The sequence below is a fragment of the Thamnophis elegans genome, chromosome 14 (genome assembly GCF_009769535.1).
Source record: "Thamnophis elegans isolate rThaEle1 chromosome 14, rThaEle1.pri, whole genome shotgun sequence".
Classification (NCBI taxonomy): Eukaryota; Metazoa; Chordata; class Lepidosauria; order Squamata; family Colubridae; genus Thamnophis; species Thamnophis elegans.
Window position 1 is genome coordinate 7332325 of NC_045554.1, and position 70239 is coordinate 7402563.

General features: G+C 45.7%; 1 protein-coding gene across 1 annotated transcript; it reads left to right on the forward strand.

Annotated features, from left to right (window-relative positions):
- The first annotated feature begins 24118 nt into the window (after positions 1-24118).
- GPR139 (G protein-coupled receptor 139) lies at positions 24119-45193 on the forward strand. The gene is made up of 2 exons (XM_032230248.1): positions 24119-24224; positions 44259-45193. The coding sequence occupies exons 1-2, from the start codon at positions 24119-24121 to the stop codon at positions 45191-45193; spliced, it is 1041 nt and encodes a 346-aa protein (XP_032086139.1).
- Positions 45194-70239: the final 25046 nt, after the last annotated feature.

Here is a 70239-nt window from a genome sequence, read left to right on the forward strand (position 1 = left end):
AAAGTTATAAATCCAGGTGAAGGTAAAGGTTTCCCTCGCACATACAGTATGTGCTAGTCGTTCCTGGCTCTAGGGGGTGGTGCTCATCTCTGTTTCAAAGCTGAAGAGCCAGCGCTGTCCAAAGACGTCTCCATGGTCATGTGGCCAAATGCCAAAGGTGCATGAAATGCTGTTACCTTCCCACCAAAGTGGTCCCTATTATTCTACTTGCATTTTTACATCTTACTTTTTTTTCCCAATCAATTTTTTTTAATCATCTTTATACATATCAGTGCGTGAATGGTGTGGTACCTGGGTGACATACATTTCAGTACATATAAATAAAGTCTTATTATTCCTAAATATTACATTTCATTTCCATTATTTCACATTATTTATACATTTCTTTTATTACCGCCTTTCATTCCTGAACCATCTTTCTGTCCTTTTGTATATCTTAACATATTAATATCTAATTATTATTATTCCCCACTATTTTCTATCCCTATTTTAACCTTCCCACCCCCTTTCATATCACTATAATATTCATGCTTTCGAACTGTTAGGTTGGCAGAAGCTGGGACAAGTAACGGGAGCTCACTCCGTTACGAGGCGCTAGGGATTCGAACTGCTGAACTGCCTAACTTTCTGATCGACAAGCTCAGCGTCTTAGCCACTGAGCCACCGCGTCCCTAAAAAATCCAGGTTAAGACACACTTAACACATAAAATCCCTAAAAAATCCAGGTTAAAACACAGCAAAGAATAAGGTAGAGTTATTTTGTGGAGGGTTAGAATCCAAAGGAACGTACAAGATTAATTAAGGCGGGTTGGTCCAAACCAGAGGGAGAGAACCAAGGTGTATCAAAATCTTCCCTAAGGGAGCCTACTACATTTCCCATAATTCCAAGCTGGCATGACCAAAGACCACATCATCTTGAAGACACGACGTTAGAAAGAAACTCCAGGATTCAGGACCTTGGAGAGCTCAAGTGTGATCCATTGAGCTGCGTGTAAAATCCTCTGAACTTGATACACACATCCTTATTAAGCCACGTTGTGGTTTCTTTAGGTTTGGCTTAGAAATATGTGGGAATCTGACTGTCATGAGGTTTAAACCAAGGTTTAAACCTTGACTTATGGCTAAAATTGAGCCTCATGGCAATGGTAAACCATGGCATTAAAAAGGCCACCACATGACTCAACTGGTTTTTACAACCTTTTTTGTTTTGCACAGATTGTTAAGTGAATGTCACAGCGATTAAGCCGAATGTCGCTGTCATTAGGTGAATTTCAATGTTTGCCAGAAACTAACTTTTTCCCACACGCAAAAATGAAAGTGAATGTTGGTTTCCAGCAAAAACGCATATCGTAGTTATTTGTCTATGAGACACTGAAAACAGCCATCAATGTTGGTCAGTTGCCACGTGACTGAGGGGGGGGGGGTGATGGCATAACGTCAAAACCAGTGTCCTTCATAGCTAAGTGACTGGTCGTAAGTCAAAGATCATTTGCAGCTCAGTACGTTCTGTAAATACCATCGAACATGGCTTATTTATAGCAAAACAGACCATAGTATATGGTGTATGTCAACCTAGGTTTGGGGGGCTTGATATTAAGTTATGGCTTATTTTAAACAACATTTGCTTGACAGACCACAATGGCTATCTGTTGTGTCCCAGCAGGAGCCGTTGGAGCTGCAAACAGACTCCGCCAGCAAGGGGCCTTATGAGTCAGCTCTGGAAGAGGTGGAGGACCCTGGACAGGGTTCAGACTCCGAGCAGGGCGCAGAAAGGCTGGTTGGCCACCAGGAGGCACCTGAGGTATGGAGCAGCGGTGAAAGCCGAAGGGAGTGTGCTCCTGACATCATGCCTTGGAGTAGTGACAAGGAGACAAGAGAGGTGGTCTTGGATGCCCAGCAACGCCGGGCAGATCGACGTAGAGAGCAGCTACGCAGTTTCAAAAGATGATTGGATTCAGGTGGTTGCAATTAGGCTCCTCTCAAGATTGTATTTAAGGAGAGACTCGGGGAGAAGTCTGATTTTCAGGATTCAACTTCATTCTTAACGCTGGAGAAGCTGTTATCTGTCAAAGTTTGCTGCCAAGGTTCTTATCTGTTTGTTATGCTTGGCTTTCAGCCACCAAGGTTTTGGTTTCTTGCTAATAAAGTGCTGTGAAATTCCAGTTAAGCTTGTCTCGGCATTCATTACTGGATGGAGGAGGGGGTCAGAACAACTATCTATGATGGTTTCTTTGACTGAGTAAGCTGGGTGAGAAGTAAGACACTGTGGTTCAGAAACCATTCTTACCATGTTTCCCCAAAAACAAGACAGGGTCTTATTTTCTTTTGATCCCCAAAATAAGTGCTTGGCCTTATTTTCGGGGAGGTCTTCTCAATTTTGAGGTGCAGGAGGCAGCGAATGTGATCAACTCATGGCTGCTGCTATGTGGCAATATTTTTTGGGGGGAAGGCTTACTTTCGAGGGAGGGCCTATTTTAGCGCATGCACTCAAAAGCACAATTGGGATTATTATCCAGGAAGGTCTTATTTTCAGGGAAACAGAATATTATATTCTACGCTTTTATAGAAACAAAAATCTATATATGACGGTATAGATCAGGGGTTTCACTTCAAAACTAGATTTTCAAAGTGGGCAACCGAACTGCATAATAATAATAAAAACCCTATCAGAGACCACCAATCAATGACGGTTTTGCAGAATGAAAAACATTTTATAGATAAGGTTGAGCCGATGTGATTTTGCTTAGTCAACGGCTAAAATTAATTCCTGCAAAAATATATATATTAGTAATCTCCAAGGGATCTGCTCGGCTTGATTATTACGAGGAGGGTTTTTAACCATATCCAAATGCCATGTTTAACTCTCCCTCCTCCACCACCCTTTCAATTTTCTTTCAGCACCCACCCTTACCAAATGCTGAATATTTCCAGAAATGTCAAAATGAAACATATGCTAACAAAGCTGTAGATGGAAGCTCCCAAGGGAGGCAGCAAAAACACCTTGCCACTAAACAAATAAATAGCAGGTAAATGTCAGCAGAGATCCAGATTTAGAGAAGAAAATTGAAGGAAAAGAATGTCATATGTGGGTATGTCAAAGAAATCCAGTATTGCGCACGTACGCACGCACGCACGCACACACACACACACAAACACACACAAATGTAACAACTTGATTATTATTATTTATTAGTTTTGCATGCTGCCCACTCTCGGAAGACTCCAGGCGGCTTAGAGTAAAATAAAAGGGAGGGGGAATATAAAAAATAAATAAAACAACAGTTTAAAATTGCAACAACATTCACAACCTAGAATGGGGCTGGACAATTCAACAGCCCCAGGCCTGCCGGAACAGCCAGGTCTTCGTCGCTTTACGGAAGGCCGGAAGGGTAGTAAGGGTCCGGATCTCAACGGGGAGATCGTACCCTGTGACTCATCACAGGGAAACAAAAATCCCGCATCCCCTCACGAAACTGGGGAAAACTCTACAGGTAGTCCTCAACTTACAACTATTTTTTTAGCAACCATTCAAAGTTTCAGCCGCACTGAAAAAAAAGGGACTAACCGAGGGGTGTCAAACTCCATTTCATTGAGGGCTGCATCAGGGTTGTGTTTGACCTTGGGAGTCTGAGTGGGCGTGGCCAGGGTGGGCGTGGCCAGCTCGACATCACTCATGCCAGGGGCCCCTGTGGTAACCCAAGCACTCTGCCAGCGAAAATGGGCTCCCGAGCTCCGTTTTTGGCTGCGATGGCCTCCTGCAGCCCTCTTCCAGCGAAAACGGAGCTCGGGACGACTGACCTGTAACCCCAGAAAAAAAATAACCTGATGAACACAATCGGATACATATAGGGGTCAGGGTGGGCATGGCCAGCTCGACGTTACTCATGTAAGGGACCCCTGTGGTGGCCCGAGCACTCTGCCAGCGAAAATGGGCTCCCGAGCTCCGTTTTCGCTGGAAGAGGACTGCAGGAGGCCATCACAGCTGAAAACGGAGCTCGGGAGCCCGTTTTCGCTGGCAGAGTGCTCGGGTTACCACAGGCATCCCTTACATGAGTAACGTCGAGCTGGCCATGCCCACCCTCACCCCCAAGGTCAAACACCACTCTGATGCTCCATTTTCATTGGCAGAGTCACCGGGGGCCGATCCTTTGCTGTTTCTAGTGTGGTCCCGCAGACCAGATCTGAGCATCCCATGGCCGGTTCCGGGCCCCCAGGCCTTGAGTTTGATGCCCCTGGACTAACCAGTCTTCACACAACTGTTGTAACATTTTCACAGTCACAAAACTTGGCAAATGGCATGTGTTTAATAAGTTATACGTGTATTTATTCCCCAAAAGAGAAATTTCAGTGACAGTGAGAACAATTCACCAGTGGAACTGCTTGCCTCCAGAAGTTGTGGCTGCTTCATCACTGGAGGGTTTCAAGAAGATACTGGACAGAAAGATAGGAAGAGAGGGATAGGAGAGAGGGTGAAGGGGGAAGATGAGGTGTATAAGGAGGAGTGGTAAGGGGAGAGAGGAGAAGGAGAAAGGAAAGGGAAGTAGAGTAGAAAATGATGGAGGGAAGACAGGATGTAGAAGAGTCGGAAGTAGAGGAGAGAAGAAGATAGGAAGAGAGGGATAGGAGAGGATGAAGGGGGAAGATGAGGTTTATAAGGAGGAGTGGTAAGGGGAGAGAGTAGAAGGAGAAAGGAAGGGGAAGTAGAGTAGTAGCGGAAATACACCAATGAGAGGAAGAGTGGGAAGCAGAAGGGAGAAGAAAGGTGGGAAGAGGGTAAGCGGGGAAGATGAGGAAGATGAGGATAAGGAGGAGTGGAATGTAGAGAGAGGAGAAGGAGAAAGGAAGGGGAAGTGGAGTAGGAAAGGAAGATGGAGGGAAGATAGGAAGTAAGAGAGAGGTAGAAGAAAGAGGTGTATGGAGAGTAAAAGAGCTAATAATGGGTGTTAATCTTTTTGGGGCGTTGAGGACAAGAGGAATTGATGTAATCATTATTTAATACTATATGATACTGGCTATGTATAGTATACATGTGATTGTATGTTATGAAAATGGAAATAAAAATATGTATTAAAAAAAAAGAAGATCCTGGACAGCCGCTTGTCTGGAACGGTGCAGTCTCCTGCTTGAACAGGGGGTTGGACTAGAAGACCTCCGAGGTCCCTTCCCAACTCTGAAATAGATGTCCTTGTTCATGGCCACGTGAGGCTCCCCAGGTGTTTGGGTCCCCCGCTTGAAAATCCTCCAGATTTCCCCAAAACCAGACTTCGAGGTTACCGCTTGGAAAATGAAGCCGATTCCTCTCCTGCCACAGATCTCGTGGAAAGCTGTATTTATGAGGTGTGCTAAAGCATGGAAATGCCTTGGAGAAAAATGACTTCATTAAAAGGAAGGCTGGGTGATGAGGAGAAAGAAGGAAGACGGTGTCCTCGCCTGAACTTGGAGAATACCGCTGAGGGACTTCAGGATTAATGTCAGCATCTTGTTCACCTTGAATCATGATTCGAGTCGAACGGCCCCGATTAGCATCTTAGCTTCTTCGCCTGGTAATCATAATTCACAAAAGAAAAGAAAAAAGGATTGGTATATGTATCCGATTGTGTTCATCAGGTTCTTTTTTTTTTCTGGGGTTACAGGTTAGTCCTCGATGTACAACCGAGCCCAAACATTTCTGTCGCTGAGCAAGACAGTTAAGTGAATTTTGCCTCATTTTACACCCTTTCTTGCAGTGGTGGGTTTCAAAAATTGTTCGAACCTACTCCGTGGGCGTGGCCTTCCTTGTGGGAGTGGCTTGCCACCCATGTGACCGGATCGGAGTGGCTTGCCGCCCATGTGACCGGATATGAAGATGCCGACGACACTTGTCAGAACCACCTTAAATGACCTCACACACAGCACTGGCATGCATAAGAATAGGATGTAAACTTGTTTTTTAAAAGGCATCTTTGGTTTGCGTTAAAACAACTTCAACACACGCAATGTTCTGATTGCACCACAAACGCAGTAGTCATCCTTACCTTTCACAGAGGCACTGAGTTTTATAAATAGGAGCATGATAGTGTAGAATAATCATATCCAAGGACCAGTGGTGGGTTTCAAAAATTTTTGGAACCTCTTCTGTAGATGTGGCCTGCTTTCCGGGTCCACTGGTGGAACCTCTTCTAACCGGTTCGGTAGATTTGACGAACCGGTTCTACCGAATAGGTGCGAACTGGTAGGAACCCACCTCTGCTTTCTTGCCACAGTTGTTAAGGGAATCGCTGCAGTTGTTCATTTAGTGCCATGCTTGTTCAGTGAATCTGGCTTCCCCGTTGACCTTGTTTGTCAGAAGGTTACAAAAAAAAGGACAATCACAAATAGGTGTCAGTTGGCCAAGCACCTGAATTTTGATCCTGTGACCATGTGGATGCTGCAATGGACGTAAGTGTGGGAAAGTGGTCGTACGTCCCTTTCTTTGGTGCCATTGTAGCTTCCAACAGTCACTAAATGGAAGGGTTGTAAGTCGAGGACTATCTGTGCAATACTGGCCCAGTTAGATCCTGCGTTCCAAGTCACTTTTTTCAAGGCTGTTGTAACTTTAAACAGTCACTGAATGAATGGTTGTAAGTTGAAGGGACGCGGTGGCTCAGGGGCTAAGACGCTGAGCTTGTTGATCAGAAAGGTCAGCAGTTTTGGCGGTTTGAATCCCTAGCGTCGCCTAACGGAGTGAGCTCCCGTGACTTGTCCCAGCTTCTACCAACCTAGCAGTTTGAAAGCATGTAAAAATGCTTGTCGATCAGAAAGGTCGGCAATTTTGGCGGTTCGAATCCCAAGCACCGCGTAACCGAGTGAACTCCCGTGACTTGTCCCAGCTTCTGCCAACCTAGCAGTTCGGAAGCATGTGAAAAACGCAAGTAGAAAAATAGGAACCAACTTTGGTGGGAAGGGAACAGCGTTCCGTGCGCCTTCGCCGTTGAGTCATGCCGGCCACATGACCACGGAGACGTCTTCGGCCAGCGCTTATTATTTCATCACCTTTAAATGGTCGCTAAGTGAAGCAGCTGCTAACAAGTATTGGCTGTACTATGGTGGGGAATTTTCAAGGCCCATTGATGGACGATAATACATTAAGAGAAAGAAGAGGAGAATTTTGTCGGTCCTTCCTTCCTTCCTTCCTTCCTTTATCTTATTTATTTATTTGTCAACATGTACAAGGAAACAAGTATGAAAATACATGAATAATGGTACAAATAAATGGACATAAATAAGCAAAACAGCGATAAACTCATAAAAAGAGTACATATAAATGCACTTATGCATGCCAGCTTCCTTCCTTCCTTCCTTCCTTCCTTCCTTCCTTCCTTCCTTCCTTCCTTCCTTCCTTCCTTCCCCCCAAACACTTACAATCTTAAACACTGAATAAGGAAATCTGTGTTACTTTGGAAGAGGGGTGGGCAACCATCACCCCTTTATGACTGGCAGACTTCAATTCCCAGAATTCCTGAGCCAGCTGGATGAGGAATTCTGGGAGTTGAAGTCCACAGGTCATAAAGGGGGCCACAACTGCCTACTCCTGCACTGGAATGATACTGTCCTTCCCCCATCCCATAGGATTATTACTTTTTACAATTGGAAAACTCTGAGCGCCCAGAAAATTACCCCATGTTTATTTTTTCTTTATTTCCCCTTTCATTTCAAAGTGGGGCTTTCCTTGACTTTTACACCCCAGGTATTCCTTCCAACCAATTTCTCCTGCACCAAGGAGAGAAAAAACAACAAAGTGCGAAAGCAATAAAATAAGCCGGCAACATTTCTTTGGTCTCTTATATTGTCAGAAGTGGTGTGTGTTTGCTTGTGTGTTTATCTGTGTGTGTGTGTGAGAGAGGGGGGGGGAGGGAGGGAGGGAGGGAGGGAGGGAGAGAGAGAGAGAGAGAGAGAGAGAGAGAGAGAGAGAGATGGGTTTTAGCTGGAGAAGTCTCTTTTTTTGACAGAATGGAAGGGGGGAAAAAAAAGCTTGGCAATTTAAATGAGCCCTTCCCGGAAGGTGTTAAGAAGAGGAATGACTGTGTACATTTTAAAAGAGCATGTTAAAGGAATCACCGACACAAAGCGCAGGGCAACTGGGTCTGCCATGCCATTGCTTAGCAACTGCATGTTAACCCCCTGCGAGAGAAACAGCCAGAGGTGTCCCAGCTAACGCAGAGAAGAGAATACGGGGGCATGCAAGAAAGCAAACACCACAGAAGCCGAGATCTTCAGAGGCTGAAAAATCACGGTTTCCCATCCTATCGTCATGATCGCACTACATTTCCCCGAAAATAAGACAGGGTTTCATTTACTTTTGACCCCCGAAATAAGCGCTGGGCCTTATTTTCGGGGAGGTCTTGTTATTTTTGAGGTGCAGGAGGCGGAGAGCATGGTCTTCTCATGGCCGCCGCTGTGTTGCAATATTTTCGGGAGAGGGCTTATTTTAGCGCATGCCCAATTGCAGGGGTGAAATCCAGCAGCTTCTGGAGAACCGGTAGCGGGAAATTTTGAGTAGTTCAGAGAACCGGCAAATGCTACCTCCGGCTGGCCCCAGAGTGGGGTGGGAATGGAGATTTTGCAGTATCCTTCCCCTGCCACGCCCACCAAGCCATACCACTGCCACAGAACCGGTAGTAAAAAAATTGGAATTTCACCACTGCCCAGTTGGCCTTATTATCTGGGGAGGTTTTATTTGGGGGGGGGGTGAACAGAGTCAAGGTCTGATTATTACCATTATCAGATAATCACCTTTCTCTGGGCAGAAAGGATACCCAGAGGTTTGCAGCATCTCATCCAAACAATTGGGAGGGGGACCCCAAAACCGTGATTTTGAAATGTCTGGGAAGAGAAGCAGCTAAGGAAATTTGGAATGTAGGACTAATTGGGCCAGTATTTGTACAGGTGGTCCTCGACTTAGAACCATTCAATTAGCGACCGTTCCAAGCTACAGCGGCACTGAGAAAAGTGACTTACGACCACTTTTCACGCTTGCGACTGTTGCAGTGTTCCCCATGGTCACGGGATCAGAATTTGGATCAGTGGTGGGATTCAAATAATTTAACAACCGGTTCTCCGTCCTAATGACCAGGTGGGTAGGCAGGGCTTAGTGGTCATGTGACTGTGTGGGTGTGGCCAACTCAACATTACTCAGGTCGATGGGCACTTTGCCTTAGCTGTTACAATGTAATAAGGGTTAACCGGAGAGGCAGTTTCTGTAAGCAGGGCAATAAAGATGAGGCTAGAAACAACACTAGAATTTTCCCTTCCTGGCTTCCTTACAGGATTAGCCCTGTAAAGTGGAAAAAACACAAAATGAGATTTCTTCCAACAACTGGTTCTCTGAACCTCTTAGAAAGTTAAGAACCGGTTCTCCCAGATAGGTGCGAACTGGCTGGATCCCACCACTGATTCGGATGCTTGGCAACTGGTTCCTATTTATGACAGGTGCCGGGTCCCAGGGAAAAGCGTTCACCTTTTGCGACCTTCCAAGCAAGCAAAATCAACGGGGAAGCCAGATTGACTTAATGGTCATGTTACTAACTTAACAACGGCAGGGGCTCACTTCACAATTGCGGTCAGAAATGTCGTAAAATGGGGCAAAACTCACTTAGGAACTGTCTCGCCTAGCAACAGATGTTTGGGGGTTCAGTTGCGGTTGTAAGTAGAGGACTACGTGTATTAATATTAGGTAATGGTAAAGGTTCCCCTGGCACACACACAGACTCTAGGGGGTGGTGCTCACCTCCGTTTCAAAGCCAAAGAGCCAGCGCTGTCCGAAGACGTCTCCGTGGTCATGTGGCCGCCGTGACTCAACACCGAAGGTGCAGGGAACACTGTTCTCTTCCCACCAAAGGTGGTTCCTATTTTCCTACTTGCATTTTTTACGTGCTTTCGAACTGCTAGGTTGGCAGAAGGTGGGACAAGTAACGGGAGCTCACTCTGTTACGCGGCGCTAGGGATTCGAACCGCTGAACTGCCGACCTTTCTGATTGACAAGCTCATCATCTTAGCTTCTGAGCCGACACATCCCAACACTTAAAATAGGCCTGAGCAATAAATCAGCTTAATTGGAACTTAACATGTGGTCCTACTTCTTCGTACCCAAAGTCACTTGACAGTGAGATGGGCACCGCATCCCCCAAAAAACCGTGACCCCCCCCCCCTCAGAAGCCCATCCTCAAGAGAGTTCAGATGCCCATGTTTGAAAGCACGATGCCTTCTGTTTTGGGCTTGTGAGAATCCCTAGCCCTTGAGAAGTGTTTGCTTGGTGAATTTTCTCGCTGCAGAATTGTGGAGACTTTCCTTGCTCTTTCAAACTGAGGAGCGTGTCAAAAAGTCACCCGGTTGCTATTTAGAATAATGATTTCTGAGCTGTTCATCAGGCAGAGCAGCTGTTGCTGCTAATTAAAGACAAGTGAAGGAATAACCTCTTCAGAGTGACCCTGGTGTCCAAATGGCCATTGGATAGAAAGCTTTTTATATATATATATAAAAAGGATGGCAATTAGCAACGTCAGAGTCAAATGCAGTTCTCGGTTTTACTTTTTATTTTTTTAAGCAGCTGGTGCACCTTCCAATTATGGCTGCCTGAACATATGAAAATCTCAAATATATGAAAGTCGTGACTTTCAAAAGTAAATGCAATCAAAGCTCTTGCAATGTAGGAGAAGGAGAGACAGACAGAGAGTGGAGTCAAACAAGTAATCAGCCTGGAATCGTTATGTTCTCACAAACTAACTAAATCCAACCCCTCTTGAATTCTGTTCACTCTTAGTTGACTTGAACCTTGTGTACAGATAGGTCCTTAACTTGCAGCCACAATTGGGAGCAGAATTTCTGTTGCTTTGCAAGGCAGTTGTTCAGTGAGACAGGCCCAATCTGTCAGAGTTTGTTGCAGCAATCAAATCCAGAAAGCACACTTCAGTAATGAGCCGAGGTGGTGCAGCGGTTAGGGTGCAGTACTGCAGGCCACTTCAGCTGACTGACTGTTATCTGCAGTTCAGTGGTTCTAATCTCACCAGCTCAAGGTTGACTCAGCCTTCCATCCTTCTGAGGTGGGTGAAATGAGGACCCAGACTGTGGGGGCAATATGCTGACTCTGTAAACCGCTTAGAGAGGGCTGAAAGCCCTATGAAGCGGTATATAAGTCTAACTGCTATTGCTATTCAGTCATTATCTTCTCTTTATATCCATAATAACACACAAAGTAATATATACAATACAGTGGTGGGATTCAAATTATTTAACAACTGGTTCTGTGCTCTAGTGACCAGCTGGGCAGGTGGGTCGATAGTCAGGTGACCGTGTGGTCGTCGCCAATTCAACGTCACTCAGGTCGATGGGCGCTTCGCCTTAGCTGTGACAATGTCATAAGGGTTAACCGGAGAGGCAGTTTCTGTAAGCAGGGCAATAAAGATGAGGCTAGAAACAACACCAGAATGTTTCCTTCCTGCCTTCCTTACAGGATTAGCCCTGTAAAGTGGGGGGGGGGGGAAACAGAAGAAGATTTCTTCCAACAACCGGTTCTCCCGACTGCTTGGAAAGTTAACAACCGGTTCTCCTGGGTAGATGCGAAGCGGCTGAATCCCGCCACTGATACAATACCAAGAATGGTTCTTCCAACGTGATAAGAGAGAAGAGATTGTTTTCAGTTCCAGCAGCAGACTAGTTTCAGTTTCAGTTCTCAGAGCTTGGCACAGCTAAGTAAGGACCCAGAGTCCTTACTGTCTCAGCTCCCATTGGCTGACCTTGTTACCATGTCTCTGCCAGTCATGAATTCTCTGACACAATCTTATGACCTTTTTTGCCACAGTTGTTAAGCAAATCACTGCGACTGTTTTGCGAATCATATCATCATTAAGCGATTCTGGCTTCCCTTATAGATTTTGCTTGTTGGAAACCAGCTAGTAAGGTCGAGATTATCACACTAGAACCATTGTAAGTACATGCCAATCACCAAGCACCTAGAAATTACGATGGTTGTATGAAGGCTGGTTGTAAGTCACTTTTTTTCAGTGCCGGTGCAACAGCTGCTAAATGAATTAAGTTGAAGACTACTTAATGTAGGTAAAAATAAAGGTTCCCCTCACACATATGTGCTAGTCGTTCCCGACTCTAGGGGATGGTGCTCATCTCCATTTCAAAGCCGAAGAGCCAGCGCTGTCCGAAGACCTCTCCGTGGTCATGTGGCCAGCATGACTCAACGCCGAAGGCCCAGGGAACGCTGTTTCCTTCCCACTAAAGGTGGTTCCTATTTTTCTACTGCATTTTTTACGTGCTTTCGAACTGCTAGGTGGGCAGGAGCTGGGACAAGTCACGGGAGCTCACTCCGTTATGCGGTGCTAGGGATTCGAACCTCTGAACTGCCGACCTTCAGATCAACAAGCTCAGTGTCTTAGCCACCGAACCACCGCATCCCAACACTTAAGAGCTGAGGTGGCGCAGTGGTTAGAGTGCAGCATTGCAGGCTACTTTAGCTGACTGCAGTTCTGCAGTTCGGCTGTTCAAATCTCACCGGCTCAGGGTTGACTCAGCCTTCCATCCTTCCGAGGTGGGTAAAATGAGGAGCCGGATTGTTGTTGGGGGCAATATGCTGACTCTGTAAACCGCTTAGAGAGGGCTGAAAGCCCTATGAAGCGGTATATAAGTCTAACTGCTATTGCTATTGCTATTGCTTAATATAGGCCTGAGCAATAAATCAGCTTAATTGGAATTTAACATGTGGTCCTACTTCTTTGTACCCAAAGTCACTCGACAGTGAGATGGGCAGCATACAAATGTAATAAGCAAATAAAATAAAACTCTGTTTAATTTGTGCATCATCGCTACAAGTTGTTTATGGTTCATCAACGTTCTCCGCCAAGTCAGATAAGAAGCTAAGTCAGTCATGAAGTGAAGGAAAAGTTGGGTTGACCCACCTGGGCCCTTGATCGGCATCTAAGCGGCTTGTGCCAATTGCGATGACTGCACCGGCACGAAAGATAGGATGCTTTCTAAGAGGCACCAGTCCAGAGATGTTAGACCAAAGGCCACTCCCTGATGGCTGCTGGTGTGCAAAACTGGTGTGCAAAACTGGTGTGCAAAACAGCCAGCTTGGCGGTTGGCACAAATCACTTTCCCCTTAATACCTTTTCTTTTAACCCAGCAGCCCAAGCTGTAGAGGCGTTGCCAGCGTGCCATAAAAAGCAGGGCTCCCTCGGATCCTCGATGGATTTGATTCTTGCAGCAGAATTGTTGCAGAATTATAAGAAGGGCCAGGGGAGGTCATCTAGTCCAGCCCTGCTGCAACGCACCAAGAGAGATATGGGGGAATGCAGTTGAGTTCAGAGCCCCTTACAATGAACAGAGATAGGGGGGCCTCCCATAAAGGGGATGCATTTGTAGGAATGTGGATTATTTTTATTGATCAGATCTGTATTTTATCATTGTGTTTACTGTTTGACCCCAAAATTGGATCCTGTATTATAGTCTTATTTTTTACATGTTGTAATAATTTATTCACCCGCCCATCTACCTGTGTATCAATTTGCATCGCTGTCTGTCCATTCATCTGTCTGTGTCTATGTATCCATCCGCTTACTTATCTATCTGCCTAGCTATTGGCATATCTATATCTCCATCCATTTCTCTCTATCCCTTTATCTATCCATCTATATACAGGTTGTTGTTCTTGGTCGCAAAGTCGTGTCTGACCCATCACGTTGGACATGGACAACGTTCCTTCAGGCCTTCCTGTCCTCTACCATCCTCTGGAGTCCATTGAAGCTGATGCCGACTGCTTCAGTGACTCCATCCAGCCTCCTCATTCTCTGCCGTCTCCTTCTTCTTTTGCCCTCCATCGTTCCCAGCATGAGGCTCTTCTCCAGGGAGTCCTTCTTCCTTCTCATGAGGTGGCCAAAGTCTTTGAGGTTCCTCTTCAGGATCTGGCCTTCTAAAGAGCAGCCAGCCAGGGTGGATCTCCTCTAAGACTGACCGGTTGGATGGCCTTGCAGTCCAAGGGACTCGCAGGAGTCTTCTCCAGCACCAGAGTTCAGAGGCCTCCATTCTTTGGCGCTCAGCCTACCTTATAGTCCAACCTCCACAGCCACCCATTGCAATTGGGAAAACCACAGCCTTGACTAGACACACTTTTGTTGGCAGGGTGATGTCTCTGCTTTTTAGGATGCTGTCTAGATTTGCCATTGCTTTCCTCCCCAGGAGCAAGCCTCTTTTAATTTCTTGGCTGCAGTCCTCATCTGCAATGATCTTGGAGCCCAGGAAAATAGCCATACATTGCAAGTATATACATATCCATCCATAAATACATACCCTCATCTATCTTCCTACTTATCAAACACCCATCCATCCATCCATTTATTCCTCTCTCTATCCATTCACCTCCCTCTCCCTCCCTCTTTCTCTCATATTTTGAAAGGGAGATTGTATCCAACTTTCTGCAAATCTGCCTGGCCTGTGGCTATCTGTTCCAGGGTCTGAAAGTGAAAGTGAGTTCCCAAAAACTTTCCTCCATTCCCTCCTTTTCTTCTCTTCCATCCATTCTCAAACTTGGTGGCTTCCCCTGAAGCTTTTCCTTTCCAGATGTAACACATGTCCCACCCTTTCTTCTCTCTCAGCCTTGCCTTCCAGCAACTCATTGTTCTGACTCACGTCTAGATGGAGGTTGTGCAAAAGTGCTCAAAAGCCACTTTATTGGCCTCATTAGTAGGGCAGGCCAGTAGATCCGATGTGGGTTTTCTCCCCTCCCCTCCTGTTCCTTATTCTTCCTCCTTTCCACCATTCATACTAATAAGCCGTTGATAACTTTCTGGAACTGAACACAGTTAGCAGTAAGAACCCCAGCCCAGTCCTTCAGGGCACCGTGAATTGAATTAACATCATTTGAAAGTCGACTGGTACAGATCAGCCCAACCACAATTGCTCACCCAGGGAAATAGACATAGCCTTCCTGTTCTCTTCTGCCACAGAGACTGATTGATGCCACATGGAAAAGTGGCAGAGGTAGCGATGGGGAGAAAAAGAAGAAGAAAGGAGGAGGAGGGGGAGGAGGAGAAAAGGAAGAGGAAGAGGAGAAAGAGAAGAGGAAGAGGAAGGAGGAGAAGGAGAAGCCGAGGTGGTGCAGTGGGTAGAGTGCAGTACTGCAGGCCACTTCAGCTGACTGCTAGATCAGCAGTTCAGCGGTTCAAATCTCACCGGCTCAGGGTTGACTCAGCCTTCCATCCTTCCGAGGTGGGTAAAATGAGGACCCGGATTGTGGGGGCGATATGCTGACTTTGTAAACCGCTTAGAGAGGGCTGAAAGCCCTATGAAGCGGTATATAAGTCTAACTGCTATTGCTATGGCTATAGAAGGAGCAGAGATGGAGGGAGGAGAGAGGAGGAAGAAGAAGAGGAGAAGGAGAGAGGAGGAGGAAGAGGAGGAGGAGGAGAAGAGAAGGAGGGAGGAGGAGGAGAAGAGGAGGGAGGAGAGAGGAGGAGAAGAGGAGGAAGAGGAGAGAGGAGGAGGGAAGAGGGAGGAGGAGGAAGAAGGAGGAGGAGATGAGTGAGACGAGGAGGAGGAAGAAGGAGGAGGAGAAGAGGAGGGAGGAGAGAGGAGGAGAAGAGGAGGAAGAGGAGAGAGGAGGAGGGAAGAGGGAGGAGGAGGAAGAAGGAGGAGGAGATGAGTGAGACAAGGAGGAGGAGGAGGAAGAAGGAGGAGGAGGAGAAGAGGAGGGAGGAGAGAGGAGAAGAAGAGGAGGAAGAGGAGAGAGGAGGAAGAAGAAGGAGGAGGAGGAGGAGGAAGAAGAAGAAGAAGAATGGATGAACAAGAACAAGAGCAGAAGTGACGGTTGGAGACCCAGAAGGATGTCTTCTCTTCCCACGGTTGGGAAGGAGGTCTCCAGAATTACAATCAGATGACAGTCAGATGACATTTCTGCAATTGGTTGGAGAAACTCCTCCATGGGAAGAGATTAGAACCAAGGCAAACTAAGGTGAGAAGAAGCATGGAAAAAGTGTGTCCCATGTTCCCATGGTGTTGAGGGAGTAGTTCTGAAGGACTATCCTCTCTTCCTTCAGCATCTTGGGTCATCCAATGAAGCTGAAAGGCAGGGAGAGAGGATCTGGGTCTGAGAAAAGGAAATTCTTCACATAGGTTACATTGAACAATGGTTTAACAATGTATTTTGTGGATGGGCATCTATAGAGTAATAGAGGTGAGGGAGGACTTCCAGGCCAATCCTCCATTCATTGAAGAACTGAAATTAAAGCCCCAGCAGAAATTACCTGATTGACCATACTCATCAAGAGTATCCAACAACCTTCCTACATCATCTGTCCCATCACTGAACTGCTCCCAGTGTTGATTATTGTCAAATTGGCTTTGACTCTTGGTCATCACAGAAAGAAATCTTCTCCAAGATGATCTGGAGAACGTGACCCTTCTGATCTCCTGGCAGTCTGTCTACTACCACTCTAAGCAAGTCCATCAACCTTGCTACAGGTCCTTCTCTTCTCTTTCCTTCTAGCTTCCCCAACAATCTCGGCTTTTGAAAAAAAAAAAAAAGGCTAGTAGCTCTTGTCGTGAGGAATGTTTCTTCCATATTCATCAGGAATGTCTCTCCTTGTACTTGAAGGCCGTTATTCAGTGCTCTGTACTCAACAAGAAAGAACAGCTTGTGTCTTGTAGTGTGCTTGAAAAATACAATTATGTCTCCTCTCAGACTTCTTAAAGGCTAAACGGATCCTGCGCTCTTGATCTCTTAAAGCCCTTGTTAAAATTACTCCCCACAAAAGGATTTGGGATTTTGAAGAGCCTTTTCTAAGGAGGGTTCAGGACCAGGCAACCACTTACAGAATCCCTTTCAACCGTGTGTGTAAAATGTTGTCCTTCTCTTTTGTGTGCTCTCCATCAGTCGCCTACAAAAACCTGATTCACTCTCAAGAGATGCTTGTATCCTGACCTTGGGGCCCAAGGCAATTAAAGTGCTTCGACCAAGAGTGCTAAAGTTAGTCTTGCCTTATGGATGAACGCCACCTGTTGACCTTGGACCCATCGCTCCTCCTCAATCCTAGGAAGAAGGCAAGCACAAACCACTTCCATCAGGCTAGCTAGAAACCTTCGTGGGCTTGTGGGAACCAGAAGTCCCATCTGGTTCTGGTGTTCTGACTTTTCTTGTGCAAAGATATGCTAGGCGCAGCAGGAGAAGATAAATGTGCTACCGGAGACTCTTCTGTTCTCCTTCTTTTGAGTGTGGCTGTCTGGATCCATGGGTTCGATCCCTTACTCGGGGCTGGAATCCCAAGCAAACTATCCAATAATGGCTGTCCAAATAAGAGGAAGCAACCCAGCCCTCTGTTTTGGGCCCAGGAGACAGAAAATGAGAATTAGGCTGCAGACTCTGAGAAAACTTTTAGAAAAAGCTTCTTGACAGTACATTTTTGAGAGATTTCAGCCAATTTCACATCTGCTATCTTCAATTTTTACCAGATTTGGGGCTTTTCTATAACTTAAGGTTCCCCTCGCACATATGTGCTAGTCGTTCCCGACTCTAGGGGAGTCGGGAACGACTCCCCTAGAGGTGCTCATCTCTGTTTCAAAGCCGAGGAGCCAGCGCTGTCCGAAGACATCTCCGTGGTCATGTGGCCGGCCTGACTCAACACCGAAGGCGCACGGAACGCTGCTACCTTCCCACCAAAGGTGTCCCTGTTTTTCTACTTGCATTTTTTTACGTGCTTTCGAACTGCTAGGTTGGCAGAAGCTGGGACAGGTCACGGGAGCTCACTCTGTTAACGCGGCGCTAGGATTCAAACGGCCAAACTGCCGACCTTTCTGATCGACAAGCTCAGCGTCTTAGCCACTGAGCCACTGCATCCCCCTCAAAGAAGCTTAAAGGGTCCAAATTGAAAGGCTGAGAGGTGAAAAATGTCCGAGTGGCGTTGTCCCACTTTTGCAGGCAAAGGTGTGCGATTTTCCTGGGTCGCTGTAACCCTGCATTTCAGGACTTCTTCCTTTGTTGTTCCTTTTTTCCTGAATTTCTCTTTACTGATGAAGGTGGTTTGGTGACTCATGTTCTTTGTTCCTCCTGAGCTACTATCTGGACAGGGATAATTGCAGGGACCTCTTTTTTTTTTTTTTTTTACGTTCAGAGAAAGCGTTTGTCACCCTCTGTTGATTCCTTTGGTAGAGCTCACAAAGCAATTTGGAGCTTCTGAAGGGAAATAGGTTTAAATGATTACATCCCTGCGTGATTAAAAGAAAAAGAAAAGGGTGGTGTAATTTGCTGCCCAAATGTATGATTCATGGAGGGCATGGCAGGCTGGACCGAAGACTTTTTCCACAATGCTCCCGGATGTTCCGGGCAATTAAGTCTCTTCCCCATGTTGGGCAAATATATAAAAATGTGTATCAAGTGCAAAAGAGGAGGGAGAGGGAAGGAAGGAAGGAAAAGCAAGGAAGAATGGAAGGAAGAGAGAGAGAGAGAGAGAGAGAAAGAAAGAAAGCACAAGACAGAAAGAGCGAAAGAAAAAGACGGGAGGGAGGAACAGGAAGGAAGCAGGGAAGAAAGGAAGGAAGGGAGAGAGAGAGAAAGGGAGAGAGGGAGGAAAAAGAAAGGAGGAAAAGGAAGGAAGGAAGAATGGAAGGAAGGGAGAGAGAGAAAGAAAGGAAGAAAGGGAGGAAAAGGAAGGAAGAATGGAAGGAAGGGACAGAGAGAGAGAGAGGAAGGAAGGAAGGGAAGGAGGAAAAAGAAAGAAGAGAGAAAAGGAAGGAGGTATGGAAGGAAGGGACAGAGAGAGAGAGAAAGAGAAAGGAAGGAAGGAAGGGAAGGAGGAAAAAGAAAGAAGGGAGGAAAAGGAAGGAAGAATGGAAGAAAGGAAGGAAGGGACAGAGAGAAAGAAAAGAAAGAAAGAAAGAAAGAAAGAAAGAAAGAAAGAAAGAAAGAAAGAAAGAAAGAAAGAAAGAAGCAAGCTATTTTTAACTTGGCATCTATTGCAAACCTAGATTATGGTTTGCAAGCAAGATCTAATGGGCTAAGCCCATTCTTTGAATCCAGTCACCTACAAGAAACCATGATCTTCGACCTACGACCACAATTGAGCCCCCAAATTTCTGTTGCTAAGCAAGACAGTTACTAAATGAGTTCTGCCTAATTTTACAACCTATCTTGCCATGACGTCACACACACAGGACATTGCAACCATCCTAAAGACGAGCTGGTTGCCAGAGCATCCGGATCTGATCACATGGGCATGGGGATGCTAAAACGGTCGTCAGTGTGAAAAACTTCTTTTTTTGTGTGCTGTTGGAACTTAAATGTCCCTAAACAATTGGTCGAGGATATTGTGGCCTGCCAGCAACCAGAGGAGCTGGCAGCAGATTCGGACAGTGAGGAGGTTGGGGAGGGACATGGGCCAGTCCTGGAGTCTGGGGAAGGCTCTGATGAGGGCTCTGTGTCAGAGGCAGAGAGGGGGCCAGGGCCGTATGCCAGTTATCAGCTGCCTTCAGAGTCAGACATCAGTGAGGCAGAAGAACAGCTGGAGCCTGTTCCCAGTGTGCGCATGCACAGAGTTGCCAGACGAAGGGAGCAGCTAAAGAACAGGGGTTGACTTGGGAGGAAGGCCACAGGTGGATTATGAATGGCCCCTCCCAGAGGAAATAAAAGAGGAGCGAAAGGGGAGTGGAATTTGCAGGAGACCATTAGTTCGCTTCATTGGTTCGTGACTCTCCGAGGCTCCTTGCCAAGTTCTGCAGAGATCGTCCTGGCCGCTCTCCAAGCCAGATGAGGTCTGTGACTGTAAATCCTCCCTCGAAAGACTTTGCTGGATGTGAATGAGCAGAATTCACAGCCAAATAATAAAAGGGTTTTTTGTTGGGACAAGGAGTTTGCTTCAGGCTCTCAGGAAGCCTCGGTTAGACCAGAGGTCTACCTGTATTGATTGTCGTGCATGTGTTTCCTCAGCAAGGAGATGCTCTCTAGACAGTTTGCAAGCAAATCAAATGAGAAGGAAACATTCTCTTTGGAGCTCCCAGTGACAATAATTGACGTTCTCCTGCGGAGTTGAGACTTCAAGGGAAAAAGCTGGAAGTAACTTGGTGTTTCGCCTTTTTCACACTGCTCTAGTACAAAAAGCAAATGTCTCGGCTCAGAACATGCTCAAAGGCACACTCGGGTTGAATTCCAGCTAATATATCTTTGACTCCGGTGGCCGACAGCCAAGACCTTTCCTGCTTAAAAAAAAATCCAAAACTAAGAGATTAAAATGCACCTGAAATGTCTGAAAAGTTGGTCAAAAGCTTCTGTTCGGCTTACAGAGAGACAGGAGAGGGACCGTTTCTTTTTGATAACTTGGCAATCAAGGGTTTGGGAGGGGTTGTGGGTTATACATAGATCCCCATTCACACCTGCATCTTTTCCCCAGCAACTAAAGGAGAACTAAGGTTTCTGCAAATGATGTTGAGATGTGGGTTTTAAAAACCTCTTGTGTGTGCACAGGCTGTGAGTTTTAAAAACGTCTGAGTGAATCCAGGAAGAGGGAAGAGGCAGAGGGGCTGGAAGTGTGTGTGCTGTGCACAGGCTGTGAGTTTTTAAAACGTCTGAGTGAATCCAGAAAGAGGGAAGAGGCAGAAGGGCTGGAAGTGTGTGTGCTGTGCACAGGCTGTGAGTTTTTAAAACGTCTGAGTGAATCCAGAAAGAGGGAAGAGGCAGAGGGGCTGGAAGTGTGTGTGCTGTGCACAGGCTGTGAGTTTTTAAAATGTCTGAGTGAATCCAGGAAGAGGGAAGAGGCAGAGGGGCTGGAAGTGTGTGTGCTGTGCACAGGCTGTGAGTTTTTAAAACGTCTGAGTGAATCCAGAAAGAGGGAAGAGGCAGAGGGGCTGGAAGTGTGTGTGCTGTGCACAGGCTGTGAGTTTTAAAAACATCTGAGTGAATCCAGGAAGAGGGAAGAGGCAGAGGGGCTGGAAGTGTGTGTGTAGAGTGATGAGTAATGTTGAAGACCCGCAAGGACAGCCATATTTCGTCTGTAAGTAGCTGTTTTATTGTTTTGTGTACTTATTTTATTCTTATTTAACAAGTAAGGCATCACGTGCCTACACCCTATTTTTACAACCTTTTTTTGCTTGCGGTCATTTAGCGAGGCTTCACATGACTGTGGCTAGTGATGTTCTGCTGGCTTCCCCATTGACGTGACTTGTCAGAGACCACTAAGAAGGTGGCAAAAGGATGTTCATGGGACCCCCGGAGGCTGCACCTGGTCAGAAATATTTGCCAGTTGCCAAGTACACAAATCATTGGGTGACCACAAGGAGATTGCGATTGTCACAAGCATTGCTTTGTCTACTAGGCCTCCCTACTTAGACCATCCATGCCACTGGAACTAGTAATTTTCTCTCTCTCCCTCTCTCTCTCATCTATCCATCCATCCATCCATCCATCCATATCTACCTATATATCTACCTACCTACCTACCTACCTACCACCTATCTCATCTGCCTGTATCTATCTATCTACCTACCTACCTATCTATCTACCTACCTACCTACCTACCATCTATCTCATCTATCTATCTATCTATCTATCTATCTATCTATCTATCTATCTATCTATCTATCTATCTATCTATCTATCATCTATCTATCATCTCTCTCTCATCTCTCTCTCTCTCTCTCTCTCTATCTATCTATCTATCTATCTATCTATCTATCTATCTCTATCTCTATCTCTATCTCTATATCTGTCTGTCTGTCTGTCTATCTATCGATATAGATCTATAGATGTATAGATGTATAGATATATAGATATATGATAAAGGAGGAGAACCTGTGGCCTAGTGGCTAATACAGCTGCCTAATATGTAATTCAGCCCAGGTTCAAATCCCAGTAAGGGTATGGCTAGCTGATGAGAGCTAAATAACTTGAAATAGATCTATACTATTCTCCCTTTATTTATTTATCAGCACAAATGCAACACACACACAGACACACACACACACACACAGTTTGTATGTATGTACAGAGAAACCCAGAGAAAAACAACAGTGGCTTCTCAGAGTGCTAGATAATTTGTATTTTTAATCCAGTTTTATACGATCATAAAATTAACCGAGCGTGGGCATCCTTCCAAGTGTTGGCCCCAATGTTGTGGTTGCTATTTTTCAATTATACACACGTGCACGCAGGCGCACACACGCAAACACTGTCCATTAATTATGGATGTATCCGTGCTCTTCGCTCTTGTAGGTACGCTGGTTCTATTTAATTTTATTTGAAAATAATTGGTTTCATGGTGTTGATTAAGTTGTGATTAAGTCCCGGAGTCTGGGGAAGGCTCTGAGGAGGGCTCTGTGTCCGAGGCAGAGAGGGGGCCAGAGTCGTCTGGCAATTCTCAGCAGTGAGGCAGAGGAACAGCTGGAGCCTGTTCCCAGTGTGCGCATGCACAGAGCTGCCAGACGAAAAGAACCACTCAGAAATCTGGGTCGACTTGGGAGTAAAGTCACAGGTGGAAGGTTAATGGCCCCTCCCATGGGAAACAAAAGAGGAGCGAAAGGGGAGGGGGCTTTTGCAGGAAACAAGTCATTCATTCGGTCGTTAGTTTATTTCAGGAGTGTGAAGATCTGTCCGTGAATCTCAGAGACTCTGTGCCCAAATCTTTCCTTGCACAGCGCCTCATTTGAAAAATATTGACATGGCAGCTTTCCAAGATAGATAAGGTCTGTGGTCCTAAATATTCCTTTGAAAGACTGTTTGCCAGGCCTTTGCTGAACGTGAAGGAGAGGAATTCACATTTGTTTAATAAAAAGGGTTTTTTTCAGGACCAGAATTCTGCCTCCTGCTTTTTGGGGAAACCTAGCTCAGAACACTGTTAGTTCCTAACCTTTTGGGATTTGGTTAAAAAAAACTCAACCCAATAAACACACCGCTCTTCAAAAATTAGTAAGTCTTCAAGAACCAAATTAAAACGAGAAATGAGATCTCTCCAAAAGCAATTTTTTTTACAGGGGCCGGACCCCAGCCAGTTCAGTCGGGCCAACTGTCAAGTGTCGCCTGCAAAATTCGTCTTGAATTTCATCCTCAAAAGATGTAGGGAAAGTCCAGCAGGTGGGAAGTTTCCACGGAATTTCTCCTAATTTGAAAAGCATGGAACCAAATCCTACATGCATAGACAATCCTATACAGTCTGAGGAGGTGGCTCAGGGGCTAAGACGCTGAGCTTGTCGATCAGAAAGGTCGGCAGTTTGGCGGTTCGAATCCCTAGTACAGGCCTCCTGGGGGGGCAGGGGGTTAGACTAGATGGCCTCCAGGGTCCTTTTCAACTCTGTTATTGTTTACATCCCCTTTCACTAAAGAAGGGTTCACAGACCCCGATTGCCTCTATTCTCACAACATGCGGTTGCTCCACCCTCAAACGGAGGACCAACGGATCCGTCTTTTGTCTGAAGCCAGCCATAAAATATAACAGGAAGGAAAAAACACACCCACAGAAAAAACATCCCGATCGAGCCGTAAGGTGATGGGATTTCTCTCCACCCCAGTGTTAACCAGGCCCCTGGTTGAGCTTTTTTTGGGGGGGTGGGAGGGAGGGAGAGAGTCAAGCTACGTGCTGGGACTTCCTGCGAGCTTAATCCTGCAGCCGGCTCCCTTAATATCCATCCAAAGAAATGTAGACGATTGAAAAGGAGAGGGGTGCTAGGACCCAGAAGGAAGACCAGGAAAGAATGTGTGTGTGAGTGAGTGAGTGTGTGGTATACGTTGGTGTGTGTGTGTATTTGAAGATGGGCGCAGCGCCTCCAGTTGGAAAGAGGCATTAACCCTTTGCCTGGCCGGTGGCTGTAATTGCCTCCTCCCTCCCTCTCTCTTTCCCTTCTTCTTCTCCTTCTCCTTCTTCCTCTTCTTCTTCTTTTTTTCCCTTCTTCTTCCTCTACCTCCGCCTCCTCTTTCTCCCTCCTGCCACCCTCTGCCCGATTGACCGGCTGGAAGATCCATGTGCTGCCTGGGCTCGAGTGCCTCCCTCTTCCAGTGACAAGTGCCCAGCCGTCTCCAGTGGCAGAGCAGAGGATGGGATGTGGAAGAGGCGATCCCGGAGCCCGACTCTGCCTCCCCGCCTCCTAACCCGGCTCGTCTCGGCAACCCAGAAGGAGCAGGTCAATGGAGCAGGATTACATCCACATGTATAATGCTTCCTTGCGCGGCTGCGGCTTAGGATACGCGCCCATCATTTATTACAGTCTCCTGCTCTGCTTGGGGCTCCCGGGTAAGATATTTCTTTCTCCTTCCTTCCTTCCCTCTCTTTCATTTCCTTTTTCTTTCTTTCCTTCCTTCATCCTTTCCTTTATTCCCCTTTCTCCTTTCCTTTCTTCCTTCCTCTTTCTCCTTTCCTTCTTTCCTTTCCTTTCTTCTTCTTTCCTTTCTTCCCTCTCTTTCTCCCATCTTTCATTTTCTCTTTTCTTTCCTTCTTTTCTCCTTTCCCTTTTCCTTTCCTTCCCTTTCTTCCTTCCTTTCTCTCCTCCTTTCTCCTGCTTCCTCTTTCTCCTTTCCTTTCCCTTCTTTCCTTCCCTTTTCCTTCCTTCCCTCTTTCTCCCATCTTTCATTTTCTCTTTTCTTTCCTTCCTTCCTCCTTTCCCTTTCCCTTCCCTTCCTTCCTTCCTTTCTCTCCTCCTTTCTTCTCCTTCCTCTTTCTCTTTTCCTTCTTTCCCTTCCTTCTTTCCTCTCCTTTTCTTTCTCTCCTCCTTCCTCTTTCTCCTTTCCTTTCCCTTCTTTCCTTCCCTTTCCCTTCCTTCCTTCCCTCTCTTTCTCCCATCTTTCATTTTCTCTTTTTTTCCTTCCTTCCTCCTTTTCCTTCCCTTCCTTCCTTTCTCTCCTCCTCTCTTCCCCTTCCTCTTTCCTTCTTTCCCTTCTTTCCCTTCTTTCCTTCCTTTTTCCTTCCTTCCTTCCTCTTAAAACTTACAGGCAATCTTTTCCCCACCCATTTAGAGTTCTGTCTACTCCAGTCTTCACAAAGGAGGGGATGGGTCCGTTGTCCCTCAAAAGTGAGCAGGGGACCAGCTGCCAGCTCAGGCGCTTGACCGAGAACTGTAGACTTTTTCGACTCGAAGTGGGTTAGGCTTAGGAAGTTCTTTTTAGGATCAATGATCACCCTTGGAGTTTCTCCACTCGGCATTGCTTTATTAGTTGTTTGTAAGGACGGTTGAAGAGCTACAGCAGGGAGTATAGGATGGTCTTCATCCTCAACGTTGGAATTGGGGGGCAAGGGGTGTGCATGAGGAGCGCACTACTTCAACTTGGGCAAAACTTGGGCAGTTTGGGATTTGAGGAACAGGTTGCTGTTATTGGATGGAGGGGGGAAGAAGGATGATTAACTCATAATGTCAAATAAGATGAGTTTCGTTAAGCCATCTTGAAGTGCCCCTTAGGGACTAGGGGCTTGGATGGGCATCCCCCCCCCCCCGGGTCAGCCTCGCATTTAATTGGGTTCTTGGGTTGAACCCAAATTCATCCCTTTGAAGAGTTTGGAAGTCACGTTCCATCAGTCAAGATTGGGGAAGAGGAAGATAAGGAGGAAAAGCACACACACACCCCCAGGCTTGGAGACTCCATTACCAAAGCAGTAATTTGCCTGGTAGACTGCCTTGGCTCTTGGAGGGTTTGCTATTGCCTCGCAGTTAAGCCATTGCTTTTAGGACGCTGGTCCTTTGTGAATTAGCCAAACCCTTGTCCTTTCATTCTTCCTTTCTTCCAATCCCTCTCCCCAAAAACCCTCTTCCAACGTCTCCAAAACTCTTACCCCGCAGGCGAGGAGAAGGCAAAACAGTTCGATCCTCGGTAGAAGCAGATGTAGGGTTTCCTGCTTGGGGGGGGAGAGGAGGTCAGGGCGGTTGGACTAGATGACCTTCAAAGATCCCTTCCAACTCTGTTACTATTCTGATACTTTGGTATATGTGCCCGAAAAGCACAATTGGCAGTTGTTGTAGAAATGCCACAGTTCCAAAACGAAAAGGGTTAATTTGGCTCGGTGGGGGAAAAAAAACACCTTACCCTTCACCAAGCACCCATCTTCCTTTATCCCAGCGCGCCTGGCTGGGGAGGATGGGAGTTGCGATCCAGACGGCCTGGAAGGCGGGGGGGCATCTGAAGCTGGAGAATAGAGGCAAAGGAGGTGATTCCTTGAAGTCCCCGGGGCTGGGAAGACGACTGGGAGGGAGGGAGGGAGGGTGGGAGAGGAGACAGCCAGCCCAGGCAGACAGAGAGGAGCGGAGACGGCCACCCCCCCCACCACACAATCTATTAAAATAAATAAATAATTTCCCGGCTGAGCTGTCCGTGGTGCTGACACAGCAGGAGCTGCTTAGAGGACGCTTAGGAGCTCACGTTCAAATGTTCTAAGGGAGAGGGATTTTTTTTAAAACCCCAAAAAGAGACGCCTCTCTTGGCAAGCCCAGCGAGAGAGAAAGGGATGGGCTGGTTTATTTATTTTATTTTATTTTATTTTATTACTATCTCCTCGGCTTCCCTTGCCCCTCCAATCGCAGCCGGCGAGCTGCAAAACCTGGGCTGTCCTTAGGATGAATGAGATGCAGGGAGAAAACCTAGAAAGGTAGCAATTGGGGAAGTGGAGGGGAAAAACATCCCCGCAATGTGGAAAGGTTTTTATTTATTTTTTGGGGGGGGAGGGGGAAAGGATGGGTACAGGGGACAAGGGGGCGTGCCATCCAGCCAGTTCTTCAAAAGGCAAAATCCTTCAGGAAGCTTGGGGGGGGGGGGGGGAACGGTCTGGTTTGAGGTTTTTTTGAGGTTTTATTTAATTTGTATGCCGCCCTATTCCCGAGAGACTCAGAGGCGTCTGGTCTGTATTATAATACAATATAATACAATACAATAGCAGAGTTGGAAGGGACCTTGGAGGTCTTCTAGTCCAACCCCCTGCCTAGGCAGGAAACCCTATACCGTTTCATTATAGGGCTCCCCCGCAGGGAAAACCTTTGCAGAGGAGAAATGGTCTTTGTGGAGATAATTTAGTTCATTTATTGAGATTCCCACCTTGATTTTATTTTATTTAATAAACAATGCAAGATGGTGAAGGCATCTAATGCTCCTTCCTCCTCCTATTTCCCCCCCAAAACAACAACCCTGTGAGGTGGATTGGGCTGAAAGAGGGGGACTGGCTGAAAGCCACCCGGATGGCTTTCATGCCTAAGACAGGACTAGAACTCCCAGGCTCCGAGTGATTGGCCCAAAGTTACCCAGCTGGCTTTCATGCCTAAGGTGGGACTAGAACTCACAGTTGCCTGGTGATTGGCCCAAAGTCACCTATCTGGCTTTCATGCCTAAGGCGGGACTAGAATTCACAGTCTCCTGGTGATTGGCCCAAAGTCACCCAGCTGGCTTTCATACCTAAGGCGGGACTAGAACCCACAGTCTCCTGGTGATTGGCCCAAAGTCATCCAGCTGGCTTTCATGCCTAAGGCGGGACTAGAACTCACAGTCTCCTGGTGATTGGCCCAAAGTCACCCACTTGGCTTTCATGCCTAAGGTTGGACTAGAACTCACAATCTCCTGATTTCTAGCTCTCATATATTTTGGGGGTGGTGGGGGAAGTTAAACTTAGCCCTTTCCCCTGTCTCAAACCTGCTCCTTTACTCTGGCTAGGTGGCTCAGTGGCTCAGTGGCTAAGACTCTGAGCTTGTTGATCAGAAAGGTTGGCAGTTTGACGGTTCGAATCCCTAGTACAGGTCTCCTGCGTGAGCAGGGGGTTGGACTAGATGACCTCCAAGTCCCTTCCACCTCTGCTACTCTTACTCTTGGATAGTTGTCCAAGGCTCCTTGTTCGAATCTCTTTTTTGACTTCCTTAAGAGGAACATCCAATCTGGCGAGACCCCCGGTGCTTATCTAGACTGACCCCCTGTTGATGGAGAAGCAGTCACCTCTCTTCCAAATGCCCTGCTCAGAATGCGGTTTTCAGAACTGAAAGGAAGCAGTTAGGAAAAATGGAAGGGGAGGGGAATGTATATTGCATGTCCATGGACATCAAATTTGCTCTTTTGGACTGTATTTTTAGCCCATTCCCGCCTCCAGCTTCATCAGGGCAGCATTCATAAATCATTCCTTTGTCTTTCAAACAAGGCTCCCAATTAAAGGAGGCTAAGGGGATAAATGCAATGTCGGGCTTCAAATTTTGGGTCTAAATGGAGTTTAAAGCTGGACTCACCGTCCTTCAGTTCCTGGGATATTTTGCTGTATATTTAAGTGGTCAGCAATTCTTGGAACGATCTTCTGTGGAACGATCCGGACCCTTCCCACTCTCTCGGCCTTCCGAAAAGTCACTAAAACCTGGCTGTTCCAGCAGGCCTGGGGCTGTTGACCTCATGAATGAGGTCCAGCCCCATCTAGGTTTGAGTGTATGGTGTGTTGCTTTTAAATCTGTTTTCGTTTTTCCCTATATTTTATTTTTTTATTTTACTCTTGTATTTGTAAGCCGCCCGGAGTCCTGCGGGATTGGGCGGCATATAAATTTATTAAATTACAATTAAATTACAATTTTTAAAGTGAGGGTGTGTGAAAGACTACACAATATTCTTTCTTCTTTTGGGGGAGGGAGCCACGTAGTACAGAAATAGCTCCAGAAAGGAAGGAAAGAAATTATATGGGTTTGACCTTGAGGGAGCTGGGAAAAAGAAGGGTTTGGTTAACCCATTTGGCAGGTGTTGACGTGATAAGTTTTTCCGTAGGCCCATTGGTGGCTGAAAGTTGGACCAAACTTATCAGCCAGCCCGGCCTCCTTCCTCAGTTGTCTTCTTGTTGTTGTGAGTTGTGAAATTGTGTCCGACCCATCGCGACCCCATGGACAACGTTCCTCCCCAGCCTTCCTTGTCCCCTACCATCCCCTGGAGTCCGTTGAAGCTCACTCGCACTGCTGGGTGGCATGGCTCTTGTGTGGTTACAAAAGAAGCATTGCTTTGTTCTGCGCATGTGAATACTTTGTACCGTTTTGCCACATACAAAGATGGCTTTGGGGGCCTTCAAGGGAACGAGAGAGCATCAGAGAGGAACACAGGTTTATTGGGAGAGCAAGTGTGCTTCACAATGAAGACTACAGGGAAATGTCAGTGATCCGTCCCATGGTAGCTAAGTCATGCTTTTATTTATTTATTTATTTATTTATTTATTTATTTATAAAATCCTGTTTATTAAATAATACAGGCTTTAGGTGCGTAGATCTTTCTGAGCCATAATTGTTGTTGTTGTTGTTGTTGTTAGTTGCGAAGTTGTGTCCAACCCATCATGACCCCATGGACAACGTTCCTCTAGGCCTTCCTGTCCTCTATCATCTTCTGGAGTCCATTGAAGCTCACGCCGGCTGCTTCAGTGACTCCATCCAGCCACCTCATTCTCTGTCATCCTCTTCTTCTTTTGCCCTCCATCATTCCCAGCATGAGGCTCTTCTCCAGGGATTCCTTCTTCCTTCTCATTAGGTGGTCAAAGTCTTTGAGTTTCCTCTTCAGGATCTGGCCTTCTAAAGCACAGTCAGGGTGGATCTCCTCTAGGACTGACTGGTTGGATCGCCTTGCAGTCCTTCTTCTTTTGCCCTCCATCATTCCCAGCATGAGGCTCTTCTCCAGGGAGTCCTTCTTCCTTCTCATCAGGTGGCCAAAGTCTTTGAGTTTCCTCTTCAGGATCCGGCCTTCTAAAGAGCAGTCAGGGTTGATCTCCTCTAGAACTGACTGGTTGGATCATCTTGCAGTCCTTCTTCTTTTGCCCTCCATCGTTCCCAGCATGAGTCTCTTCTCCAGGGAGTCCTTCCTTTTCATTAGGTAGCCAAAGTCTTTGAGTTTCCTCTTCAGGATCCAGCCTTCTAAAGAGCAGTCAGGGTAGATCTCCTCTAGGACTGACCGGTTGGATCGCCTTGCAGTCCCCGTGATAAAATTGTGAAATCCAACAAGAATATGCCAATTTTGAAAAACTGAACTCTGCTCAACTGAAGGGAAGCAACCGTTACATAACTTTAGTCCCTCTGCAAGTTGGTGGGCAGTCAAGGTCATTAGAAATTTATTTGCATTTCTCCCAGGGTTGGTGAGTCTACATCAAACCCTCCAAATCACATAAAAATAGCTAAAAATATCTAGTATTGAATACTTATTTTTTGACCAAAGACAAAAGTTCCGTCTTGAGCCACAGAAGCAAGGTTCCGGATAGGAAAGTGTGTGTAACCTGCAGGTGTGTCTGTCATACACAACAGACAAATATCTATGCACTATTCAATTTGTACCTTGGTGGCTCAGTGGCTAAGACCCTGAACCTGTTGATCAGAAAGGTCGGCAGTTAATTTTTTTAATAATTTTTTTTTAATTGTAAATTTTCAAAACAAACACAACACAAAGAATCTTCCTTCTTTACCTACTGTAGAAAGTGTATCAGTTGGTTACAAAAGACTTTCGTGCCTCTCTTCCACAGTCATCAACCATAGTTCATATTAACTCAAATATTTTAACTCAGATTTTTTTATTTTAAAAAAGAAAGAAAGGTCGGCAGTTTGGCGGTTCGAATCCCTAGTGCTGCGTAACGGAGTGAGCTCCCGTTACTTATCCCAGCTTCTGCCAACCTAGCAGTTCGAAAGCACATAAAAAATGCAAGGAGACCACTTTTGGTGGGAAGGGAACAGCGTTCCGTGAGGCTTCGGCGTTGAGTCATGCCGGCCACATGACCACGGAGACGTCTCCGGACAGCGCTGGCTCTTCGGCTTTGAAACGGAGATGAGCACTGCCCCCTAGAGTCAGGAACAACTAGCACATATGTGTGAGGGGAACCTTTAGCAATAGCAGTAGACTTATATACCGCTTCATAGGCCTTTCAGGCCTCTCTAAGCGGTTTACAGAGAGTCAGCATATTGCCCCCAACAATCTGGGTCCTCATTTTACCCACCTCGGAAGGATGGAAGGCTGAGTCAACCGTGAGCTGGTGAGATTTGAACCGCTGAACTGCTGATCTAGCAGTAGCCTGCAGTGCTGCATTTAACCACTGCGCCACCTTGGCTCTTTACATAACCTATTCAGTTTGTAGAACCTGGATGAAGCCAAGCCAAGTTCAGGTCTACTAGACGTAACAAGGGAAGCTCACTGGGTGACTGAGAAAGTCACTCTTGTCAGAAGTCCTCGTCTTATAACCATTTGTTTCGTGAGCATTGAATGTATTTATGACAGTTGCAGTGCCCAGGGGTCATGTGATCCCACTTGTAAATTCCTAGCCAGCTTTTCGCAAGCCAAGTCAATGGGGGGAGTCCAATTTGATGATTAGGGGACTGGAGGCTAAAACATATGAAGAACAATTGCAGGAATTGGGTGTGTCTAGTTTGATGAAAAGAAGGACTAGGGGAGACATGACAGCAGTCTTCCGATATCCCAGGGGCTGCCACAAAGAAGAGGCAGTCAAACTATTCTCCAAAGCACCTGAGGGCAGGACAAGAAGCAATGGGTGGAAACTAATCAAGGAGAGAAGCAACTCAGAACTGAGGAGAAATTTCCTGACAGTTAGAACAATTAATCAGTGGAACAGAAGTTGCCTCCAGATGCTGTAAATGCCTCAACACTGGAAGTCTTTAAGAAGATGTTGGATAGCCATTTGTCTGAAACGGTATAGGGTTTCCTGCCTAGGCAGGGGGTTGGACTAGAAGACCTCCAAGGTCCCTTCCAACTCTGCTATTGTATTGTATTGTATTGTATTGATTAGGGGACTGGAGGCTAAAACATATGAAGAACAATTGCAGGAACTGGGTATGTCTAGTTTAATGAAAAGAAGGTCTAGGGGAGACATGATAGCAGTCTCCCAATATCTCAGGGGTTGCCACAAAGAAGAGGGAGTCAAACTATTTTCCAAGGCACCTGAGAGTAGAACAAGAAGCAATGGGTGGAAACTAATCAAGGAGAGAAGCAACTTAGAACAGAGGAGAAATTCCCTGACAGTTAGAACAATTAATCAGTGGAACAACTTGCCTCCAGAAGTTGTGAATGCCCCAACACTGGAAGTCTTTAAGAAGATGTTGGATAGCCATTTGTCTGAAAGGGTTTTCTGCCTAAGCAGGGGGTTGGACTAGAAGACCTCCAAGGTCCCTTCCAACTCTTCTACTGTATTGTATTGTATTGTAATTTGCTTAATGATTGCCTCGTTCACTTATGCAGGGATTTGCTTAACAATTGTGGCCCCCCAAAAAGTCATGATACGGAGCCTAAAACTCACTTAAAAACTGCCTTGCCTAGCAATGGAAAATGTGGCCTCCGTTGTCATTGTAACTCAAGGACTATCCCTAAATGACAAAGCGATAAGCTTATTTCACCCCCTTTTATTTTAGCGTCCTCCAAATGCAATTAACTTGGGAGGGAGAGGCTATTAATATTCAAAAACATTTTCATTTATCCTGGCATTTGGGCAAAGGAGAATATGGAAAGAATTTTTCTTTCTTTCTTTCTTGGCCCGCTCTGTAACAGCCGGAAAAAGTTATTACCAGCGCTGTGTCGCTAAACACACTTAATCAGTCCGTTGTTTCTCCGCTTCTGCAAAGTGAAAGATTCAGTTTGTCCTCTCTCCTCCTCCTTCCCCTCCTCGGCCTCGCCGGGAATTCTATGCCAAGAATGCAAATGAGACTCTCCGTGAAAGGAGAGAAGGAGGCAGCTGCGCTCAACATTTCTTCCCCGTGGTTGGGATTTTGAAGAAATGATGCAGATGTTGCAGGGTGGACAGGAACCCCCTTAAACATCTGGCATGGGGAGGGTTTTTTTTTTGAGACATCCCCCACACACCAGGGGTCCAACCTTGGCAAATTGGGCCGATGGTGAGTTGCTCCGGTTTTACTACCGGTTTGCAACATGTGTGCAATGCGCGTTGCATGCGCTGTTCAATGTAAATTGTTCTTCACGTATGGGCAAAACAATTGACGCGCAGTCACTTAAAAAAACATGGCAACGACATCAGCGGTGGCGAGGGAACCAGTTTGTGGGCGTGGCAAGCCTGTGTCGCTGTTGGTGTTGCGACCCAAAAAATACTGCTACCGGTTCGGTCAAACCAGGAGCAACCTTTCAACTGCCAGAATTCCCCAGCCAGAATTGGGGAGGCAATCGCGTGATCCCGGGATGCCGCACCCATCCTAAATGCATGCCGCTTGCCAAGAGCCAAACTTTTGATCACATGACTGTGGGGATGCTACCACAGGCGTAAGTGCATGGAGTGGTCATAAGTTACTTTTTCCAATGCCACAGTAACTTTGGGCCATCATTAAGCGAATGGCTGCACGTCAAGACTCAATTGTGTGAACAAAGGGTTTCTTTCCCTCTAATGAGGGACACAGTGGTTCAGTGGCAAAGACGTGGAGCTTGTCAATCAGAAAGGACGGCAGTTCAACAGTTCGAATCCCCAGCGTCGCGTAACAGAGTGAGCCCCCGTGACTTGTCCCAACTTCTGCCAACCTAGCACTTCGAAAGCAGGTTAAAAAATGCAAGTAGAAAAATAGGAACCACCTTTGGTGAGAAGGAAACAGCGTTCCGTGCACCTTCGGCATTGAGTCATGACGGAAACATCTTTGGAGAGCGCTGGCTTTTTCGGCTTTGAAACAGAGATGAGCACCGCCCCCTAGAGTCAGGAATGACTAGCACATATGTGCGAGGGGAAACTTTACCTTTATGTTTAAACAAAACCTTTTTCAAAAAAATTTAAGCCCACTTGATCTGGGAAAGCCCCAATCAAAAAGTTGAAGTCTTGCAAAGATAATATCTGAACTTTGCCCCAAAGGAAAACAGCTTTCAGTTCTGATATAAGGATGACATAATAGTAAATGCTGTAGCAACTGAACTTTAAACTCTGAATTCTAAGACTGAGGTAGAGAAGAGTGAAATCTCAAATGATCTTCTTTAGATTCAAAGAGGTGTTGCTTCGCTTGCTCCATCAGAAATTCCTCTCCAATCTACATTTCTGAATTTACAGCCCAAGGACAATGAAACAGCTTGTAAAAAAACATTGCAAAATGATCGGCTGATGTCAGATGGGGGGGAGGAGGACGGAGAACATCCCAAAATATATTTACCATTCTGGTTATTGTCTGTTTTTGTGATGAAAGGGGAAAGAGTCATCCCAACAGCTCAGAGGAGAAGAAAGGAAAATAAAACTCCAGAGCAGGTGTCCGTAAGAATATTATGCATTAAAACACTTAGCAACAGTCAATACGATGCCTGGCAAAAGGGATTGTTTTAATAGGCCCTCGCCTGAAACTATAATTTCCAGAATGAATGGGGAGGGGAGAGGCTCCCAGATGCTTTTGATTGCCAAAGACAGGGGAGTTATGGTGCCTGCACGCATATCTTGGAATCAAGCTGGCAGCACTGAGATTCCACAAAGAGGAAGCATCAGCTGGTAGCTGGTGTGAAGTCAAGGTCGCCGCTCTAACACATCAGCAGCTGCTGAAATGAAGTGGGGAAGATTGGAAGATTAGCTTAGCTGTTTGCAGAGAAAGGTTGATGAGAAGGGTGGAGGGCTCAAAGCCATCGGCCCCAGATATCTATTGCCACCGGATTCATGGACAGTCCGTTATGGCTAAACCAGGGGTGGGTTCCTGCCAGTTCTAACCTCTTCTATAGAAGAGGTTCCACAAATCTACAGTGCTGTTTAGAACCGGTTCCAGCTCCCTCCCCCTGCCCGTCCACACATCATCAAGATGAAGAGCGACAGGAGGAATTCTGAGAGTTGAAGTCCACAAGTCTTAAAGCTGTCAAGTTTGAACACCCCTGGGTTTTTTTTCCTAAAGGGTTAGGGGTGCAAGGGTCTTGTAACTTGACAGCTTTAAGACTTGCACTCTTCAATGCCAGAGTTCCTGAGCCAATATGACTGGAGGAGGAATTTTGGGAGTTGAAGTCCACAAGTCTTAAAGCTGTCAAGTTTGAACACCCTGGGGTTTTTCTTTTTTTAAAGGGTTAGGGGTGCAAGGGTCTTGCAACTTGACAGCTTTAAGACTTGCACACTTCAATGCCAGAGTTCCTGAGCCAACATGACTGGAGGAGGAATTCTGGGAGTTGAAGTCCACAAGTCTTAAACCTGTCAAGTTTGAACACCCCTAGGGATATTTTTCCCTAAAGGGTTAGGGGTGCAAGGGCCTTGTAACTTGACAGCTTTAAGACTTGCACACTTCAATGCCAGAGTTTCTAAGCCAACATTTTGGTTGCTAAGCAAGGACATTGTTAAGTGAGTTTCACCACATTTTACAAATTGGCCATGCCCACCCAGTCACATGGCTGGCAAGACACTCCCACCCGGTCACATGGCCAGCAAGCCACTCCCACAAAGCAGGCCACACCTACAGAAGAGGTTCTAAAAAAATTTGAAACCCATCACTCGGCTAAACATTGCAAGGGAAGAATTGAGGAAAGAAGCGGGTATGTCTAGTCTACTGAAGGACTAGGGGTGATGACATGGAAACAGTTTTCTAGGACTTGAGGGGCTGTGACAGAGAAGAGGGGGTCACGTATTCTCCAAAGCAGCAGTCACCCACTGGTGCTCCGTGAGAAAAATTTTGGTGGTCCGCAGAAAAATTATTTGCATTTTTTATATTGCACTAAATCAGGGGTCCTCAAACTGAGCTGGATACTTGCAATGAATGCTTGTGTTGCTGCAGAGAGTCTCCCCCTTTGGGGTCTTTTTATGTGGGTCAGAGGGGGGGCAGAAATTCTGACTTGGGGTCTGCTTCAGCCTCCTGGTGGGGGGCTTTGGGCGAAGGCTGGAGGGAAGCACCGCTGGCGGCGAAGAGCCAGAGGGCCTCGTTCCAGTGGGGCTGCATCATGGCTTGGAACTGGCTGACCATCTCAGCCCGCTGAGCCTCCAGGCGCCGGTCCCTGGCCTGGCACTCCTGCAGGTCTTCCCTCTGCTAGGAAAGCCCATGCTCCTAGTCCTCAGTGAGGTGCTTCTGCTGAGCCTCCTTCTCGGTCCGATCCAATTTGAATGGAGCTGTTTTGCCAACTCTTTCTCCTGGCGGCTGCTTAACTCCAACGACTGCTTCCTAAGGAGCCTGGGCAAGGGAGTTGAGGAGTGGCTGGGAGAGGAAGGGCAAGTAGAGGCCACAGAGATGCCTCTCGACGTGAGTGACATTGAATTGGCCACACCCAACCAGTCACATGACCACCTAGCCACACCCACCCAGCCGGTCATTAGGCAGAATCGTATTTAGTGGTCCGCGGGATTTAAAATTATGAATGTAGTGGCCCCTGAGGCCAGAAAGGTTGGTGACCCCTGGCCCAGAGCAGCAGAAGAAGTAACAGATGGAAGCTTATCCAAGGGACAACCAACCAGAAGCTAAGGAGAAACCTCCTGACAGTGAGGACAATGAATTAGTGGAATGGGTTGCCTCCAGAGGTTATGGGTGCGCTCCGTGCATGGAGATGGTCTAAGGCAGTGTTTCTCAACCTTGGCCACTTGAAGATGTCTGGACTTCAACTCCCAGAATTCCCCAGTCAGTGAATGCTGGCTGGGGAATTCTGGGAATTGAAGTCCAAACATCTTCAAATGTCCAAGGTTGAGAAACATTGGTCTATGGTCTCCTGCTAGACCAAGGAGTTGGACTGCAAAACCTCCAAGATCCAGCCCTGTTGTTCTCTGCTCCTGAGATAGTAATAGCAATAGCAATAGCAGTTAGACTTATATACCGCTTCATAGGGCTTTCAGCCCTCTCTAAGCGGTTTACAGAGTCAGCATATCGCCCCCACAGTCTGGGTCCTCATTTCACCCACCTCGGAAGGATGGAAGGCTGAGTCAACTCTGAGCCGATGAGATTTGAACAGCCGAACTGCAGAACTGCAGTCAGCTGAAGTAGCCTGCAGTGCTGCATTTAACCACTGCGCCACCTCGGCTCTTAGACTGAGATTCCACCCGCAGAGCAGGAAGGAATATGACGATGACTAGCATTCGGAACCAATGAGCTGAATTCACCGGCATCCATCTCTTCCTGGTGAAATATGCCCATGCTAACCCCTCGGAGAAATGCATGGCTGGGAAGTGGGCTTATAGGAAAGTCGCTATGTAATTGCTTGCCTGGATGAATCCTGGCACAAGGGGCATTAAGAGCGAACAGAAGGGAAAACCGATATCGAAGAAGAAAGCTCAGGGGTATTAGCATAAGTGATCTGGGGAAAAGAGATCACTCTGCCAACTGTCTCCCTTTAAGGTAAAGGGAAAGTTTCCCCTCGCACATCTGTGCTAGTCACTCCCGACTCTAGGGGGCGCTGCTCATCTCCGTTTCAAAGCCGAAGAGCCAGCACTGTCCGAAGACGTCTCCGTGGTCCTGTGGCCGGCATGACTCAATGCCAGAGGCGCACGGAACGCTGTTCCCTTCCCACCAAAGGTGGTTCCTGTTTTCCTACTTGCGTTTTTCACGCGCTTTCGAACCGCGAGGTTGGCAGAAGCTGGGACAAGTCAACGGGAGCTCACTCCGTTACGCGGCGCTTGGGATTCGAACCGCCGACTTTTCTGATCAACAAGCTCAGCGTCTTAGCCGCTGAGCCACCACGTCCTTTTAGGGAGGTTTGTACAGGCACGCATTTTGTGTAAGGGGCTGCCTATGTGTGTTGTGTATGCACACCCCACACCCCGAGACACTGATCTGCTAAGGTCAATATTACGAGAGGCGAGATTTGTATTGATCCATTCAATTTTTTTTAAGTGCCTTTCCAAGTGGCAGAAAAGCTAAGCTGGTAAGGCCTGGGTGGAGGGAGGGAGGGAGGGAGGGAGGGAGGGAGGGAGGGGGTCTTTGGGGAATCTTAAGTGGCTGGCAAGGCTGGGTGGTAGAATCAGAAATCCTAGAAGTTGGCAATGGAAATCTATTTCTGCAATCACGCCAGGAAATGTATGTTGTGTATGGCTGTGGAGTTTGACGTAACTTTGACTGGTCACTGAATGAATAGGCTTAAGTGGAGGGCTATCTGAAGAGGGGGTGGGGTTTGAGCCAGGGGCAAGATTTCCATATGCAATAGCAATAGCAATAGCAGTTAAACTTATATACCGCTTCATAGGGCTTTCACCCCTCTCTAAGCGGTTTACAGAATCAACATATCGCCCCCACAGTCTGGGTCCTCATTTCACCCACCTCGGAAGGATGGAAGGCTGAGTCAACCTTGAGCCGGTGAGATTAGAACCGCTGAACTGCAGATAACAGTCAGCTGAAGTGGCCTGCAGTACTGCACCCTAACACCCTAACCACTGCGCCACCTCGGCTCTTATGCAAACACATCCAAGCAATATAGGCGGTCCTTGACTTACAGCTTCATTTAGTGACGGTCCGAAGTCACAATGGTTTTAAAAAAAAGAGGTTCATGGCCATTTTTCATGCTTATGACCCTTGCAACATCCCCGGTGGGGGGTGTCACACGATCAAAATCCAGAGCCTTGGCAATTGACTCATCGTTATGACGGTTGCACAGACCTGGGGGTCACGTGATCCCCTTTTGCGACCTTTTGAGAAGTAAAGTCAAGGGGGAGGGACCTGATTCACTTAACAACCACGTTGCTAACTGAACAACTGCAGTGAATTCATTTAACAACTCTGTCAAGAAACCTCGTGAACGGGGCAAAATGCACTTAACAACGATCTCGCTTAGCGGTAGAAATATGGGGCTCCATTGGAGTTATACATGGAGGACTAACCTGGAATGTATTGACTGCTTTTTAACCCTTCCACACAGGATGTTGTGGCCTGCCAGTGGCCAGATGAGCTGGCAGCAGAGTCAGACAGTGAGGAGGTTGGGGAGGAACCTGGGCCAGTCCTGGAGTCTGGGGAAGGCTCTGATGAGGGCTCTGTGTCGGAGGCAGAGAAGGGGCCAGGGCTGTATGCCAGTTATCAGCTGCCTTCAGAGTCAGACATCAGTGGGGCAGAAGAACAGCAGGAGCCTGTTCCCAGTGTGCTCATGAGCAGAGTGGCCAGATGAAGGGAACAGCTAAAGAACAGGGGTCAACTTGGGAGTAAGGCCACAGGTGGACGATGAATGGCCCCTCCCAGAGGAAATAAAAGGGGAGCAAAAGGGGAGGGGAGTTTGCAGGAGACAATTAGTTCGCTTAATTGGTTCGTGACTCTCCAAGACTCCTGGCCTAGATTTGCAGATATCATCCTGGCAGCTCTCCAAGCCAGAGAAGGTCTGTGACTGTAAATCCTCCCTCGAAAGACTTTGCTGGATGTGAATGAGCAGAATGCACAGGAAATTAATAAAAGGGTTTTTTGTCAGGACAAGGACTTTGCTTCATGCTCTCAGGGAGCCTCTGTCAGAACAAATTCCAAGCATCTGCACTGAGCTCTCCTAAAATTTAACGTAAGCCTGTTGCTACATTTCTGGATTGTCTTTATCCAATTAGAGTTGGGTGAAGTCAACCTTAATTCCGAGGGGCTTTTGATCACCTAGTAAAAGGTTTGGAGGAGCCCTTAAAATCCTAGAGCTGCTTAATTTGTTTTCCTTCACCTACATTTCACATGGATCAGGAGAGGAACTCAATCCACGTTTCTCTTTACTCTGAAGTGAAGGGGAACTAATTCCGGAGAGACAGAAAGTTCTCTATTCCGGAAGTTAACAAGGGATAATACAGGTAATCCTCCCTTGCTGGATGCGAAGGAGCAGAATTCACACTCAATAAATCAAAGGGTTTTTTCTGGGGACCAGGAATTTGCTTCACCCTCTTGGGAAGCCTCGGCCCAAACACAGGGGATGATGTTGATTTAGGATATTTGGGGAGAAGGGGTAGCAGTCTCCCCACCTGAGCCCCGCCCTGCCTGTTCCCATCTCCCTACTTCCCACCTGTATCCTCAGGCCTACGTGGCAACCACAGAAAGAGCAGAACAGCCACCCCACTGTTCAAATCTGCAGGCCCTTCCAGAAGGAGTCAACTCTCCTAGAAACGCGGGGGTGACCTTTGGGTCTTTCCTTGTTTTGGTCGAAGCTGCAGCCTCATCGTGGACCATGAAAAATCAATCGCTTCTTCAAGAGAGCAAGACAGAGAGCCGTGTCTGCCTATGGATCTTGCTACATTAATAGCTAGGAAGCTCTTTGGCAGTGGGACAAGCTCTTTGCGCAGCTCGGCCAGGGTTTATCTACACCAGGAACAGAAAACGTGCAGTTCTCCACATCTTGCTGAGCTTCAATTCCCATCAGACCGAGATGGAACAACAGTTGGCATGCCTGCTTTGGGGGGTTTGCCCTGGAGTGAGGCTACCGCATTTGGCCCGCAATACCAGGCAGCCATTAGAAGGTAAAAGTAAAGGTTCCCCTCGCGGATACGTGCCAGTCGTTCCCAGCTCTAGGGGGCGGTGCTCATCTCTGTTTCAAAGCCGAAGAACCAGCGCTGACCTAAGATGCCTCCGTGGTCATGTGGCCGGCATGATTCAACGGCGAAGGCGCATGGAACGCTGTTCCCTTCCCACCAAAGGTGGTCCCTATTTTTCTACTCGCATTTCTTACGTGTTTTCGAACTGCTAGGTTGGCAGAAGCTGAGACAAGTAACGGGAGCTCACTCCATTACGCGGCACTAGGGATTCAAACCGCTGAACTGCCGACTTTTCTGTTCGACAAACTCAGCGTCTTAGCCACTGAGCCCCCGTGTCCCTTCCAGACAACCATTAGAAGGTATCAAATCATTAGAATGTTCTGCCTCTCCTTTGCTGGCCCCTAATGATTATCCAGATGTTTTGCAAACTCACTTTTGGTAGCTCCAGAGTCTCTTTTCTCAACTTTGGCAACTCTTAAGAAGCTGGGCAATTCCGGGAGTTGAAGCCAGTCCACGCATCTTAAGAGTTGCCAAGATTGAAAAACACCGCTTTAGAGTCTTCAGAACTTTCAAAGAAACTTGGGGTGACCTAATGTTTAAAAAGCAAATTAAAAAAGAAACAATGACCTTTTGAGTAATGATAAATTATAGTGATAGGCAAAGGGCTCATTTATCTCAAAATGTTCATACAGAATCTGAACTTTGGACACAAGCAATCCATATATAGATTTGCATCTGGGTATTATGAATTGTCCTTGTAGTAGTTGCACTAACATAATGGTAGTAGCTGTCAGATTGCTTTAGCAGCTGGATGGAAGACATGTATAAACTTCCAGAGTTGAAAGCTAGACTTGTAGGTCCAACCTACTTCCCAGAAGACAACACTGATAAGCCACTTTGTTGTTGTTGTTGTTGTTGTTGTTGTTGAGAAAATGTTATGGGTTGGGATTAGGGTTAGGATAGACTCAAGAACTTAAGCTTGACTAAAGTCCAACCTACTTCCCATTGGAAGACAAGGATAAGTCACTTCCATATTATTGCTGAGAGAACTTTATGGATCATGCAGTCTCAAGGACTTAAGCTTGAGTCAAGGGAGTAATTGAAAACTAGACTCCAACCTACTTCCCATTGGAAGACAAGGATAAGTCACTTCCATATTATTGCTGAGAGAACTTTATGGATCATGCAGTCTCAAGGACTTAAGCTTGAGTCAAGGGAGTAATTGAAAACTAGACTCCAACCTACTTCCCAGCAGAAGACAATGTAAGTCAACTCCATATTATTATTGAGAGAACTTTATGGATCATGCAGTCTCAAGAACTTAAGCTTGAGTCAAGGGAGTAATTGAAAACTAGACTCCAACCTACTTCCCAGCAGAAGACAATGTAAGTCAACTCCATATTATTATTGAGAGAACTTTATGGATCATGTAGTCTCAAGGACTTAACCTTGACTCAAAGGCATCTCTGAAAGATAGACCTGGAGGTCCAAGCCTAGCAGAAGACAATGATAAAGCACCTCCATGTTATTTTTGAGAGAACTTTATGGATCACTTCACGTATCTCAAGGATCTCCTCTTGACTCAAAGGAGACCTTCTCATCTAACTATGAATTATAATCTTGCTATCTTCTTAGGCACCCTTATCCCCCTCCTGAGATATCACCACTCGAAAGCTTCACCCCACCAATGCTCCATAGTCAGCTTTGAACAAGGGAAAGCATTGGGAATGAAGTCCCCCACCCCCAGAGGTGAGATTCAGCCGGTTCGCACTAGTTCGGCCAAACCGGATGTTAATTTTGTATCCGGTTCGTTGAACTGGTTGTTGCAAGGAGTGGCTGGCCACACCCGCCCCACCATAGTCTCCATATGGCCTGGTCATCATGCCAGGTAAGTGCGGCGCCCGTGCGGAGGTCCTGTGAGGGCAAATAAATGGGCCTCCCAGCCTTCGGAGGGCTGTTTTCACCCTCCTGGAGGCTCGGGGGAAAGTCTCCGGAGACTGAGGAGGGTGAAAATTCCCCTCCTCCACCATGGTTCAGGAGGTTGACCAGGCCATGCCCACCCAGCAACCAGGCAGAGAACTGATTGCTAATGTTTTCCAATCCCCCCCCTGCCCTCCCCACCTCCCATCTCAAAATACAAGTGGCTGAGTAGCAATCCTTTTCAGCATTTTCTTCAGCACTTAGCAAAGCAGGAATTAACTTGAGAGCTTGAAGATGCAATTCTCTTTTTTTTTAAAAAAAAATAGTGGCAAAGCAAAAAGGCCAGCGGCATCTTCCCCAGCCCCCATGCTGTCACTGTTTGGGTTTCTTTTTCTTTTATTTTTTTCCTCCTAGAAAATCAAGTTCCAGCAAGATGCGCTAAGAGTTTGTTTATAAATATTTGGCAGTTAAGTGGCTTATATTCAGATGTGCAGCACACATCCAAGAGCATCGTTTTCATCCTGTCTTTTGGTCCCACCTTTCTCCTCAGTAGGGACGCAGTGGCTCAGGAGCTAAGACGCTGAACTTGTCGATCAGAAAGGTTGGTGGTTCAGCGGTTCGAATCCCTAGCACAGCGTAACGGAGGGAGCTCCCGCTACTTGTCCCAGCTTCTGCCACCCTAGCAGTTCAAAAGCACATAAAAATGCAAGTAGAAAAATAGGGACCACCTTTGGTGGGAAGGTAACTGTTCTGTGTGCCTTCGGCGTTGAGTCATGCCGGCCACATGACCACGGAGATGTCTTCGGACAGCGCTGGCTCTTCGGCTTTGAAACGGAGACGAGCACCGCCCCCTAGAGTCGGGAACGACTAGCACATATGTGCGAGGGGAACCTTGACCTTTTCTCCTCAATTTTTAGCTAGAGGAATTTGTGTCATTATTCTTGATTGGCCTTGGAAAAGGATTCAGCACAGTCAGAAGTCGAACGTTAAATGGGATGCATTAGCTCCATGAAAAAAAAACAAAAGATTAATTACTGAATGCATATGAAATTTCAATACTTGGCAACTCAGCCTCTCTCGGTAAACCAAACCTCTGTTCTTTGTGAATTAATTAAATAGGTTGGTGGTGGAGCAACTGTTGGGAAATGTCTGTATGACGTCCAGCCAGAATGTCTTGCAGCCAGAGTGGAATTAAATCAGGGTTCAGTTAAAGAGAATCGATGTTGACCCATATTCTAAAGAAGATTGTCCTCCACTTTAGAGGCACCCCCTCATCTGCAGTTGTCTAGACTACGGTTTCTCAACCTTAGCAACTTGAAGATGTGTGTGTCGTGGTTTGCCGGCAGCCTGCGGAGCTGGCAACAGAGTGAGGAGGTTGGGGAGGAACATGGGCCAGTCCTGGAGTCCGGGGAAGGCTCGGACGAGGGCTCTGGGTCGGAGGCAGAGAGGGGTCCAGGGCTGTATGCCAGTTATCAGCTGCCTTCAGAGTCAAACATCAGTGGGGCAGAAGAACAGCTGGAGCCTGTTCCCAGTGTGCGCATGTGCAGAGTTGCCAGACGAAGGGAAGAGCTAAAGAACAGAGGTCAACTTGGGAGTAAGGCCACAGGTGGACGATGAATGGCCCCTCCCAGAGGAAATAAAAGGGGAGTGAAAGGGGAGGGGAGTTTGCAGGAGACCATTAGTTCGCTTAATTGGTTCATGACTCTCCGAGACTCCTGGCCAAGATTTGCAGATATCAGCTTAGTTATGTGCTGCCTCCGGAGCCTCCGGAGTCTGACATTAGCAAGGCAGAAGAACAGTGGGAGCCTGTTCCCAGTGTGTCCCTGCGCAGAACTGCCAGAATGCAAGAACAATTAAGAAAAAAAGGGCGATTTTTGTTGTTGTTGATTACTTGTTCATTACTATTCTTAGAAACTCAAATAGGTGCATTAAATGTATTTTAGTCCTCTTTTAAAATATTCTTTAAGTAACTCCATGTGTCGCATTTGATTCTTGGGACCTAATAGCAATTGCTAATCTTCTAAAGTTAACGTAATCCTTTCTCTCTCTCCCCCCCCCCCCGTTCTCTCTCTCTCTCTCTCTCTCTCTCCCCCAATACAGCTAATATTTTGACGGTAATCATTCTGTCGCAGCTGGTGGCTCGGCGTCAAAAGTCCTCCTATAACTACCTTCTAGCTCTCGCGGTGGCCGATTTGCTAGTCCTTTTCTTCATCGTCTTTGTCGACTTCCTGTTGGAAGACTTCATCTTGAAGGAGAAGATGCCTGACATCCTGGACAAAATTATCGAGGTGTTAGAGTTCTCCTCCATCCATACTTCCATCTGGATTACTGTACCGCTCACGATCGACCGATACATCGCCGTCTGTCATCCCTTGAAATACCACATGGTTTCCTATCCCGCTCGCACCCGCAAAGTCATTGTGAGTGTTTATATCATTTGCTTTCTAACCAGCATCCCGTACTACTGGTGGCCGAACATCTGGAAGGAAGACTACACCAGTACGCTGGTTCACCACATCCTCATCTGGATCCACTGCTTCACCATCTATCTGGTCCCTTGCTCCATCTTCTTCGTCTTGAACTCCATCATCGTCTATAAGCTCCGGCAGAAGTGTAACTTCCGGCTGCGGGGCTATTCCACCGGGAAGACCACCGCCATCTTGTTCACCATCACCTCCATTTTCGCCGTCCTCTGGGCCCCGAGGATTATCATGATCCTGTACCACCTTTACGTCTCCCCCATCCACAACAGCTGGTCCATCCACATCGTCTCCGACGTGGCCAACATGTTGGCGTTGCTCAACACCGCCATCAACTTCTTCCTGTACTGTTTCATCAGCAAGCGGTTTCGCACCATGGCGGCCGTAATGCTGAAGGCGTTCTTCCGGTGCCAGAAGCAGCCCGTCCAGTTCTACACAAACCATAACTTTTCAATAACTAGCAGCCCATGGATATCCCCGGCCAACTCCCACTGCATCAAAATGTTTGTCTACCAATATGATAAAAACGGGAAACCTATAAAGATCTCTCCGTGATGGACCCGTGATGGATGGTCCATGGAAGCTCCTTCTTTTTAAAGCTGGTTCCGATGATGACGCGGAAGAGCTGAGGATAAATCGCTTGCAAATAGCAGCCATTGGATTTTGTTCCTCTCCAAGCATTGGAAGATATAAACAGGCTGCCATCGTTTATAAGGCGTCTCTGAACACCTGCAGGAGAACCAAAGGAGAGGCGGAAAGCTTCACGGCTTCAGCTCTTGCAAGGCTTGATCCATAGCCTTGGATCGAAAGATCTACAGGACCGGAGAGATGGTCCATTGTCTTGTGTGGGGACTTGGGTGAAAAGCGTAGAGTGCAACTTTCAGTTAAGCCTCTCTCTCTCTCTCTTGCTCTCTCTCCTTAACCAAACACTTCCGAAGATGTAGAAATCTGAACATTTATTTATATATTCCGTAGGCTCCGATGTGGAGGTTTTGATGGGATTCTAAGCCGTTGCTTGCTCCTTTTCCAGTTTCCGTTGGGTTATTTTCCTCATGGCATGAAATCTGATTACTTGGATGCTTGGGCACGCAATGTAAAGGAAATTAGCCATCTTTAGAATATTGGTATGGTGCATAGGCTAATTTTTGGAGGTTTCATTGGAAGAACTATTCATACTTAGAAGGATGGGGGAATCACTTTCTCATTTGTTTGGTTTTTTCTCCCCCCATCTTGACATGGAAAACCTCTGGAGTGGACAGTTGGAACACTGAATAAATTCCAGAGCCATCCTTAGAATATTTGTATGGTGTTATAAGCTAAACACTGCAACTTCATCGGAAGAAGGATTAATTCTTGGAAGGAATCCCTTTTTTAACACTAGCTTGCGATACAACGTGAAAACTCTTGAGTCTTACCGATTTACATTCTGAGCAATGTCCAAGCTAGATTTAAAAACTCAAGGAATTTTCCTGAGCAAAGAATAAGAACAATCACATTTGTTATTGGTACACATTTTTGTTTTGCTTAGGTGTTTTTTTTTTAAAAAAAACTATCAATCTCCAGCCCAATTGGGCATTTTCTTCCTTTTTTAAGGCACCCAAGTCATTGGTGATTTTTATGGACTCCGTGAAGTTCTTGGGAGTTAGTCGAAGTTTTCAAGGGGTGAGTTAGGGGTAGTCTGCATAGATTGGAAAATGGAGAATGTACACACAATGGAATACAATGAGATTGTGTGTGTGTGTGTGTGTGTGTGTGTGTGTGTGTGTGTTTGCGTGCGTGAATTCAAATATTTAACTCTTCACCTTCATCAACAGAGGCGCACCCCAAAAATAATCTCTTTATGGAAACGGCTTTTTTTAGTTTTCCATGGACTGAGACTCTGTTACTTGAATGAAGGACTTCTAATTGTCGTAAGAAGCTTTGACAAAAATCAGATGGTGTGGGATGAGCTGAAGAAAGTGAAAACACCAAAGTTATTGGATATTTGGATAAACCGCAGAGAAAATCTGTGCCATGTCCCTCACCTCTCGTCCCCAAAGAATTATTTTGGACTGTTAACATCTGCCTTAGAAAACACGGAAAATAATAATATTTGGGGTGACATGCGCCACCTCATGTGCTGGAATCCCGAGGGAAACAGTAACCGCTCGAATGTATCACTTTAGTGCATGCTTCCAATCAAGTTATCTATTACCAGCCCAGATCTGCAACCTAGAACTTTTAGAAATAGCATGGAGAGTCCTTGACTTATGACCACAATTAGGAGCAGAATTCCCGGTGCTAAGCAAGGCGGTTCAGTGAATCATGCTCAGTTTTATGGTTTTTTGGTGGGGAGGGCAGCTGCTCCCAAACTTTTGGGCACCAGTTCTGCAGAGAATGATTTTTTTTCCACAGAATGGAGGGAGCATGATTTTGTGTGTTGCCTGGATCTCACAGGTGGGGCTTCACTTGTTTGCCCGGCCCGGTTTCCGACATGCCGTGAACCGTTGCCGAACTACGGACCGAGGGTTGAGGACCCATGTTTTATGGCAATTAAGACATTCAGTCTCTAAGGAATTAAGTAATATACGAGGGGACATACCCCCAGTGGTGGGATTCAAATAATTTAACAACTGGTTCTCTGCCCTAATGACCAGTTGGGAAGGCGTGGCTTGGTGGTCATGTGACTGGGTGGGTGTGGCCAACTCAACACCACTCAGGTCGATGGGCGCTTCGCCTTAGCTGTGACAATGTCATAAGGGTTAACCGGAGAGGCAGTTTCTGTAAGCACAGCAACAAAGATGAGGCTAGGAACAACACCAGAATGTTTCCTTCCTGCCTTCCTTACAGGATTAGCCCTGTAAAGTGGGGAAAAAAACAAAAGGAGATTTCTTCCAACAACCGGTTCTCCGAACTGCTTAGAAAGTTAACAACCGATTCTCCCGAATAGGTGCGAACCGGCTGAATCTCACCACTGCATAAATCCTTTCTTTCTAGAAAGAATGATGCCCATTTGAAAAGGAAAGGACATTATTGGTTCAGTTGAGACCAACTTCTATAGGTGTAGAACTTGTAGAAACAGAAAGTTGGGAAACCAGCCAACCAACCAATCCCAAGGCAGAAACTCTCAGCTCTGTAAAATTCTCCAATAATAGAGACCTCCCACCCCAGGGGTGAAATGCAACAGGTTCGGGAGAACCGGTAGTGGAAATTTTGAGTAGTTCAGAGAACCGGCAAATGCCACCTCTGGCTGGCCCGAGAGTGGGGTGGGAATGGAGATTTTGCAGTATCATTTCCCCTGCCATGCCCACCAAGCCACATCACGGCCACCAAGCCTTGCCCACAGAACCGGTAGTAAAAAAAATTGAATTTCACCAATGCCCCCGCACCCATGTCTTCAGAGGCACGAGGTTCGTAGTGTTGGAGAGATACAGAAAGTCTGCTATTGATCCCATTTAATGAGAGGTTTTTCAGAAACAGCATCTCTTCTCCAATTTCGCTTCTACAGGCACCTGTGATCATGCCAGGGTTGTGTGTGCGCGGGGGTGTGTGCAGCTGTTTAGGTATAGGCATGTGTCACACAGCACGGTTAACCTCCGATTGTTCCTCACACCCCCATATCTACAGTAGAAATACACCCATACGGACACGCCAGCATGAGATGGTTTCTTAACATTACCGCCTGCTTCCCCCCCTCCCTTTCCTTCAAATAAAGCACCCTTAGTTCCTTTGCCCTGAAAAATCTCATTAAAAAGAAGAAATCTAAGCATGGGGAAAAAATGTTTCTGTTCTTTATCCTCTAGCTTCATAAAGGGAAAGTTGCAAGGAATGAGACCCTTCCACTTTTGTTTTTTTTTTAAAAAGGCTGCTTTGAAAAGAAAATCTTTTCACGGTGCATAATTGAATAAAACGAGCAACCTTGGAGGCATCATCTGTGTTTTTTTTTCTGTAAAATTGTCACTTTGTGGGGTGGGGCTAAACAACCGCTTCCATTAGGGATGGTCACAGCGAGAGCAGTGGAAAGAGGCAGTGGATTTTGCAGTATCCTTCCCCTGGAGTGGGGAGGGAATGGGGATGTTGCAGTATCCTTCCCCTGGAGTGGGGAGGGAATGGGGATTTTGCAGTATCCTTCCCCTGGAGTGGGAAGCGAATGGGGATGTTGCAGTATCCTTCCCTTGGAGTGGGAAGCGAAGGGGGATGTTGCAGTATCCTTCCCCTGGAGTGGGGAGGGAATGGGGATTTTGCAGTATCCTTCCCCTGGAGTGGGAAGCGAATGGGGATGTTGCAATATCCTTCCCCTGGAGTGGGAAGCGAATGGGGATTTTGCAGTATCCTTCCCCTGGAGTGGGGAGGGAATGGGGATGTTGCAGTATCCTTTCCCTGGAATGGGAAGCAAATGGGGATTTTGCAGTATCCTTCCCCTGGAGTGGGGAGGGAATGGAGATTTTGCATTATCCTTCTCCTGGAGTGAGGAGGGAATGGGGATTTTACAGTATCCTTCCCCTGGAGTGGGGAGGGAATGGAGATTTTACAATATCCTTCCCCTGGAGTGGGGAGGGAATGGGGATTTTGCAGTATCCTTTCTCTGGAGTGGGGAGGGAATGGGGATTTTGCAGTATCCTTCCCCTGGAGTGGGAAGCGAATGGGGATTTTGCAGTATCCTTCCCCTGGAGTGGGGAGAGAATGGAGATTTTGCAGTATCCTTCCCCTGGAGTGGGCAGGGAATGATTTTGTAGTATTCTTCCCCTGGAGTGGGGAGGGAATGGGGATTTTGCCGTAGCCATCCCCTGCCACGCCCACCAAGCCACACCCACAGAACCCTTAGTAAAAAAAATGAATTTCACAACTGCCAGAGATGGCTGGAACATGTCCCATACAAAGGAAAGGGCTTTTGACTTTCACCAAAGTAGCTTTCTATTTCATATCTTTATTCAAAGAATTATTTAAAAAACCAAGAGGTCAGGCAGCGCAACAATAGCAAACAAATCCCAAAACCCTGAGCTGCTTGTTTGTGGTATGATTTACAACTCACTCATTTGGAAGTAATGGAGAGCCAGTTTGGTCTAGTGGTGAGTTCTAGTCCTGCCTTAGGCATGAAAGCCAACTAGATGACTTTGGGCCAATCATCAGGAGACAGAGAATTCTAGTCCTGCCTTAGATATGAAAGCTATCTGGTTGTCTTTGGGTCAATCGCAGGAGATTTTAAGTTCTAGTCCCGCCTTGTGCATGAAAGTCAACTGGGTGACTTTGGGCCAATCACCAGGAGATGGTGAGTTCTAGTTCCATCTTAGCCAAGAAAGCCAGCTGGGTGACTTTGGGCCAATCACTAGGTGATGGTGAGTTCTAGTTTCATCTTAGCCAAGAAAGCCGGCTGGGTGACTTTGGGCCAATCACCAGGGGACGGTGAGTTCTAGTTCCATCTTAGCCATGAAAGCCAGCTGGGTGACTTTGGGCCAAACACCAGGAGACGGTGAGTTCTAGTTCCATCTTAGCCACGAAAGCCAGCTGGTGACTTTGGGCCAATCACCAGGAGACGGTGAGTTCTAGTTCCATCTTAGCCATGAAAGCCAGCTGGGTGACTTTGGGCCAAACACCAGGAGACGGTGAGTTCTAGTTCCATCTTAGCCACGAAAGCCAGCTGGGTAACTTTGGGCCAAACACCAGGAGATGGTGAGTTCTAGTTCCATCTTAGCCACGAAAGCCAACTGGGTGACTTTGGGCCAATCACCAGGAGATGGTGAGTTCTAGTTCCATCTTAGCCACGAAAGCCAACTAGGTCACTTTGGGCCAATCAACAGGAGACGGTGAGTTCTAGTTCCATCTTAGCCATGAAAGCCGGCTGGATGACTTTGGGCCAATCACCAGGAGACGATGAGTTCTAGTTCCATCTTAGCCAAGAAAGCCAAGTGGGTGACTTTGGGCCAATCACCAGGAGATGGTGAGTTCTAGTTCCATCTTAGCCATGAAAGCCGGCTGGGTGACTTTGGGCCAATCACCAGGAGACGGTGAGTTCTAGTTCCATCTTAGCCAAGAAAGCCAACTGGGTGACTTTGGGCCAATCACCAGGAGACGATGAGTTCTAGTTCCATCTTAGCCAAGAAAGCCAAGTGGGTGACTTTGGGCCAATCACCAGGAGATGGAGAGTTCTAGTTCCATCTTAGCCAAGAAAGCCGGCTGGGTGACTTTGGGCCAATCACCAGGAGACGGTGAGTTCTAGTTCCATCTCAGCCAAGAAAGCAGGGCTGTTGTTAGAAATTATGAGTAGGAAGGTGTAGTAGACCTGTTTGTTGCCTTGTGTTTTCTGTAAAAAAAACACAATAAAGGCAGGATAGAAATAAATTAAATAACATAAAACCCTGAAAAATGTGATTTGATCATTTACTCCGGAATGGCCTCCTGCCCCCACTTTTCTTCCTGTTTTAAGCCTCGTGTTAAAATCCACCCAAGATGAGGAGCTGGCTTAACAAACTCCACCAGTTAAATAACAATCAAGCGATTAGCTCCCTGAGCCTGGATTTTGAAGGCTCAGCCACTGTGACAAAAGCAATTAATGGAACAGCTTCCCAGGCAAAAGAACTTATTCTTTTGGGCCTCGGGAACGCGACGCAGACGGGGATCCATTTGCAACAAGAATGGCTCCCAATCCATTGGGACACGCCTATCGGAAGACCACGGAACAACTATGTTGAAACCAAGGAGAATGACTGTTGTTAATTTTTGGGGTTCCCCCCACCCTGTCGAGCCAAGCTTCCAATTTGGAAGAGTTTTAGTTTTTTTTTTTCTTAAAAAAAAAAAAGTAATAACTCAAGAGGGCTTAGTCAGGAATGGATGTCACTCTCAGTGCATTGGGACAGATGTACAGGTAGTGATCGGCTTTTGACTACAATTGAGCCCGGAATTTCTCTTGGGGTTCTTCCTCCTCCTCCTCTGCCTTCCCCTCCCCTTTTCCTCTTGTGCTTATACCTTTTGAGCATAAGGGAGCTGGCAACAGCTTTTGACCTATTTTGGCTAGACACAGAGCATCTACCTACCTACCTACCTACCTACCTACCTATCATCCATCCATCATCTATCTATCTGTCTGTCTGTCTGTCTGTCTATCTATCTATCCATCTATCATCTACCTATATCTACCAACCTACCTACCTATCTTCTCTCTCTCTCTCTCTATCTATCTATCTATCTATCTGGGTACTTGAGAGACCGCCTACTGCCAATCACCTCCACTCGACCTATTAGATCCCATAGATTAGGCCTCCTCCGAGTCCCATCTGCCGGTCAATGTCGACTGGCAACCACGCGGAGGAGAGCCTTCTCGGTGGCAGCTCCGACCCTATGGAACGATCTCCCCGTGGAGATTCGTACCCTCACCACCCTCCAGACTTTCCGCACAGCCCTCAAAATCTGGCTATCCCGTCAGGCCTGGGGCTAAAGACTGTAACCCACCCGAATGGTATGATTGCTGTGTTTTTTAATGTCCTCCCAGGGAAAAGGGCGGCATATAAATAAACTTCTCAAATCTCAAATATCTATCCATCTATCTATCATCTACCTTACCCACCTATCTTCTTTCTATCTATTTATCTATCTATCTATCTATCTATCTATCTATCTATCTATCATCTATCTATCTATCTATCATCTATCTACCTACCTACCTACCTACCTACCTACCTACCTACCTACCTATCTATTATCTATCTATCTATCTATCTATCTATCTATCTATCTATCTATCTATCATCTATCTATCATCTATCTACATACATACATACCTATCTATTACCTATCTATCTATCTATCTATCTATCTATCTATCTATCTATCATCTATCTACCTACCTACCTACCTACCTACCTACCTACCTATCTATTATCTATCTATCTATCTATTTATCTATCTATCTATCTATCTATCTATCTATCTATCTATCTATCTATCTATCTATCATCTAACTACTTATCATCTATCATCTATTTACATACTACCTACCTATCTACTACCTACCTACCTACCTACCTACCTACCTATCTACCTACCTACCTACCTACCTACCTATCTATTATCTATCTATCTATCTATCTATCTATCTATCTATCTATCTATCTATCATCTAACTACTTATCATCTATCATCTATTTACATACTACCTACCTATCTACTACCTACCTACCTACCTACCTACCTACCTACCTACCTACCTACCTATCTCTCTATCTATCACTCTGTGTGTGTGTGTGTGTGTGTGTGTGTGTGTTCCAGCATAACTCTGGATTGCCTCGAGCAATTTCAACCAAACTTGGCACACAGATGACTTACTCTGTGGAGAAAAATACTGTGGGGGTAAGACGCCCCTAGCACCCCTCGGTGTGTGTGTTCTGTTAAGATACAGCCCGTTGTGCTTTCAAATGGCTTCTACTGTACTGCCGTAAAATGGCTTCTAATGTGCAGCACAGTGGAGTTGCCACGGTAACGGCTTCACAGTACTCCACAAGGGGGCTCCCTCTGGTATGGAAAATCCAACATTAGAAATTACATTTGGTCCGGACATTTCCCTCCTATAAATACATATACCCGGGCAACGCCGGGTTATCAAGTAGTGTTAAAATAAAGAGAAAGGGAGGGGGGGGGGTTCTTTTGGGGAATCGCTGCCTCTCCTACATTCAAATAGCCGTTGTTCTCAATTCCCCCCCCCCACTTTTTAAAAAAGACTACAAAAGACCAGCACAATATTTCCACAGCTGCCTGAAAGTGAGGTAGGGTGGCTTCCAGTCATAAGAACGTAATAGCTCTGAGCGAAGCTCTCTAATTCATCCCTGGGGTGTGTGTAGGGGGGCAGTGTATGTTTGTGTATAGGGTGGGAATGCCCCCCCCCCTTTCATCTTCCCCCTGCTTATGCATCGGTTGGCTTTGCAAACATCCCACCTACTCCCAAACCTCTTGGGGCAGCCCCGAAGGCCTCAATCCCGAAAATTAATCAGCGTAATTATAATAAGTGTTTGAGTTTAAGCAGACACCCCAGAGATTGGCCATGTGATCTGCGGCTCTCTTTCTTTGATCTGTCTGGCATGCACTCATATGCCACGCAGCCTGCATGGGAAAATAGCCCCTTTCTATGCAGCGTCGTCTCCTCCTCCTCCTGGCTTCAAAGAAATGAAAAACAAAGGACAGGGATGCAGGGGAACGAGAAAAGGGATCCACTGGATCACTCCCAGCTGCAGCTGCCTGTCAGACCTGGAAGCCACCTTCTGCACTGGGACTTTAGGCCTGACACATTTACTACAGTTGGAAAACGGGAGGGGGGATTATATGGAGCAGTAGTGGGTTTCAAAAATTGTTCGAACCTACTCTGTGGGTGTGGCCTCCTTTGCGGGAGTGGCTTGCCGCCCATGTGACCGGATGGGAGTGGCTTGCCGCCCATGTGACCGGATATGAAGATGCCGATGACACTTGTCAGAACCACCTTAAATTGCCTCACACACAGCCCTGGCATGCATAAGAATATGATGTAAACTTGTTTTTTAAAAGGCATCTTTGGTTTGCGTTAAAACAACTTCAACACACGCAATGTTCTGATTGCACCACAAACGCAAGAGTCATCCTTACCTTCCACAGAGGCACTGAGTTTTATAAATAGGAGCATGATAGTGTAGAATAATCATATCCAAGGACCAGTGGGGGGTTTCAAAAAAAAATGGAACCTCTTCTGTAGGTGTGGCCTGCTTTCCGGGTCCACTGGTGGAACCTCTTCTAACCGGTTGGGTAGATTTGACGAACCGGTTCTATCGAATAGGTGCGAACTGGTAGGAACCCACCTCTGATATGGAGTATGGGAGATATTTAGACAAAATAACAATCCTTTCTCGGAGAATCAAGGACGTCTTGCCCTGCAGCTGTGATGCTGGGACTGGGAGGCATCTCCAGTTGGGACGGGGCCTGATTGGGCCATGTGATGGACATGTGGGTGCTGGGCAGGGTCTTGGACTTTCATTTGGGTGGGGAAAACCTGGGAACTTTCAGGTTCAGATTTTCCCAGATGTGCCAATAGGACATCTCTGATAAAAGGCTAAAACATATGAAGAACGGTTGCAGGAACTGGGTATGTCTAGTTTAATGAAAAGAAGGACTAGGGGAGACATGATAGCAGTCTTCCAATATCTCAGGGGCTGCCCCAAAGAAGAGGGAGTCAAGCTATTCTCCAAAGCACCTGAGGGCAGAACAAGAAGCAATGGGTGGAAACTCATCAAGGAGAGAAGCAACCTAGAACTAAAGAGAAATTTCCTGACAGTTAGAACAATTAATCAGTGGAACAGAAGTTGACTCCAGAAGTTGTGAATGCCCCAACACTGGAAGTCTTTAAGAACATGTTGGATGTCCATTTGTCTGAAACGGTATAGGGTTTCCTGCCTAGGCAGGGGGTTGGACTAGAAGACCTCCAAGGTCCCTTCCAACTCTGCTATTGCAAAGTGGAACTTTGAGGAACCTCAAGTCTTGGAGTCTTCTTTTGTTGGGGGGTGTTACTTGAAACCCTGACACCAGCATTCTGTCTTATGCAGTGACACACCAGAGGCGTCGAAATAAACCTACAAACGCAGGTGGTGCTCAACTTACGATCGTCCGTTTAGTGACCGTTGGAAGTGATAACGGCACTGAAAAAGGTGATTTGTGATTGTTTTTCCACACCTAATAAGACTGTTGTGGCATTCGTGTAACGGAGTGAGAAGTTGTCCCAACTTCTGCCAACCTAGCAGTTCGAAAGCACGTAAAAAATGCAAGTAGAACAATAGGGACCATCTTGGGTGGGAAGGAAACAGCGTTCCGTGCGCCTTCGGTATTGAGTCATGCCAGCCACATGACCACGGAGACATCTTCGGACAGCGCTGGCTCTTCGGCTTTCAAACGGAGATGAGCACCGCCCCCTAGAGCCTGGAACGACATATGTGCAAGGGGAATCTTTACCTTTACCTATGGTTCAAGCATCGTATGAAATACCTAAAGGCCAGTTTTCAAATGGCGTACGCTAGCTATGGGATGGCAGCCAGTAAGATAGCAATAGCAATAGCAGTTAGACTTATATACCGCTTCATAGGGCTTTCAGCCCTCTCTAAGCGGTTGACAGAATCAGCATATTGCCCCCACAGTCTGGGTCCTCATTTCACCCACCTCGGAAGGATGGAAGGCTGAGTCAACCTTTGAGCCGGTGAGATTTGAACCGCTGAACTGCGGATAACAGTCAGCTGAAGTGGCCTGCAGTACTGCACCCTAACCACTGCGCCACCTTGGCTCTGTAAGATGCCTAATCAACGTGGCTAAAGGCCAAGGGATTCTGGGAGTCGTCATCCCAACACTTCTTTAGCTGACTGCAGTTCTGCAGTTCGGCTGTTCAAATCTCACCGGCTCAAGGTTGACTCAGCCTTCTATCCTTCTGAGGTGGGTGAAATGAGGACCCGGATTGTTTTGGGGGGCAATATGCTGACTCTGTAAACCACTTAGAGAGGGCTGAAAGCCTTATGAAGCGGTATATAAGTCTAACTACTATTGCTATTCTTCAGAGGGTTTGGGCTGGAGAAGGACCCTACGAATGGCCCAATGGGCTCAAGGAGGACAGATTTGGGGAGTGGTCTGGATTTGTTTCCTGAGGACGTCTGCTGGCAGCAATTGAAGGAAGCCGTGCAGTCGAGCCCGGCTGAAAACAGAGCGCGGTAATTGCAATTCATTGCGAAGGCAGCTGGTGCACAGCCTCCGCTCGACCTACGTGACTGTGGTCCTATCACCCTTGCCACGCCGAGGTCTGTTCCGCCTTAAACTGGGGCATTAAAAAGCCATCCATTCTCCCTCAATGTGCTGTCACTGATTAAGGAATTTAATTACCACCGTACACAGGGAGAGCTTTTAATTTCTCCTGCGTGATGATAACCCGGCCGAGGCTGCGCGGCAAGATATCCGTGCGCATGTGGGATTCGTGTTGAAACGTGGCGCATCTTTGCTGGGAGAAACTGCACAGAACCGGTCGTGGGCGGGCTTTGGTGGTGGAGGCGAAAAGCGGGTGGGTTTCCTGTTGAGGCAGAACTACAGTTCCCAGCAGCCTCAAGAAGGAAGGGCCACAGTGAAGGATACTGGGAGCTGAGGGGCCCTTGGTGATCTCTGGGCTTGGTTGTTCTCTTGCAGACGTTTCATGATCCAACTAGGTAACATCATCAGTGCTAGAAGTGAATGGGGTTTTCAGAGGATGGAGGGAAGGAGGGAGGAGGAGGAAGAAGAGGAAGAGGACTGTGGGGGTCCTTGGTGCTCTCTTGCAGACGTTTCATTACCCAACTAGGTAACATCATCAGTGCTAGGAGACAGAGGGTTTTGAGGAGGAAGAGGAGGAGGAGGAAGAGGAGAAGGAAGGTGGTGGAGGAGGAGGTCTGTCGGGTCCTTGATGCCCTCTCTGGCCTTGGTTGTTTTCTTGCAGACGTTTCATTACCCAACTAGGTAACATCATCAGTGTTAGAAGTGAATGGGGTTTTCAGCGGAGGGAGGGAAGGAGGGAGGAGGAGGAAGAAGAGGAAGAGGACTATGAGGTCCTTGGTAATCTCTGAGCTCGGTTGTTGTCTTTCAGACCTTTCATTACCCAACTAGGTAACATCATCAGTGCAAGGAGACAGAGGGTTTTAAGGAGGAGGAGGAGGAGGAGGAGGAGGAGGAGGAGGAAGAAGAAGAAGAAGAAGAAGAAGAAGAAGAAGAAGAAGAAGAAGAAGAAGAAGAAGAAGAAGAAGAAGACCAACAAGAACAAGAACAAGAACAAGAAGAACAAGAAGAGCTGGATTATGGGGTCCTTGGTGCTCTCTGGCCTTGGTTGTTTTCTTGCAGACGTTTCATTACCCAACTAGTAACATCATCAGTGCTAGAAGAGAATGGGGTTTGTGAGGAGGACGAGGAGGACGAGGAGGACGAGGAGGAGGACGAGGACGACGACTGTGGGGTCCTTGGTGATCTCTGAGCTTGGCTGTTGTCTTGCAGACCTTTCATTACCCAACTAGATAACTTCATCAGTGCTAGAAAGGAGTGGGGTTTGCGGGGAGGAGGAGCAAAGGAGAAGCAAAGCACTCATTGAACATTAAACTCAAGCCTCCGTGTATTTGATACGGGATTTTCCTGGCCTTTGAAATGACAATAGACCTCACAGTGCTGTCTTTCCGTGCTTCGGGGTTCCATGTGTTGGGGGGAAAACGTGCCATCAAAATTTGGCAGTGTGGTTGGAGGTAGCCCCATATTTGCCAAAGAGAGAGGGGGGGGGGGTTGTCTTGGCTAATGAGTGGATTTGGAAAAAGCCCTAGAGAGGGGTGATCTTATTGCCATTCTATTGTTAGAATTTGGAGGGCTTGCTTTTAGTCTGCCTGTCCCATCCAAGCAGAGATGGCCCTCTGACAGCAGCCATCTGAATTTACCATAATGTGATCCAAGAGTCCCTCAATAAGGATGACCTTATTAGCATTTGAAAAGGACTCTGGGCTTTGAATAATTGATTGTATTTCTTTTCAAGCACTTCCTCGTTAATTCATTACAGAAAAGACAGATGTCTTATGTAAGGCCCCTCTCCGCTTGGCCTGTAGATCAGGTCTAACAGAATATAAGCGTTAACACTTGAGAAAACAAACCATGGTTCTTTCCACAATCTGGTGCTTTCCAGACTATGTCAAGGCTTCAATTCCCAAAATGTGCCCACTCCTGGCTTAAAAAAACAGAGCTAAATTGGCTTTTTTTTCTCACCGTATAAAACAGAAGCGGATGCTAAGCAAATAGCAAACCAGCCATTTTTAAGGTGCTTGAAAACTCTTCACAGAAGATGTTTCAGTTAATTTTATTCTCATTTAATTCGTCTCTGGATCGCTTTCCCACACATGAAGATCGCTATTGCAACATTTTTGGTAACAGCTGTAAGCCTTGCAGAGTTTGTGTATCGTTAATTTTGAGAAGGAAGGAGAAGGAAGGAGAAGGAAGGAGAAGGAATGAGAAGGAAGGAGAAGGAAGGAGAAGGAAGGAGAAGGAAGGAGAAGGAAGGAGAAGGAAGGAAGGAAAGAAAGAAAGAAAAGAAAGAAAGAAAGGAAGAGAAGGAAAAAAGAAGGAAGGAAGAAAGGAAAGAAGGAAGGGAGGAAGAAAGAAGAAAGAAAGAAAAAAGAAAGAAAGAAAAGAAAGAAAGAAGAAAGAAAGAAGAAAGAAAGAAAGAAAGAAAGAAGAAAGAAAGAAAGAAAGAAAGAAAGAAGAAAGAAAAGAAAGAAAAGAAAAGAAAGAAAAGAAAGAAGGAAAAGAAAGAGAAAGAAAAAGAAGGAAGGAAGGTAGGAAGGAAGGAAAGAAGGGAGGAAGGGAGGGAGGGAGGGAGGAAGAAAGAAGAAAGAAAAAAGAAAGAAAAGAAAGAATGAAGAAAGAAAGAAGAAAGAAAGAAAAAAGAAGAAAGAAAGAAAAAAGAAGAAAGAAAGAAAAAAGAAAAGAAGTATGAAGGAAAGAAGGAAGGAAAAGAAAGAGAAAGAAAAAAGAAGGAAGGAAAGAAGGAAGGAAAAGAAAGAGAAAGAAAAAAGAAGGAAGGAAAGAAGGAAGGAAAAGAAAGAGAAAGAAAAAAGAAGGAAGGAAAGAAGGAAGGAAAGAAGGGAGAAAGGAAGAAAAAAAGAAAAAAGAAAGAAAAGAAAAAAGAAAGAAAAAAGGAAGACTGAAGAAAAAAAGAAAGAGAAAGAAAGAAAAAGAAGAAAGAAAAAAGAAAGAAAAAAGAAGGAAGGAAAGAAGGAAGGAAAGAAAGAAGGAGGGAAGGAAGGAAGGAAAGGAAGAAAGAAAGAAAGAAAGAAAGAAAGAAAGAAAGAAAGAAAGAAAGAAAGAAAGAAAGAAAGAAAGAAGGAAAGAAACCACCAGGTCAAACAAGGGAATAATGAAATAATGGAAGAGGTGTAGAAACAGCTTCTCAAGAGGTAGGGACTTTTCATCATCTGGAAATTGGCTGAATGGTGTAGAAGAGGGGGAACATCTGAATGTCCTTCAGGCTTCTCTCATTAAATGCAAAGTCAAGGGAAGGAAATTATATATTAGATCAATGGAAAGCAGCCCAAGGAAAGATGCATTGATTTGGATGCTTCTTGGTTAGGCAAGGAGGGGGAATGACACCAAATGAGAACACTAACCCTCCATTAATTAGATGTTGCCCTTTGTCAGCGGTAACCATTCACTGTATCTTAATCTCCCTTTTCAAATCTAAAATAGTTTAATCTAAAAGATTAAATCTTTAATAAAATTTCCGTGAAAGGAGTCGAAGCAAAGACTGGGTTGGTCCAACACACTAAGACAATAACCTTGGATGACTGAATAAATCGCGGTCGGCTAGGGTCACTCAAACACACTAAGGTAGAAACTCTGGTCTACACAGACCACAATGGCCAAGTATACATTAGCCACAAGTACATGTGTATCTTTGGTTTACTGTTATAAGATCAGACACAGGTTCAACTGATGCCCTAAGTTGTTGAACCTCCCAATAGATGAGTTTCTGAATGTTAGTTGCCAGAGGAATGTGAAGGAAATAAGGCATTATCCATGTTTCTGGAACTCTCCATGGTGCTGAATCCAGAGCTCTCCGTGGTGCTGAATCCAGCACTCTCCGTGGTGCTGAAAATAGAGCTCACTGTGGTCTGGATAGGTTAGGGTAGGTTAGATTAGGGTAGGGTAGAGTAGGGTAGGGTAGGGTAGGATAGGATAGGATAGGATAGGATAACAGAGTTGGAAGCGACCTTGGAGGTCTTCTAGTCCAACCCACTGCCTTGGCAGGAAACCCTACACCACTTCAGACAAATGGTTATCCAACATCTTCTTTAAAACTTCCAGTGTTGGAGCATTCACAACTTCTGGAGGCAAGTTGTTCCACTGATTAATTGTTCGAACTGTCAGGAAATTTGTCCTCAGTTCTAAGTTGCTTCTCTCCTTGATTAATTTCCACTCATTGCTTCTTGTTCTACCCTCAGGTGCTTTGGAGAATAGCTTGACTCCCTCTTCTTTGTGGCAGCCCCTGAGATATTGGAAGACTGCTATCATGTCACCCCTAGTCCTTCTTTTCATTAAACTAGACATACCCAGTTCTTGCAACCGTTCTTCATATGTTTTAGTCTCCAGTTCCCTAATCATCTTTGTTACTCTTCTCTGCACTCTTTCTAGAGTCTCCGCATCTTTTTTACATCGTGGCAACCAAAAGTGGATGCCGTATTCCAAGTGTGTGGCCTTACCAAGGTATTATAAAGTGGTATTAACACTTCACGTGATCTTGATTCTATCCCCTCTGTTGATGCAGCCTAGAGCTGTGTTGGCTTTTTTGGCAGCTGCTGCACACGGCTGGCTCATATGTAAATGGTTGTCCACTAGGACTCCAAGATCTTTTAATAAGACTCAACTGGAAAGGGAGAGCTTTTTGTACTCCTTCCTGAAGCCAATGGCCCCTTTGGATGAGAGAACCCCCCCCCCCCTAACATTCTTGCCTAGTTCAAATGTTCGTTCATGGCTTACAAATCCAGCAATGGAAGATCCAGCTTTGCTGGATGATATTGACCATTGAAAAGAGTTGAACATGAGGTGATGGGAAAGACAGTGCCTCCATGAGATAGATGGGAAGTTTTTAAATTTTTTTACAAATAAATAATAAATCTCTTACTCTTCTTAAAGTTGCATATGTCATCAGCACATACCACAATATTTATTCCTAGAGTAAATATTTTTTCGCTGCTGTGTCTCAAATTTCCAACTACTTCCAGGGACCTGAAATTCGGTTATTATAGATCAAGCAATATTTCTCTCTCTCTCTCCTGCCAATGAATTATAGATAATTTTCTGTGAGGTGCTTCTCCCAAATGTGTTTTTTTTTTAAAAAAACCAAATTATATTAAGGTAAAGGTAAAGGTTGCCCTTGCACATATGTGCTAGTCGTTCCCAGCTCTAGGGGGCGGTACTCATCTCCGTTTCAAAGCCTAAGAGCTAGCGCTGTCCGAAGACGTCTCCGTGGTCATGTGGCCGCCATGACTAAATGCCGAAGTTGCAAAGAATACTGTTTCCTTCCCACCAAAGGTGGTTCCTATTTTTCTACTTGACTTTTTATGTGCTTTCGAACTGCTAGGTTGGCAGAAGCTGGGACAAGTAGGGGGAGCTCACTCCGTTACGCAGCGCCAGGAATTCAAACCGCCAAACTGCCGACCTTTCTGATTGACAAGCTCAGCGTCTTAGACCCTGAGCCACCGCGTCCCTGTTAAAATTATATTGCCCCCAAGCTAAAATGCCCCTTATTGCTTCGGTTGTCCTCCTCCGACATCAACCCAGCCATGGCACCTTGGGTTAATTGCTTGCCTGTGTCCTTGGCAGACTTTCTCGGGCTCCCAACACCAGTGGGAGCCCTTGATCCCTTTAAAAAGATTGCAAATACTCATCCAGCAGCAAGAGTCAATTAACTGCATTTATTGGTTTCATCTGTCTCCCAGGCTGTGGGGGGGGAGGGTTGTTGCCGGAGCTGGTGGCTGCTGTCAAAACAGCTCCAGCTGTTTTAATAAAGCTTCAACTTTCTATCTAAAGGTTATTTCCCTGCCTTTCCTTCTCCTCCTCCCCCACCCGCCTCTTCCAACCCATAATATTCTGAATTTTCAGACATTTGAGAGGGTCTGCTTGCAGAGTTCCCTTCCCCGAGCCACTTGACGCTGCGATGCGATCTCCATCTTTACAATGTGAATTCAATATGTTTAACCTGCTTGCTGAGGGTTAACCCCATTAGCCGGCTTTTTTCCAATGTACTGAATTATCGACTAAAACACATGATGGTTTGCAGAACGCACCAAGCCATTGAAAAGACCAGCTCATGTTGACTGTTAGGGGAAAGAATCAGGACCATAGGTTGTTGCAGTTCAGAAGATTTCTTTCTTGAACCTATGCACAAGAATCTAGTCAATTAGATGCAATAGGATGGAATGGAATAGAATAATGGAATATAGAATGGAATGGAATGGAATAGAATAATGAAATGAAGAATAGAATAATGGGATAAAGAATAGAATAGAATAGAATAGAATAGAAGAATATAATAGAATAATGGAATAAGAGGAGACAAGGGAATGGAATGAATAGAATAGAATAAAATAATGGAATGAAGAATAGAATAATGGAATAAAGAATAGAATAATGGAATAAAGAATAGAATAGAATAGAATAGAAGAATAGAACAGAATAATGGAATAAGAAGAGAAAAGGGAATGGAATTAAGAATAGAATAGAATAAAATAATGGAATGAAGAATAGAATAATGGAATAAAGAATAGAATAGAATAGAAGAATAGAATAGAATAATGGAATGAAGAATAGAATAGAATAGAATAGAATAGAATAATGGAATAAGAGGAGAAAAGGGAATGGAATGAAGAATAGAATAGAATAAAATAATGGAATGAAGAATAGAATAATGGAATAAAGAATAGAATAGAATAAAATAGAATAGAATAGAATAGAATAGAATAATAGAATAGAATAATGGAATAAAGAATAGAATAGAATAGAAGAATAGAATAGAATAATGGAATGAAGAATAGAATAGAATAGAATAGAATAGAATAGAATAGAATAATGGAATAAGAGGAGAAAAGGGAATGGAATGAAGAATAGAATAGAATAAAATAATGGAATGAAGAATAGAATAATGGAATAAAGAATAGAATAGAATAAAATAGAATAGAATAATAGAATAGAATAATGGAATAAGAGGAGAAAAGGGAATGGAATGAAGAATAGAATAGAATAGAATAATGGAATGAAGAATAGAATAATGGAATAAAGAATAGAATAGAATAGAAGAATAGAATAGAATAATGGAATGAAGAATAGAATAATGGAATAAAGAATGGAATGGAATAGAATAGAATAGAATAATGGAATGAGAAGGGAAGGGAATAGAATACAATGTCTGTCTAATAATAAAAAAACTTTTAAAAAATGCTCAAATGTACATTTCACTGAAGATTGGAATAGTAGCCAACCGGAATTTGTAACCTTTTCACCTGAGCAGGAACTCTATTAAACACAAGCGAACATTGAACAATGTCAACCTAGGTAAAGTTACAAAAGATTGCTTGCTTGCTTATTGATTGACTGTGGGCCAGTTTCTCGTTGTGGTTTAAGCACCCACCCACCCCCGGCCAGTGAAAAAGGCTGTGAGTTTGTAGTCCTGCCTTTAGGCATTGAAAGCAAGCTGGGTGACCTTGGGCCACTCACTTCCTCCTGGCCTTAGGAAGGAAGGAACGTCCGACTGTGATATTTATTTATTTTTTTAAAAATAAACCTTGCCAGGAAAACTTCAGGCAGCCTCAAGAAATCAGATATTATTGAATGGAATAGATGGATAGAAGGAATATGGATAGAGGGATGATAGATAGATGGATGGCAGATAATAGAGATATAGATATTGGTAGATATATTGATAGAGGATAGATAGATGACAGAAGACAGATTGACAGGTGACAGATGAACAGATAAGCATTTTATAGCATGAGAATTAACTTGTGGGTACTGGCATAATAGTGCATGGGGACTGCAGCCAAGCAATCAAAAGACGCTTGCTCCTGGGGAGGAAAGCTATGGCAAATCTAGACAGCATCCTAAAAAGAAGAGACATCACCCTGCCAACAAAAGTGCGTCTAGTCAAGGCTCTGGTTTTCCCAGTTGCAATGGATGGCTGTGAAAGTTGGACCATAAAGAAAGTTGAGTGCCAAAGGATGGAGGCCTTTGGACTCTGGTGCTGGAGAAGACTCCTGCGAGTCCCTTGGACTGCAAGGCCATCCAACTGGTCAGTCCTAGAGGAGATCAACCCTGATTACTCTTTAGAAGGCCAGATCCTGAAGAGGAAACTCCAAGACTTTGGCCACCTGATGAGAAGGAAGAAGGACTGCCTGGAGAAGAGCCTCATGCTGGGAACGATGGAGGGCAAAAGAAGGAGGGGACGACAAAGAAGGAGGTGGCTGGATGGAGTCATCGAAGCAGTTGGCGTGAGCTAAATGGACTCCAGAGGATGGTAGAGGACAGGAAGGCCTGGAGGAACGTTGTCCATGGGATCGTGGTGGGTCAGACATGACTTTGCAACTAACAACAACAACAACAACAACAACAACAACAACAACAACAACAATTCTATAGAGGAGGGACAATTTAAGGAAGAGAAGTCATCACATGGAAGGATTTGAGTGGGAATTGTCCACATGCTAAGATTTATTATCACATTTCTCTGTCCATGAATCCAGTGATTCATCACTTTACCTGGATTGTCCTCTGGCTCAGATGTCAAAAATGAAAAAAAAAAGAAAAGAGAAGAGAAGTTGTTCCTTGTCAATCCACAGGCACTGAGAACAGGGAGCCAACAAGGAATGGACAGCAATACAAATATTGGTAATACAAATTTGAGACAACCTTGTATAACAATGAAAAAAGAAAGAATGTCAGTTCAACTTTTAAATCTTAAACAAGATAGAACATTATGTTTCCCCAATAAAAAAAACCATAAACTAGTTTCCTTCAAGCGATTATGCTGTCTCATCCTGAGAGATGAATGAAATGTCTGGATTACAACTGACTTCAAAAATACCGCCCCCCCTGAGAAATAAATTAATCCATTGGCCTTATCCTTCTTTATTTCACTTTCATGAACCAGAAAAATGCCATCATGTTCAACTCCTCTTTAGCAATAGCAGTTAGACTTATACACCGCTTCATAGGGCTTTCAGCCCTCTCTAAGCGGTTTACAGAGTCAGCATATCGCCCCCACAGTCTGGGTCCTCATTTCACCCACCTCGGAAGGATGGAAGGCTGAGTCAACCTTGAGCCGGTGAGATTAGAACCGCTGAACTGCAGATAACAGTCAGCTGAAGTGGCCTGCAGTACTGCACCCTAACCACTGCGCCACCTCAGCTCTTTACTTAATTCGATTCCTAGCACCGTAACACACAATTATATTTACAAATGACATAAGCAAAGGATGTCCCTTTGATTGAACCTGATAAGAAGATGCAGCCTTCTCCATCACATATTTAAAATATTTATTATGGCCTCAAAGAGAATCATAGGATCTAACCACAGAATGCAGGGATTATAAAGCAGCATGGAGATCATCTAGATGGTGGTGTTCAACTTTGGCAATTTTAAGACTTGTGGACTTCAACTCCCAGAATTCCCTAGCCAGCTCTTGTACCTTTAGATCAGGCGTGTTCAAACTTGGTAACTTTAAGACCGTTGGACTTCAATTCCAGCTTAAATGGAGCTTATAAGGACTCCAGAGGATGGTAGAGGGCAGGAAGGCCTGGAGGAACGTTGTCCATGGGACACAACTTCACAACTAACAACACAAACTATCCCCCCAACGAGGTTAGCCAAGATGTTCCCTGGGTTATCTCCATTGTGTTGGAAATGTGGAAGAAAGGATGGCACATTCTACCATATTTGGTGGTCCTGTACTGAGGCCACGAAATATTGGAAAAGGATTAAAAAATGGCTAAAAGAGGTTACCGGGGCAAACATGGAATGGAGACCCGAGAACCTTCTACTAAGCATTAAACCAGAAAACATAAGCAGTTCAATATGGCATTTGAGCCTACATATAATTGTGGCCGCAAGAATAACTTATGCACAATTTTGGAAATCCACTACCATACCGTCGGAAGATGCTATAATTAAAAAGATCTATGAATGTGCAGAAATGGACAGAATGACGGGTTGGCTGAGAGACAAAGGAGAAACAGAACATTACCTTAGCTGGAACTTATGGTATATGTGGGCGACAAGGAGAACAGCAGGGACTTAAAACGGGGAAAGTTAAAAGTGAACATGGGTATTGTAATAGATCCCTGAACTTTGTAATGAGAAGATGTGGCTTAGAGACCTAACAATGAGGAAGGAAAGAAAAAAGTTGGGCTGTGAATGACTGTCACCACGGGGGGGGGAGGGGAGGGGGGTTTGTATGTTTAAAATTGTATTTGTATTTGTATGTTTTACTCTTAAAAAAATGTATAACTAATGAATGCCGATACAAAAGGCTGTATATTTACTTTATATTGTTATGTATGTGTTGTCTTTTCTTACGTTGTTGTGTTTTTCTTTCTGTTTTTAAAGGTAATAATGTTTAATAAAAATTATTTTTAAAAAAAACAACAACACAAACTATCACCACTTCATTCTGACAAACTCACATTTCTTTGACCCATGTACTTTCCACTCTAGAAGAGGCGATGCTGAATGCTGACATTTCACAAACATTTTTACAGGTTTGCTAGTGACTTCTTAAAACCCTTTTTGGACCTCTCTTGGGTCAAGAATATTGGATAAGTGGCAGGAGAAAAATTCCTCTCGTCTTCTTGGCCTTGAAGTCCCCATTAACTCACTTTTCTCATCTGTGAAAACCTTGGCATCTGTAACCTCCTCAAGAGGTGATTTAACCCAGCAATTAGTAAATCAAATGCCTTTCTTGTTTAGTTCGATCAATGTGCAACCCGCTCAGCTGCAGTCTATGCACCACTGCCAAAAAGCATTTGTTCCGTTTCTTGAGATTGTTGGCACAGTATTACTTTTAGGGATTAGGAAATGGGAAACAGGAGACAGGACCTTGTTAGTGGTAGCTCTAAGGCGGGGGGGGGACTATGGCCCCCTTATGACTTGTGGACTTCAACTCCCAGAATTCCTGAGCCAGCATGGTTGGCTGGAGAATTCTAGGAGTTGAAGTCCAGAGATCTTAAAATTGCCATGGCTGGGCAATCCTAGATGATCTCCAAATTGCCTTCCTACCCCTGCACGCAATGATTATTTGAGACTATAATAAATATTTTGAGGTAGTAATGGAGAAGGTTACATCCCCATGTTGGCTGGGGAATTCTAGGAGTTGAAGTCCATAAATGGCAAAATTGCCTAGGTTTGCAGGAAGTTAGTGCCCACTCCTCTCCTTGAAAAATGAAATATTTTAGGAAATATTTAAAAAGGCAGAATGTTGTGGTTCCCTGGATGAGAAATGGAGAAACATGTTTTTAGGCAGGAAACAGACTCACCCCCATCTTTGTCAGTGGGCCATTAAGGCCTGAGCCAGTCTATTCTACATAACAAAGATCTACCCCCTTCAGGCAGAGCCATTTCATTGCCCTTCATTGCACCATCCACTAAGTTTCAACCAAACAGCACACAGGCAGGCTACAAAGCTAGCTATGACCTCTGACAGCAACCAATGGCGATACTCTTCCTGTGCCCCAGGATGTTGAAAGCCCAGAGAGGGCATAAAACCCAGGAACCCTCAACATCTCTGGCCTTTTCACCCAGGACCTCAAATCATGCGGTCCTGCCCACCATTAAAACCATCTTTCCAAACAGCCTCCACGTTTCCGGTGTCTTTTCCCACACTTGGAACTGAACCAGTGGTGGGTTTCAAAAAAATTTCGAACCTACTCTGTGGGTGTGGCCTCCTTTGCGGGAGTGGCTTGCTTGGCCATGTGTTTTCTTTCTTTCTTTCTTTCTTTCTTTCTTTCTCTCTTTCTCTCGCTCTCTTTCTCTCTCTCTCTCTCTTTCTCTCTCTCTCTTTCCTTCCTTTTGTTTCTCTGTCCCTTTTTCCTTTTTTCTTTCATCTCTCTCTCACTTTTTCTTTCTTTTCTTCTTTTTTCTTTCTTTCTTTCTTCCTTTCTTTCTCTTTCTCTCTCTGTGTGAGTCTGTCTGTCTGTCTGCCTGCCTGCCTGCCTGCCTGCGTGTGTGTGTGTGTGTCAGTGATGGGTTTCAAAAAATTTTGGAACCTCTTCTGTAGGTGTGGCCTGCTTTCCGGGTCCACTGGTGGAACCTCTTCTAACCAGTTCGGTAGATTTGACGAACCGGTTCTACCGAACTGGTGCGAACTGGTAGGAACCCACCTCTGAGCTGAACCCAGATGGACATTCCTTCCAACAAGTTGGATACCTCTGATTTGACGCATAGCACCAAGCATGGGTGCGTCTTTTTTTTTACGGAGGCAGAAAACTTAAATAAATAAATACATCTTAAAGGCAATCTTGGCCCGAGATCAGTTGCTCAGCTGCTACGTGCAATGGCTGTGTTCTAACTCAGGACTCGGGACTTGTAGCAAGTTGGCCTGGTGTTTTGAAAAGAGGCTTCGTTCTTCCGCATTTGGAGGAGCGAGGAAAAACTCCCAGAGCCAAAGCTGTCTCCATGGGGCTATCAGAAAAGGTCCTTGAAACTTAAGATGCAGACACCAGAGCTTCCAAGGAAAGTATGGGGGGGGGGGAGAGGGGGGGGGAATGCAAGTTCCTACATTGCCACTTTAATCCTATTAGCAAAGAAGCTGATGGCAGCTGGCTTAAATCCAGGAGTGGCAAAGTGGATTTTAGGTATCAGAGCAAGTTTCCCTTTCATATAAGGGCAAAGCCTGGCTTTGCTTTCATAATTTTCAATTCTCTCTCTTTCTGCTTCCTTTAAAAAAAAAAAAAAAAAAAGCCCACTCACATCCCAATTGCTAATGCCCAAATGTTTTGGCCAACAGCGCCATCTAGTGACTTCTACACCACAATGCGGGCCAGGGCAGAATTCTGAAGTTGCAAGCAGCTGTGATGCATTTCAACCGCACTGATACACAGTCGTTTGTATGAATGCAGCTCGTTGCATTCCTGAGAAGGAGGCAAGGCAAAAGCAACCGAATTGCAGTGGTTGCTTGCAATGTGAATGCTGGGAGAAGCAAGTAAAAGCCATCGTCCCCCGCCCCCTTTGGCTTCAATATTAATACCATACAATAGCAGAGTTGGAAGGGACCTTGGAGGTCTTCTAGTCCAACCCCCTGCCTAGGCTGGAAACCCTATACCATTCCAGACAAATGGCTATCCAAAATCTTCTTAAAGACTTCCAGTGTTGGGGCATTCATAATATCTCCAATATCTCAGGGGTTGCCACAAAGAAGAGGGAGTCAAACTATTCTCCAAGGCACCTGGGGGTAGAACAAGAAGCAATGGGTGGAAACTAATCAAGAAGAGAAGCCCTCTGGAATGATCTCCCTGTCGAGATCCGGACCCTTACTACCCTCCCGGCCTTCCGCAAAGCCACCAAGTCCTGGCTGCTCCAGCAGGCTGGGGGGCTTGTGAAACATCCAGCTCCACGGAAATTGTGAATGTTGCGGTTTTGTTTTAAAGTGTTGTCTTTGTCTAGTTTTCCCCCTTCCCTTGTCTATTGTGAGCCGCCCGGAGTCCTTCGGGAGTGGGCGGCATACAAGACAAATAAATACAAATACAATACAAATACAAGCAACTTAGAGTTAAGGAGAAATTTCCTGACAGTTAGAACAATTAATCAGTGGAACAGAAGTTGCCTCCAGAAGTTGTGAAAGCCCCAACACTGGAAGTCTTTAAGAAGATGCTGGATAGCCATTTGTCTGAAACGGTATAGGGTTTCCTGCCTAGGCAGGGGGTTGGATTAGAAGACCTCCAAGGTCCCTTCCAACTCTGCTATTGTATTGTATTGTATTTTCATAACATCTGGAGGCAAGCTGTTCCACTGATTAATTGTTCTGTCAGGAAATTTCTCCTATACTGGGAGTATTTAGCCTAAAACAGAGCCTTGGGGTACTCCACTGCATACGTCCC

Coding starts and splice junctions, on each gene's coding strand:
- GPR139 (XM_032230248.1), top strand. CDS start 24,119: ATGGAGCAGGATTACATCCACATGTATAATGCTTCCTTGCGCGGCTGC. Junction 24,225..44,258: donor GCTCTGCTTGGGGCTCCCGG/GTAAGATATTTC, acceptor CCCCCAATACAG/CTAATATTTTGACGGTAATC.